The following is a 72089-nucleotide window of genomic DNA, read 5'->3' as shown; positions in this document are numbered from 1 at the left end:
CAATTGTTGGTGTACAATGAATAAAGATGGTGACAAAGAGAATAACGGCGCAAAAGAGATGAGAGAATAAATGTTGTATATTCTACTTTAATGATAGCTATTACAAGGCTATTTATAAGAAAAGAAAATCTTGCCACATAAGCCCTAAAACAGTAAACTTAGTGAACAAGTCTAAAGTACAAACAGTACTACAAAATACTAAAGTACCCTTACTACTAAACAGCTAAGCTAATGGGACCCAGACAGCATCTTCTGGTCAATACTATCTTCTGAGTAACCATCAGAAGATCAGTCCATCTTCTGAATATTGAATTACTCTTCAATACTATTAACATAAGTTTAAAAATTCAATTCAACAAAAACGAGAATATAGATCATTCCAACTATGATATGATGGAAGGGTATCATAGGATTTACATTATTAGTATCGTTATTGATAAGGGGGTAATAATAGAATTTATATTATTAATATTATTATTGGGCTTTTGTGTATTTAGGCTTCTAATTGAACATTTATTATGGGAACTATATATCTAATGTTTTTTACATAATTAAGGGTATCAAAGAAATCAAAGTTATTTTTTTATCTCTATTATCTTATTTTTCTTTTAATGTCTTTCTAGATTTATAGTTGTTTTCCATAGTTTGTTAGGGTTTTAATTTAGCATCCTAACAAACTAATTTTATTTTTTTCCGCAACCATACATTCCACGATTTCATCATATGTAATGGGATGAAAATCAAACTTAAACATATACCACAAACAGGTCTCAAAGCGGTAACGTCTAACTCGATTGGTCTATTGGTATGATATTGACCAAATATCGAGAACATAAATTTTATATCATCTTTATTTTGAAATTGTATGTTGATAATTTATAGTAGTGTGAAAAGATATTTAATTTTCATATCCACATAGAATTACATGTATTCTTATTGTTTAATATTTTTTTATAATTATAAATAGGGTTCGTAAAAAATTGAAAATACAATAAAATTACAATTAAGAAAACATGTTGAGATTTGATTAAGCAACAATTTAGTACTTGTGAAAATACAATCAAAACAGAAAACCTTAAAGACCACAAAAAATCATGCTTCACTAATGCTGACATAAATTAGATAAACAATAATATTAATTAATTGATAATGCTTCGTACAAAAATTAGGTTACTTGCTTGGGTCCATGAATCAACAACACTAACGGATACAATGTTTAACATGTGAATCATGACATAATAGCCTCATTATTTAATTTTCATATCCACATAGAATTACATATATTCTTATTGTTTAATATTTTTTTATAATTATAAATAGGGTTCGTAAAAAATTGAAAATACAATAAAATTACAATTAAGAAAACATGTTGAGATTAGATTAAGCAACAATTTAGTACTAGGAATAAGCATAAACAAATGACATGCACCCAATATCCTAGGAATAAGATTGTTCAAAGTTTTGAAATTTGGATAGAATTTGGAGAATAGTTGAATAGGAATGTTGTTCTGAAGAATTTGATAGGGTAAGCGATTAATCAAGTAGGCTGCAGTAAGGGTAGCATCCCCTAATATTGTTTTGGAACATTTGTATAAAATGAAGATGCTCGAGTAACAATGAGAATATGCCTAATTTTTCTTTCAGCCTCCCTATTTTGTTTGGGGGTGTGGACACATAATGATTCATCAATAATACCATGTTCATTGGAAAAGGAGGACAATGTTTGACTAAAACAATTTTTGGCATTATTAGAACGAAACCATCTAATGATAATCTCAAATCGGGTTCTTATCATATTAAAAAACAAAGTAAAATTTTGATTGACTTTACTTTTTTTGTTTCAAGAGAGACACCATGACACTCAAGTACAATCATCGATAAAAATGAAAAACCGATGGACCCCAAATATATTTGGAATATTGGATGGGCCCCAAACATCACTATGGACTAAGGAAAAAGGAGTAGACATCCTTTTATTATTATTATTATTATTATTATTATTATTTGATCTTACCGAGCGGATCAGATGGCCAGCAACAACGAAGGCTTGAAGTTCAGGATAGTTGATGGAAAAAAGGGTTGTACCTGCAAGGCACTCCGATGCCAAAGTAAGTAGGTATTCCACAAGGTACGACAAAGTGAGAAAAGTTGGGGGTGGAAAATATTACCTTGCCCTCTGTGTGGAGAGGGCTATTTATAGGATGTTCTTGTGCGGATTAGACTCCTCCTTATGGGGCGGATATTTAGGTGGCACGAGACATGGTTGTTCACTGGGCACGAGGGTCTCTCGTGGCCGGTTACCTTGTGAGTTTGCCCGGAGCGACCGGGAGGAACTTATCATGCGTGGTCTACAGTGTATTGGGCCGAAGGCTGGATTGGCCCAATTTAGATAAATTGAGTCGGTCCAGAACATTATTGTTATTATTATTATGAAAGCTAACATGTTTGTGTTTAGCAAGTTCACAATCATCACAGTGAAAAATTCTAAGTTTATACATCGAAACAAGGTGGGAAACATATTTTAGAGAGTACTGAATGAGGGATGGCCCAACTATAAGTGACACAACATAATTTCTTTATAGAGGGAAGGAACAAATTCTGACAACAAAGACGGTGGAAGTTGACTCTTAATGCTACTTGTCCCACAAGCTTCCATAAGAAGGTAGAGCCCATTGTCCTCTCTAACAAGTCCAACTATCTTCCTCGTTCCCTGATCCTGAATTTTGCACAATGTAGGATTGAATGTCACTAAGAATTGTAAATTTGTTGTAAGTTTATGAATATACAACAATTTTGCATATAATTTGGGCACATGCAAGTGATCTCTCAAAATTAAGTTATGACTTAGGATAATATCTCCTTTTCCAACTACAGTAATGAAAGTGCCATCTGCACTGACAATCTTTTTATTATTGGGACAAGGTTTGTAAGAGATAAATTCAGTAGAAGAATATGTCATGTGATTTATAGCTCCTGAATCAACAACCCATGTCCATTTTGATATATATTGTATAACTCTAAGAGCGTAGTCATGAGAAATACCTCATAATGCCACAGAAGAACTACACATATTTATGGGTTTAACTAAAGAGTCTACTAATTCTCTTAGTTTTGTAATTTTTTCTGAATTAAAATCTGTAGTGGGTTTGGAATTACTTCCCTTTACAACACTTGAATTGACCAAGTGGGCATGAGCTGGTCATCCTCGTTGAGTGCCTTTGATGTTTCAATTTTGGTTCCAATTTTGCGGTTTTTCGATGGAGTTTCTAGCATCTATCTTCGGTGTGCCTTGGTTTCTTATAAAAGGTACACCATAGAGAATCCTTGTTATCCCTTATTTCAATTTCCATATTAAGGTCTACTCTGGGTTGACCATTCTTCCACAAGTCAATGTTCTTCTCTCGGATTTGTACTACTAAGGCAGAACTTTCAATTGATTGAGGCTTTATCATCACTCCTCTTCGCGCCTCTTCTGCTCGAAAGGCAGCCATGGTTTCATTGAGTGAGTATAACTATTTTTTGAGTACTTGGATCCTTATAGGATCAAACTCGTTGTTCATATCAAGAACTTATAGATTATGTTCTTCTCCTTATAATTTTTTAGTAAAGTAGCATCTATTGTGCATTTTGCTTCAAAATGTTCATCGTGACCCAACTCCAGCCATAAATTTTGTAGAGTTTGGGCATACTCACTAATGGATCGTTTTCCTTGTTTGGTAATCGCAATCTTCATCTTAATTTCATAAACTTGTACAACATTATCAACCTTGGAATAGTTTTCTTTACAGTTGTCCCACACCTCTTTGACAGTCTTTTTGAATATGCACGCGTCACTGATCTCTGGTACCATAAAATTTCATAGCCATGATATTACAACATCATTTTCTTCATCTCATGCAGTAAATTTACTGTTTGTAGCTTTTGGGGTATCCTTTTTAGTAAGATGATTCAGTTTGCCCTTCCCTTTTAAAAAGCTTTGGACAAAATGAGACCATTTGAGATAGTTTTTGCAATTGGGACGAAGGCTAGGTTGAACATTCTGCAGCTCAACAGAACCAGTATTTGGGCAGGGGTATTAATTGGTTTAGATATTCTAAATTTTGATGGGTGCAAAACTTTTTTAAGGGAGAAAACGGAAAAATAGACCATACAAAAATCGACAATACATGTCGCATAACGAAAAAAATAGCAATGTTGCGTTGATTAGTAACTTAATCTATAATTGAATAACTTAGATAGAGTAAATATGAGTATTAAATAGTCTTGTCTATTCATGTTCCATATCCATGTTTCTTTATCGGACGGGACCAGACCTATTGTTTCAGAGCGGAACCATTCTTGTCCAAAGTCCAAACCAATAATATAAAGGGGAAATTTTATATATAATTTTTTAGGTTTGGTTTTTACTATTTTCCAATTAAAATATGACAATTGTACTTAAATATCGTTTAAGAAGTGAAAATAAGAAGAAAAAAATTATATATATATATATATATATATATATATATATATATATATATATATATATATATAAAATTATACACTTATCATATTTTTATTAAAAAATAATAAAAATCACACTGAAAAAATTATATGTAAGTTTTCTCCTAATATAATCTAATAGTATAATTTGTACTTATTTCATTCATATTTAATTTCCTATTAATACAAGTGTCGAATCCTATATGCAGTTAGATTTCATTGGTAGATATACTAATTAATTTGTTTAATACTGTGCACTAATTATGTGATCCATTTTTAAATATTTAGTACCCACCAAAACATTATTGAAATCTCACCTGCAGCCAAACAAGTTGTTCCACTGTCATAATAAAACAGTTAAGAAAAAGCAACAATGATAATAATAAAAAGAAAAACACTCAACAATGATGAAGAAAGTGCCTTCTATAGATACATCACTTCACTTCACCCCACCTATCCAAATTCTATTTTTCTATAATTCTATTTTTTAATAACTCTAACTTTTTTTACTATATAAATAACGTTCCCTCCATTCCCCCACTTCTCAAATCAGTTACATTATTCATTTTCACTTTCTCCACCAAAATGGCTCTCACATTCTCACTCTCACCTTTCATCACTCTCTTCTTCCTCCTCCTCCTCCACCACACATGCCACTCACGTGACTCCTTCGCGTGCGATCCAAAATCCACTTCAACAAACAACCTCCCATTCTGCAATGTCAAACTCACCATTCAACAGAGAGTGAACGATCTCATTGGAAGATTAACGCTTCCAGAGAAAGTTAACCTGTTAGTCAACAATGCCGCCGCGGTTCCGAGAATCGGAATCAAAGGCTATGAGTGGTGGTCGGAGGCACTTCACGGTGTTTCAAACGTCGGTCCCGGAACCAGATTCGGTGGTGTGTTTCCCGGTGCGACTAGCTTTCCGCAAGTCATCACAACCGCTGCTTCTTTTAATGCTTCTCTTTGGGAAGCAATCGGACGGGTGAGATTTAATTTTGTGTTTGTAACTAACTTTTACTAGTTACTTGCATAAAGTACAGTTCTTATTAATTAGAGTTAGATGAATTGGAAATAATTAACATTTTTGGTACAATTTTTCTTTAAATCAGTGCTTAAATCAGTTATCATTTAAAGAAAAAAGTTGTACTAGAATACTATTTTTGTAAAAATATTAATATGGTACTTGAATATAGTGAAAATGACAAGAGAAAATATATAAGAAAAAGTGTGATTATGTTAAGTAATCATAATTAAGGATAAATAGTATATAGTATAAGATTAACGATATAAAATGTGTAATATGTCATACTCTTTTTCTTTCTGTTATATGTATGTATATCCATATTGATAAAGTATTACATGACTTTTGCTTTAGTTTTTTTTTTTTGTCAAGATCTGTTTTTTCTTTTTGTTTTACTGATATTCTATTCAGCTGATAAGGTAGTATCATAGTATAGTGCTTTTATTTTGTTTTGCAATATGGGCAAAGTTGTTGATATTGATCCACCATACACAATGAAAAAGTGCTTGGAAATTAAATTTTCATAAAGAGTCTCATTTAAAATCTAATGAGTCTTATGCTTGCTATCAAGTTATTTATCATTTATTTTTCACACTCTAAATTCATTTAGATAATATATAGTTTGAATATATGTTTATAAACAAGATCAATTTCTACCTATAAATCGGGTTTTTAATGGCGAGTTAAGCCTAAATTATATTTTTTTAACATATGCTCTACTAGCACAAAGTGAGGTGAGGTTGATAGGATATCTCCACACAAATCTTTAGCATGAATTCCTATGTTATAAATTTAACATTCTATCTATTCATAAAACAATCTTGATATCAACGTTTTACGGCCAAAAGAGATAGATATCTTTATCCAAAATTTTAAAGCATTTGATATATAAGTCATACTTCTTAAATATTCAATATTTTATTTATTTATAATTAATATTGAGTTTAACCTCTCACACTTGATTCTAATAAATTCATCTCAAAATTTACATATTCATATTGTTTTAAAATAACTCATTCATCTCAATTTTTATTATAATATTGTTTTTTTTAGTAATATTATTTAGCGAGTGAGCTATTAAATGGGTCGACTGTATAAATTAAATTTTGCTATATTATTTTTTATGTGGATTTCAAAATTGTTTTCAATAGTTTTTGTTCTTGTTAAAGATTTAGTTATTTTAGATTCAATGGAGTATTTGACAGAGAAGTGTATTGAAGTCTTAAACTTGAAGGCGTGGGCACACTTGTGCTTGCACTTATAGTGATCGTACATTTTACACGAGCAAGATGACTATTCATTTAATTATGTTAGTGGCTCAACTATCTGATCATGTAACTTGGCTGTGAAGAATCTTTCAAATTAATGGCTCCCTAGTCCCTATATATAATGATTTTTTAACGGTGAAAAAAAATCTAAAATACTCCCAAATTGAAACTAACAAATAAACTTATTTTATTTTTTAGATTTATTTATTGAATAATCACTTTATTTAGATTAAACAAATATTGAAGAAAGTGTGGGTGCAAAACATGTTATGGCTAGGAACCCATAACCAATCATGATGGATTGGTATCTTTTTTCCTTTCTTTTGATTGGTTCAATTCACAACTTGCCTATGATTCCATGTGGGTCCCTTCCACCTCCCCACTTTCCCAAGCAACTTGCACATCATCCCAGTCACAATTTTCCAAATATGAAAAAAAAAAAAAATTTACATAATCCACAAAACATTTGGATTTTTCATCAAAAGGCACCAAAATTCAACGTGGGTTGGTAAATTCGCAGGTTGTCTCGGACGAAGCAAGAGCAATGTACAATGGAGGAGCAGCAGGGTTAACATATTGGAGTCCAAATGTGAATATTTTCAGAGACCCTAGGTGGGGTCGTGGACAGGAAACTCCCGGTGAAGATCCTGTGTTAGCCGGTATTTATGCTGCTAGATATGTGAAAGGGTTACAGGGAACAGACGGTAACAAGTTGAAAGTTGCTGCTTGTTGTAAACACTTCACTGCTTATGATATTGATAATTGGAATGGTGTGGATCGCTTTCACTTTAATGCACAGGTGCGTACTGTTTTATTTTATTTAAATAAAAATAGATTAAAAATATATTTTATTATTTTGATGTTATTTTAATTAATTTATTTATACTACCTTATGCTAATGCTAATGCACGTGACTTTGTTTAAATGGGAATCTTCTCTGAATTGTGACATTATTCATTTTCAAGTTGAAAAATCTTTAGTTTAGTATGTTGAAGTACTGGTAGTTTTTTTTTGTGTTGGGTTTAGTTTTAGTATAGGCCAAGTTGGTTTTGTAGGATTTGTGGGTCCTATTTGCGTTCTTTATCTTATCTGTTTGTTTTTGGATAAATGAATAACTATGACTCAGCTGAGTGGGACTGTTATGAGCTAATCTTGTTTTTTCTTGCCTACTTTTGCTTTTGCTTAGAACTTAATCAAGTTATCATCCCTACAAAAAACAAAACAAAAAACATAATTTGTAATTTTAACTATGGAAATTAAATTACTTTTTACATATATTTAAATTATATTTTGGTAGAAAATTGCTGATGAATTACTCTATAGCGGTGAGCATATAATTTTTTTAAAAACAAAATGATACTTTAGTTGTATAAATTTATTCTTATAAAAACATATAGATTAGTGAACTTATAAATGAAACTTAACATTTGCATTGTAATGAATTCATGAGACTAAATTATTGCACTTCCACACCAAGTTGGGTATAGTTTGGTATGCAAAATTATGTAGGTTACTCAAACGTGTCCTACACATGTGGGAGTTTAAACATCAGTCCGCACCTTTTATATACAACCATGATTTTTCATTTTGAAAAGGCAAAAAGTGAACATACAAACATGATTAATGGGAGAAAGTGGAGAACACGATATTGAATCAAAATGCCTTTCCTAACATGAGTTGTTTTGTTGCAAAACATTGATGGAGATTTATCATATTGCTAGGCCATATATGGAATATGGACACATTTCATTGACAATTTTTCATTACCCTTTTGAACAAATTTTCACCTAATGTTGTAGTGTAGTGTCTATGATGAGCATGTGCAAAAGTAAAAGCTCACTTAAAACTTAATGCGTAGGTGAGTAAGCAAGACATAGAAGACACATTTGATGTGCCATTTAGGATGTGTGTGAAGGAAGGGAATGTAGCTAGTGTGATGTGTTCTTACAACCAAGTCAATGGTGTCCCTACATGTGCTGACCCCAATCTCCTAAAGAAGACAGTTCGTGGCCAATGGGGTCTTGATGGGTAGGCTCAAAGTTATAGTACAAATTTCAAATCCAGTTATCTCATTTTTAAACCAAAATAATCTAACCTTTTGTTTTGTTGTGATTAATGAATTTAGGTACATTGTATCTGATTGTGACTCTGTCGGAGTTTTCTTCAATAGCCAACATTATACATCAACGCCAGAAGAAGCTGCTGCTGATGCCATCAAAGCAGGTTAGTGCATATTCAGACACAGATACGTAACACGACATTGAAACTGACACCGATACGTGGACACTGCTAATGTAAAAAACATAAGACATGACACTTGTTATTAAAATTCTAAAATGATGTTTACAGGTTTGGATTTAGATTGTGGGCCTTTCCTAGGAATACACACACAGGATGCGGTTAAAAAAGGTTTGTTAACCGAAGCACATGTTAATGGTGCTTTGGTGAATACACTGACAGTGCAAATGAGATTAGGGATGTTTGATGGAGAGCCATCAGCTCATGCTTATGGCAACTTAGGCCCGAAAGATGTATGTAAACCAGCTCACCAAGAGCTTGCACTTGAAGCTGCTAGACAAGGAATTGTGCTTCTCAAAAACACTGGTCCATCTTTGCCTCTTTCCTCACAAAAACACAAAACTGTGGCTGTCATTGGGCCCAATTCTAATGTCACAGTTACCATGATTGGAAACTATGCCGGTAAGCCCGTGTTCTTCAAGGCCCAATCATAAGCCCAAGTTCAAACCAATTACTATATATTTATCTATTCTCTATAATAATAACAAAAACATGTTTAATAGGTATTGCATGTGGATATACCAGTCCCTTACAAGGAATAGGAAGATATGCTAAAACTATTCATCAGCAGGGTTGTGCAAATGTTGCATGTAGAGATGATAAAAGTTTTGGGCCTGCCTTAGATGCAGCCCGTAAAGCGGATGCAACTGTTCTAGTTATAGGCTTGGATCAATCTATTGAAGCCGAAACAGTTGATAGAGTTGGCTTGCTTTTGCCTGGACATCAACAAGATCTTGTTTCAAAGGTGGCAGCAGCATCAAAGGGACCAACAATTTTGGTTTTAATGTCTGGTGGGCCTGTTGACATTACTTTCGCAAAGAATGATCCTCGAATCGCTGCCATCTTGTGGGCCGGTTATCCGGGCCAAGCCGGTGGTGCTGCCATTGCTGATATTCTATTTGGAACTGCCGACCCAGGTTTGTCATAAAATATATTTTTATTCAATATATATATATATATATGTAAGTATCAGATACGTCAATTATTCAATGAATTTAAAAAGTGACGTTGTTTGTTAACAGGAGGCAAGCTACCTGTGACATGGTACCCACAAGAGTACCTAAAAAACTTGGCCATGACAAATATGGCAATGAGACCAAGCACAGTAGGCTATCCAGGAAGAACATACAGATTCTACAAAGGACCAGTTGTATATCCATTTGGACATGGATTAACATACACACATTTTGTTCACACATTAGCTAGTGCACCCACAATTGTGTCAGTTCCGATTCACGGCCACCGACATGGCAACAACACGAACATTTCAAACAAAGCAATTAGAGTGACACATGCAAGATGTGGCAAACTCTCTATAACCCTTCATGTCGACGTTAAAAACGTTGGATCTAGAGATGGAACACATACATTGTTAGTGTTCTCTGCTCCACCCAATGGTGGTGCCCATTGGGTGCCACAGAAACAGCTTGTGACTTTTGAGAAAGTTCATGTTCCTGCAAAGAGTAAGCAAAGAGTTAGAGTGAATATTCATGTCTGCAAGCTGCTTAGTGTGGTTGATAGATCAGGGATTAGGAGAATCCCAATGGGGGTACATAGTCTTCATATTGGTGATGTTAAACATTCTGTTTCACTTCAAGCAGAAGCACTTGGGATTATCAAGTCTTGAGATTTTAGGCCTAGCTATATTGAAAGAGAAATTTGTTGATATATATTGGTTGAAGTCTTGAAGAGTTAGGTTGATTCATCAATTGTTGTCAAATAAGTTGATATGATTGTTTGTAATTCTTGGAGAGAGGAGATTAAGGAAGTGTATTGCTCTGTCTTCTCCCATTTATTTTCTGTTTGTTTAGATTTTTTCCATGCTACTTCTTTTTTTATATCAATATTGAATACTATGATAGTTTATGCCATTGTAATTGTAAGTTGTACACTCCTTTCTATCATTTTTATAAGATGGGTAATGAGATTGGATTATTCATATTTGATTGCAAGTTTTAGTTTTTATTTTTCTTTTGATAAGACTAGAACAAATTAATCCATAAGTGATAAGTGTGTCGTAGTTTTGAAAAAGACATTCATATAGTATTAAAAATGTCATGTTAGTAAATAGTGTTGCTTTTGTCTTATATGTACCTCCTTGGTTATAAAAGGTGGGCTCTTGTAACATATTTTCATGAAATAATCACAAATAAACTCTCTTGTGTGCCTAAGAACGAACATGTTCTAAAAATCTTTTTCTTCTCCGTCAAAGTTTTAGTTATTGTATCCATATCATAATTCTCTCATAGATGTTCTATAGCTGCCTCTAAAAGAGGATTTTGTATATCAGAAAACATCTCTGACAATTGATCCATAGTACGGTCCTTGCTATTATGACATTTCAGTTTTAATTATTAGTTTGTGTTATGCTTATGATTGACTATTTTATGAAGATACAGTTAATGCTGAGATTCTAAAGTTGTCATTGCTAGTTATTTCACTCCACTTAACTTGTTAATAGATTTAAGATGCCGCCTCAAAAATTATATCTAACACCCCCTTAATGATAAGTGCTATTACTTTATCCCCTTAAAATAATTGTTTATCGGAAATTTCAAAATAATACCGGATTTTTTCAAAATTTTCAAAAAAAAATTACTGGATTTTTCTAATCCAATAGTTCATTTTTGACAAAAAAAAAATCACACTACCAGAATTTTCAAAATTTCCGATAAATTATAGCACTTTTCAAAATTTATTGGAAATTTTCAGTAGTATAAAATTTTTTTTTCATAAAAAATTTATACCTAAAATTTAATACATTACTGGAGATTTTCGTTCTTGTTACCCCAAATTTATTCATGGGTAATTTAGAAATTAAAAATACCAAATATAATTTACGGGTGGCAATTGAAATCCTACCACTATTCACTATTAGTAAGCTCACCCCACCTTCTCCGCTGAATAAATGGGCTGTCCCGACTAACTTGATAATTAAATTGAATATTGATGGGGGCGATATGGTTAACCTGTTGAGTAAAATAAAAAGTTTACACTTATTTTTGCATATATTTTCACAATTTTCTAAAAAATTCTTCAAAAAGAAAAGAAAATAGTCATTCAATATTATCACTTTAATTTCATGAGTTTAGTCTTTTGTTTATCATAATTTGTTAAATTTGTCAATTCATTAACTTTTTATTTTAGTAAAATAATCTAGTAACAAACTCATGCGTTCGCACGAGTTCTGTTACGGGATGCATATTTGTTTCAGATGTATATTTTTCAATAGAAAAATGTCTGGTACTCGTGAAAAAATAATAATTGAATGTATAGAAAAATATCTGGTACCCATGAAAAAATAATAATTGAATGTATAGAAAAATGTCTGGTACCCTATAAATAATAGTTTTTAAAATTATTCAAATCACTATTTACAAATATAATTAAGATTCTCGTATTTGGATCACTATTCTTTTTTCACATATTGACAGATATTTATTCAATTATTATTATTATAGTTGTATATATAAAATTCAATGATTAGCCTATATATTTTTGTATTTGGCTAGACTAAACCTCGTTAAAGTTTTAAATTTAATATTTTAATTATTTTATATTATATATAGAAAAATATATATTGATCATTGATGAGGTTATTCCGGTTAAAATTTTAAATTTTATAAATGACAAATAAATTGTACGATTTACAAAAAAATATCATACAATTTGGATACTATTTATTTATACATTACTTATGTTTTATTTTATTTGTATTTATATTGAAGTTCATTTGATTTATTTAGATTTTATGCTTATTTTGTACCCAAAAAAATTGTATGATTATTAATTTAATTATATAAATTGATTATCTTCTGCCTATATACTTTTTAAAAATTTGACGCCAATAAAATGTGCGATTTTATTATCAACTCATAAGTTCAAGGGAGACGCGGTCTTTTAGAGACCACGTGGACTCCGTAATATTTGGGGGGTTGGATGTGAAGGAACCCTACAAGGAGGTAAGTCCTCGTCAGGAGAAGGTGGTCGCGGGGAGCACACTTGACATGCTTGGGTCTAGGTGAGGAGGTAAGTCCTCGCGGGGAGTACTTATGTCGGGCATAGAATAGACGAGCATTGTTTGCTCTTTACGGGTTCAGGGATGATTTTGGGCCTCAAAGGTTAAGTGGACCGGAAGTAGATTGGGCCGAATCTTGGCCCAGTTCAGAACAGTAATTTTGTTTGATGTATACGAACTTACCTGGTCTTGACCTTTTCTCCTAAGCCCTGATGAATGTGCATGACCAAATGCAATGGTCATGATATGTTGACGCAAATGAAAAACTTGAAATCCTAGGGTAAAATAATATACAGTGTCTAAAATCATTAGATGTCAAACAATAAAATTAGATAGAGTAGTGAAAGCTATTGTTAATACTCACACACTACTTGGATTCAACTGAAGTATTCATCGATATATAAAAAAAGTATTAGCAACTAACTTTATTGATTAATACCATATAACAATTGCATGAATAAGTATGAAACAAATTACATAGATCAAGAATTTTAAAATAAATTCATCTAAAAGACCTAATTAAGAAAAATGCAATTACTCACAATGTGCTTAATTAAAAGATTCAGGAAACAATACATGAGTTACAAGATGTAAATTGGACTCCAATGGTGAAAGGGTGTTAATATCAGTCGTGAAGAACTCTATAGCTGCCTCTCTTTAATCAAAACTCAAAATCCTTTCAATTGACATATATTTTCCTTTAATTAACAAGTTTTTTACTCGCGTAATCATGTCATAATTTGTCTTGATGGGGTCGTAATTTGTTACTAATCCAATGTGTCATTGTTTGAGTGGATGATAAATCACGATTTAAGCATAAAATTATCTTAGTCTTGTGCAACTTGGTATCACACCACAATCATTTTTTATGAAAATTTCTTTAGCCACCTCCCTATGGGGGTCACCCCCAGCGAAAAACTCAAATTACCCCTGCTTCGGAAATGAACTTCCGAAGCAATTTTTTTTAAAAAAAAAAATTCCACAATTCGGAAGTGCATCTCCGAAAACACCTCATGGGGGGTGTTTTCGGAGATGAACCTCCGAAAACACCTTTGTTCAGATTTTGGGGGGTTTCGAAAATGAACTTCCGAATTATGCAGAAACTGTGTTTTTTTTATGTTTTTCTTAACAGTCTCGTATTTTTAATTAAAGGAAACCGGGAAATAAAATAAGCGACATATAAACAGAAAAAAACTAATATGATAAAAAAGTAATATATACAAGCCGATCCAAATCCAAATAAAAATAGTGTGCTAAAGATACAATTCGAAAACAAAAAATAAATAAACCCGACCACTACTGGGTGTGCCTAACCCTCTCTCCCTAGGACCTCCTCTGCCGCCTGTATGTCGCCGCACGGCCCGCATCAGTGACGATCATCTCCATCACGGCGACTGCCTCTGGACCGCCCTGATGAACGACACCTCGATCCAACGCGTCCCGCCCAAGCATCTCTATCCGCTGGCAGATCGGTATGAGATCAATGGCGTGGTCATCCTCGGCCTGCTGGTTCTCCAGGATCTCCTCGTGTGCTGGCCTAGGAGCGCCGGGAACGTCGGCTCTCAGCAGAGGATGTGACACCCGGTAGAACCATATGACGTATCCCTCCACACTCTGCCAGTCCTGTGTGACCCGAGTGCGACGGTACTCCTGCGGTACCACATGATGCTGTCAGTCCTCCCATATGGCAGTGAGCTGCACTCGGGTCACTGTGTCGGGAGCAGCCTCAAAGGGTGACCTGGGTATCTGCTGCACGAATTCGAACTGACGCATGCACCGCTCAGGGAGATACCGGACCATGATGCCGGTCCCGCATGGCAACCAGCCTGAATATAAAGCAATGTCGTCAAAGGGGACAACATGAGCGTAATCGCTGAACGGCCTCCAGGTGACGTCGTCGTGCATCGTGCGGTCCAGGTATCCACGGTATGGTCCCACCACATTGTTCCCCCTCTAGAGAACGTATCTGGAGGCCCTGGGCATGGCGTCCACGTACACAGGATCGATGTGAAAGCCGTGGATGTGGGAGAAGTAGGAGATGATCCAGCTCTGAAACAGAAACACGATAATGTATTAAAAATAAATACGAAACATAAATAAATACGAAACAATTAAAATTAAACGTACCATAAGTAGTGTGCAGGATCCGACCAACTGCCTCGTCCTCTAGTTAGAGGCCTCATTCAGCTTCTGTATGTCAGAGTAGCTGCCCCCCAGTTCCACTGGTGAACGGTAGTCAGGTCCATGAAGTAGCGTAGGTAGGTCACGTCGACGTACCTTGCACTCTTGTCCACAAAGCATGCACCGCCTACCACATGCATGTACCAGCACCGGAGAGCGCAGCCGCGGTGATACTGTGTGAATAGATCGTCACCCGCCTCCTCGGCATCGGCCGCCGCATCCAGGTGGTGCTCAAAATAGCGGCTCAGTGTGGTGAACCGAATATGAGGCCCATTTGTCGTGATGCACTCGAAGTCAGCAACTTCGGGCTCCATGCCCAAATAGAGCACCATCCACTGACTGGCCTCGACCCTCTGGATCCAAGAGTGGGTCAACAGCGGCCCCCTGATGGGCAGGTGGAGAAGACACTGCACATCATGCAAGGTGATCGTCATCTCCCCAACCGGCAAGTGGAAAGAAGACGTCTCCTTGTGCCAACGCTCCACAAATGCCCCCTGCATGCCGTGGCTGATGGTGGTGTACCCCGTCATGCAGAGCCCGCTAAGCCCTGAACCTCGCATCGCGTCGTTAAACCACTCAGCTGCTGGTTTAAACAGACTGAAAATCTTTCGGGCGTGGTTCACCATTTTCAAAGGATCTCTGTCCTGTTACAAAAAAAACAAATAAAAGCATATGTTAAATAGACCGTTAAGAAAATATCGAATAAACGTCTAAATTATAAACGGTTAAATTATAAAAAATACCTCTCCCTCCCAGATACGCTGAGCGACGTGATCGTGGTAGCTAATCAGCACGGAAGTGACAAAGGGCCCTCCCGGATAGCTGTCCTCTTGCTCATCCTCCTCCCCGGGTGGAGGGTCAACATCCGGTACCCCCTCCGCCTCGTGGTATGGCACTACCACCTCCTCCTCCTCCTCCTCTCGCTGGCGGGAAGAAGATATCGGAGCCAGCCGACTCCTAGATCCAGATGAAGAGGTACCCAGTCCCACGTCCACAGGAACTCGCACACGTCGTCCCCGGCCCTGCCCCCGTCGCTGTGTTGACGCCAGCTGCGCTGCCGCCCGCTCGCGTCTAGCCGACGCAGTCTGGGTCTCTCTACCCTGTCTGATGTGTGCTGGTTGGTTGTCTGACATGTTCCTGTAAACAATTGAAATCGATTAATATGCGAGACAAAAGAAAAAGCTAAAAAAATTGCACTTTGATACAATTCGGAAGTTCATTTCCGAAACTGGGATGGAGGTGTTTTCGGAAATGAACTTCCGAAACACCCCTGCGCAGAACTTCTCTGCAACCTCCAATGGCAGACCCCAAAATCAAACTTCAAACCTATGTCTACACATTCTAAACATCCTAAATATCAGTACCAACCTAACCTAATACATTTTTTGCTATATGTAAACACCCTAATATGAATTTTAATCATAGATCTAAAACTCAAAATGCTTACCGATTGAAGAGATTGGAGTGCTTTTTAATGTAGTATAGGAAGCTTATTGGAGCCTTTGATGTAGCCTTGGAAGTGTTTGCACAAAATTTCTCCTTTGGTTGTGTTTGATGTTGAATTAGGGTAAATGAATGGGGGAGGGGGAGTGTTTTGCTAAATCTGCAAAACGCGCAGTATTTCGGAAATGAACTTCCGAAATGCTGTTTTCCGAAATGAACTTCCGAAATGCTGTTTTCGAAAATGAACTTCCGAAATAAGACAATTTTTTTATAAAAAAAAAAAAGCGCTTTCGGAGATGCATCTCCGAAAACACCTTTTTCTTGCATTTCGGAAATGCATTTCCGAAGTCAGGGGTAGTTTGGATTTTTCACCAGAGGTGAACTAGAAGATTGGGAGGTTGTGAATACAAGAGTACACTCAAAGATGTTTTTGATTTATGGCAAACTCAAATGAGCATTCAAACAACAAGGAGGAATTTGATCACTCATGAAAGCACAAGGTGATTCACTATGCATATAAGTCGACTCAACACAAGCTGGACATGAAAAATGCAGAAAATCAGCAGTTAGGTCGACCTACTGTCAACCTAGGTCGACCTAAAATGAAGGAAAATCCTTATACCTCTGCTAGGTCGACTCACAGACTATTTAGGTCGACTCAAAATGAAGAAATATTCACATCAGTCTGCTAGGTCGACCTACATGGCAACTAGGTCGACCTAATCTGTGAAAATGTCCCCAGAACGCATCAGAAGAGGATTCTGGTCGACCTACTCCTTCAACAGGTCGACCTAACTGGGAGAATAATTCAGCAAGCTCTGTTAGGTCGACCTAAGCACTACAAGTGGTCGACCTAACTGATCAAGAAAGTTCAAAAATCAGTTTTTCTTGATTCTAACTGTTATGCAATTATATATATTGTGCAAGGGTTAATTATTGAGGAACACCAACGACTGAAAGATACACAAACACTTCTCATCTTCGTCCTTCATCATCTCCAACACAATTACACATAATCATTCTTGCGTTGCGGGTTAGTGATGAGTTCGATAACGTCCATGGAACGGAATTGAAGATTCCTAGTGGGTGAAGGTTTGTGGGGTTTGTTGGTGAATAAAATCTGCGGGTTTTGTCCTCCACGACGGGTGGTTCTTGGGGGTTTTTATCAAGAGGCGTTCATTGAGGATTCGGCTGAGTGTAACGATTGAGGAACGGGGAGTTCAAGGAATCAAGACACTGCAGAAGGGAATCAAAGTGAAGCTCTTGGATAACCTTGATCTGGCTCAAGATTAAGGGGGAAGAAGATTCAAAGGATCGACATAATTGGTTTATCGTTTATCGCTTTGTTATCTTCTTTGTATATACTACTTTCAACATTAATGAAAGATTACCCAATTTCAATTTGGAATTGGGGGCAGACGTAGTCGTAGCGAGGACGATCGACGAACTGCCTAAACAAATATCGTGTTCTTGTCGCTTTTACTTTCTCTTTTACTTTCTGTTCATAATTGGTTATAAGTGCAAAATTGATCAACGATTCAAGTGTTAAAATTGTGAATTAAAGTTCTGCACAAACATCACAATTCACCACAACTTGAATCACTATCAATTTGAACCTATCACCAAGTGTTTGTGTTTTTGCTTTATCCAATCTTACTGCATTGCAAATCAAAGTTGTCAATCTAGAAGTTAATTGGATGTCAGTTGTTAAACGTATTGGTTAGCTATCATATTACTTCACCAGTAATTCCACTTACTCTTTGGTTTTGAAACACATACGACCTTTGCAATAGCGGTCCAGAATAGACGCAAGTCGATTCAGAACCGCTTTCGCTCGAGTCTGTAGAAAAATCTGTAAAAACTTAGTGAGATCTATTCACCCCCCCCCCCTCTAGATCTATAGGCCAGCGTCTAACAAGTGGCATCAAGAGCTCTGGTTTATTCCGTGCTACGTGAAACACTTATTGGAAAGATGGCTTCTGGACCTAAAGGGGCTCATAATAGAGCTCCAGTTTTCAACGGAGAAAACTACGGCTATTGGAAGGATTGTATGTGTGTCCATATCAATGCAATTGATAGGAACATCTGGACAGCTATTGTCAATGGTCCATTTCAGATCACTATGACAAATGCAGCTGGTGCAGTTGTTCCAAAACCAGAAGATACTTGGAATGCTGAAGATGAAAAGAAATATGCATACGATTGGAAAGCGAGAAACATTCTAATCTCAGCTCTAGGAGTTGATGAATACTATCGCGTTTCCCATTGTAGATCAGCTAAAGCTATGTGGGACACATTGCAAGTTGCCCACGAGGGAACATATGATGTCAAACTAGCTAGGATCAATACGTTAACTCAAGAGTTCGAACTTTTCCACATGGAAGATGGTGAAACCATCGAAAGCATGCAGAAAAGATTCGTTCACCTGAAAAATCGATTAAATTCGCTTGATAGACCTGTTTCCAATGCAGTTGCTACTAACAAAATCTTAAGGTGTTTGAACAGGGAATGGCAGCCCAAAGTTACAGCAATTAAGGAAGCAAATGATCTCAACACTTTAGACATTACCACTCTTTTTGGTAAACTAGAGGAACATGAACAGCATCTTAAATGCCTTGACATGCATGAGAAGAGGACAAAGAAAGAAAAGAACATGGAGAAAGAGGTAGAGAAGAAGTCAATAGCTCTAAAAGCTTCGAGCTCCAAGACCTCAAAACGAGAGCCAAAGGATAGTGACACAAGTGATGACGAAGACTCCGATGATGAGGAAATGGGACTGTTTGTGCGAAGATACAACAAATATCTAAAGAAAAATGGAGCAAAACATTCCGACAAAGGATTGATCAACTATAGAAAGCAATCAAACATGTTCAAACAAGATGACGACAACAAAGGAAAGATCAAAGGTCTTTGCTTCAATTGTGGGAAAGCCGGTCACTACAAACCGGATTGTCCATACCTTAAGAAAGAAAAGGAGAAGAACCAAAGCAAAGGTCATAACAAATCTAAAAGAGCTTACATAGCATGGGAAAGTGATTCATCTAGTGAAAGCTCGTCAAGCGATGAAGAAGAATCAGCAAACCTATGTTTCATGGCTCATCAAAACAAGAAAAAGAAAGCTGTAAGTCATCTTAAACCTGAACTCGTAGATAAGGTATCTCATTCTCAACTAAAACTTGCTTTTGAAGAATTACATAGAGATGCAATTAAAGCTTTCAAACTTTTGGCCTCAAATAAGAAAATATTTTCATATCTTGAATCAAAAGTTGAGAAAACCGAAAGGGATATGGAAGCTTTAAAACAATCTATGCTAGACATTCAAAAGGACAAAGTTGAATTAGATCCTACATCATGGTTTGGTTGTGAGACATGTCACATTTGGCAAAAAGAAGTGAGAGATCTAAAAGCCAAGTTAGACAAGGCTCTACAACCAAAAGTGACTTTTGCAGTTGATCCAAACAAGTTCAAAAGATCGTATACTCCTTTATATAGTAAATACACTTTTGTACCAAAAGTATCAACTAGCAAAACTCCATATTCTCATCATATTACCTGTCATTATTGTTGCAAAAAGGGACATACCATTGAAAAATGCAAATTTAGGAGAACTTTAGTTCCTAAAGGAGTATTTCAATGGTTGCCTAAGTGCAACAAATTGTGTACTCACCATCCAGGACCCAATGAAGATTGGGGACCTTCCACTCTAATTTAATCTCGCAGGAAAAGTGTCTTGACATCGCCGAACGGTGGTAGTTCCTTGATAGATGGTGCTCAAGACACATATAGGAAGACATACAAATTTTGGTATGTCATCTATGAAGACAGTTTGAAGAATCATACTTGGCAAAGGAAATGTAGGTGTCCTAGCCATAGCAAATGTATGAGATACATTACAAATACAGATATTTCGAGAAACACATAGGACGCAGTACTTGATGTGGAAATTGGCAAGTTGCATTGCAAAGAGATTTTAAACCTATTCTTAGCAGAATATTGTTTGGGACTATGTCCCGCATCCGGGAGAACATCGAGTAATTGATACTAGATAAGTTTTTCGCAAGAATCAATCTGTGAAACATTCCATCAAAACAATTCATTATCAAATCTAGGAGTATGGCACACTGACAAGAAGACTCCACACAATGATGACAAAACACCTACATATTGAGAAAGCGGTAACATGTTTATTGTTCACTTCCAAAAATTTTATTGATGCTATAATATGCTATCAATTAACATGCTTATAGTGACTTCATGTGCTCTTATCTACTCTTCTCAAATACTTATGTATATGTGTTCATCATTTCATTCATAACATACAATGGTTGTGCATTCAAGCAAATGACAAAACAAAGATACATCATATAGAAACATTTCTAAGGCATTTTCATCATTGAAAGCAACTTAGGTCGACCTACCCTGTATTTGAGTCGACCTACATAAGAAGCTTCTTTAGAAAAACCAAAAAGGTCCAGTTGCGTCGACCTACTCACAAATTAGGTCGACCTAATTTGGTCATTTGTATTGTTACTTCTGTTAGGTCGACCCAGCTTCACTTTAGGTCGACCTACTGCGTAAATTTTTCCATATTTGGGCCTGTTAGGTCGACCCGACCCAATATCATGCATTCAAAACATTCCATTCTTGCATTCCCTCTCATTCTCATCTCTTTTGGTACGACTAACCCTAATTCCTCAAACTCTAAACTATCAAAAATCATCCCTCTCTCACTCAAAGCATCTCCAACAATGCCTCCAAAATCAAGAAAAGGAAAGGAAATTGCTTCCAGTTCATCATCTCAACCGGTAAGTGCTCTTGTTCATCCTGATTGTAGAGAAAACTTTGAGAAGTGGCAGATGAAAAGGAAAATTGTTAAGCAATATACTTATGATCCAAATCTTGTCGAAAACATGCATATCCCTGATGTCGCTGCGTTAATTGAACACCAAAATATTCATCCTTTATTGCAATGTGATACCCCGTACTGTGAGAATACGGTTAGGGCTTTCTATGCAGGATTTACAAAAGGAGACGGTTGTAACTTCCGTTTCAAAATGGGATCTAGATCGCATGTTGTTGACAAACGGGTCCGGATTAGTATCTTTGGTCTGACAATCGTTGGTGATGAACTCCGTATGGTAGACGGGGATGTACCGGGAATCTATGATCATGAGGCCTACATGAAGTCAATCCTCAAAGATCCTTCCGTATTTGATAGACCAAATGAAACAATAACAGCTGGTCATTTGAAGCGAGATCCTAGACTCTTGAACTGGGTAATCTCAAGAATCATTCGACCAAGGGCTGGAGGATATTCAAGAATTGAAAGAAATGAAGTGGTGCTCATGTATTTGCTGCAAAACAGAACGCGTTTACACTGGCCTCACTTCCTTGCTGCTAAGTTTCATGAAGTCAAACAGAAAACTACAGCCCTATGTTATGGTTCAATCATTCAAACAATTGTCAATCACTTTGGTATGCGACTTGATCACTTACACTATACTCGCGTACATCAATCCCAGGAATTCTCACAAACCACCTTGACTCTTATGGGATATCATTGGAATCCTGTGAGGAAAACATATTATCTCATTCAAAAAGGAACAGGGAAGGTTATATACAACTATGATGATCCTACGGAGTTTGGAAACAATGTAGGAAATGAGGAAGAGGGAAACGATCAAGAAATAGCAAATGAGGAGGATCAAACCATGGAAGACATACCTCATGACACAGATCCAAATTGGCAATATGTTCCGTCTCAACAGGAAAAAGTTCCTTGGGGATACACTGCTCCACCTCCTCCTGATCAATCTAACATAATATCTATGCTTGAAGCTATGCAACTTCAACAACAGCAGAACTTTGAAACTCAACAGCTTCAATTTCAAACAATGCAGCAGCTTCAACAAGATAGATATGAGGAACAACAACGGCAATACCAATCTCTGTACGGCTTGGTTCAGGAACAAAGGAACGATTTTGAGACGTTTGCATCCAACTCCATATTGAGGCAGAATCAGTTTGAGGAAACGGCATTGCATCGTCATGCTAACATCAGCCAAAGCTTCAACACTCTTAACATGTCGGTGCTGGATTTGTTGGAACAGGTTGAAGAAGATCGACCTCACACATTTCAAAGAGGAAGAGGAAGAAGGCGCAGGCGTTAGGACATATCGCTTATCATATCATCATTTCATTGCATTTCATGCCATTAAGTTTCTTTTGTTTTGTTTTGTTGTTAAAAACATTATATGATGTAGCACTCTATGTTCTCTTTTATAATTCTCTTGAACTACTATGTATGTTGTTAGCTTGCATTAAAACATGATTAGCTCCTATGATTTTACCATTTACATGTTATCTATCTCTATGACTACCGGTATTCTTTATTTTTCTTGTTTCTCTTCTACTCTGCTCTCTTTGTTTCTCTTTTTGATGTTGTCAAAGGGGGAGATAGATACAATAGATGCTGAGTGTACGGGGGAGCCCTGTTGAGAGATAGATGCCGGATGTACGGGGGAGCCTTTTGAGTCCTTGTCACTTACTACCAAAGCTTTTGAGTATTGGTTTGCCATCATCAAAAAGGGGGAGTTTGTGAATACAAGAGTACACTCAAAGATGTTTTTGATTTATGGCAAACTCAAATGAGCATTCAAACAACAAGGAGGAATTTGATCACTCATGAAAGCACAAGGTGATTCACTATGCATATAAGTCGACTCAACACAAGCTGGACATGAAAAATGCAGAAAATCAGCAGTTAGGTCGACCTACTGTCAACCTAGGTCGACCTAAAATGAAGGAAAATCCTTATACCTCTGCTAGGTCGACTCACAGACTATTTAGGTCGACTCAAAATGAAGAAATATTCACATCAGTCTGCTAGGTCGACCTACATGGCAACTAGGTCGACCTAATCTGTGAAAATGTCCCCAGAACGCATCAGAAGAGGATTCTGGTCGACCTACTCCTTCAACAGGTCGACCTAACTGGGAGAATAATTCAGCAAGCTCTGTTAGGTCGACCTAAGCACTACAAGTGGTCGACCTAACTGATCAAGAAAGTTCAAAAATCAGTTTTTCTTGATTCTAACTGTTATGCAATTATATATATTGTGCAAGGGTTAATTATTGAGGAACACCAACGACTGAAAGATACACAAACGCTTCTCATCTTCGTCCTTCATCATCTCCAACACAATTACACATAATCATTCTTGCGTTGCGGGTTAGTGATGAGTTCGATAACGTCCATGGAACGGAATTGAAGATTCCTAGTGGGTGAAGGTTTGTGGGGTTTGTTGGTGAATAAAATCTGCGGGTTTTGTCCTCCACGACGGGTGGTTCTTGGGGGTTTTTATCAAGAGGCGTTCATTGAGGATTCGGCTGAGTGTAACGATTGAGGAACGGTGAGTTCAAGGAATCAAGACACTGCAGAAGGGAATCAAAGTGAAGCTCTTGGATAACCTTGATCTGGCTCAAGATTAAGGGGGAAGAAGATTCAAAGGATCGACATAATTGGTTTATCGTTTATCGCTTTGTTATCTTCTTTGTATATACTACTTTCAACATTAATGAAAGATTACCCAATTTCAATTTGGAATTGGGGGCAGACGTAGTCGTAGCGAGGACGATCGACGAACTGCCTAAACAAATATCGTGTTCTTGTCGCTTTTACTTTCTCTTTTACTTTCTGTTCATAATTGGTTATAAGTGCAAAATTGATCAACGATTCAAGTGTTAAAATTGTGAATTAAAGTTCTGCACAAACATCACAATTCACCACAACTTGAATCACTATCAATTTGAACCTATCACCAAGTGTTTGTGTTTTTGCTTTATCCAATCTTACTGCATTGCAAATCAAAGTTGTCAATCTAGAAGTTAATTGGATGTCAGTTGTTAAACGTATTGGTTAGCTATCATATTACTTCACCAGTAATTCCACTTACTCTTTGGTTTTGAAACACATACGACCTTTGCAATAGCGGTCCAGAATAGACGCAAGTCGATTCAGAACCGCTTTCGCTCGAGTCTGTAGAAAAATCTGTAAAAACTTAGTGAGATCTATTCACCCCCCCCCCCCTCTAGATCTATAGGCCAGCGTCTAACAGAGGTGGCCAAAGAAATTTCCTTTTTTATAGTGCGAGGCAACTTTAAAATGTAATTTTTCTCTTTTCTTGGTGCTCTCACCTGTTATCTTCACTTCATTTCTTGTCATTGGAATATTTCAGTATAAAATCATTATAAATTTGTCTTGTTAAAGCAATTTGAGATGAAATGAGACTTTTCAAATAATTTTAAGTTATGTTATAACTTATTTCAATTTATGCAATGTTTAATCACATATCTAATTAAAAGACTAAAAATACTTTAAAATAGTAGTATGACTATAACTGATTTTGATGTGATGATAGTGCATTTTGTTACTACATTAACATTTGCTAATGCTAGGTATCGTAATTAAATAAGTTCATTTAACCAAATAAAATAAGTTGAAAGGAAAATCTTAAATAATAGTATAATGCATATGCCATATTCCAAACCAAATGGTGTGAAACCAAATTGAAATCAAAGGCACCAATGGGCAAACATTAACATTGTCTCTGCAGAATTGAAATTTGAATTTGGTGAGTGAGATGCATTATTGTCAAACTTTTCAACAATGTACACCCTTTTTAAGCTGGCCTTGTTGCCCATTCATTCAACGCCTGCATTTGGTGTGACTTTGTAAACCCAAAACTGCACATGCTCACCATATGTCCTTCTCCACAAGTCACGTGCTTCCCACATTATTTCTTTGACTATTGCAAATTTGCAATTGCATTCACAACACTCTATTTTTGTTTTTCATTGGCCGTCCAATTTAATTTGTAGGTCAATAAAATTCAACAAAAGGCTATTCTAGTCAAAGATTCTGGAGCTTAAAGTTTTGTTTTCTCAAATTTTTTGTATGAATTTTTCGATTTTAATCTGAATAATCATATACAGAAAACGACTAATGTTGAGTTCATTTTTTAAAATTGTCTTAGGAATATTGAAGTTTTAATATTATCTTTTCAATGGCTAAATGTCTAAGAATTAATATGTAAGTTTTAATATTATCTTTTCAATGGCTAAATGTCTAAGAATTAATATGTTTGAATGTTACTGTTAAGAGTCTCACATCGGACAATATATGGCTTGAACATGTCCTTATAAATGGGGGAAATCCTCATCCTACAAGCCGGTTTTGTAGGGTTGAGTTAGGCCCAACCACACTTCTTCACATGGTATCGGGGCCTCGTTTAAGATCCGGTGGGCCACCTTCTATGGTTTCCGCTATCGGGCTTCCCGCCATTTATCTCCACGCTCCAGTTGTCTAGTCCTGGACGTGAGGGGGTGTGTTAAGAGAACATGTCCTTATAAGTGGGGGAAATCCTCACCCTACAAGCCAGTTTTGTAGGGTTGAGTTAGGCCCACCACACTTCTTAACAGTTACAATAAATAAGTGTTCTCTCTAAATTTTTTTTAGATATTTTACTCAAGGTCGGCATTATATATGTGTAAGGAGACCCACAACACAAAATTTTAATTAATTAAGAGCCCTAATTTTGTGTTGTATTTTATAAAAATATAATGAAATAGATAATTTATAATTGATTCACAGAAAGTAATATTTATCACGTAGCTTAGTGGTTACTATAAGTTTTAGTGTTTAGATTTATAATTCTTTGAGATATTGCTAGTTTCTATCAATACCTTGGCATAGCTTTAGTGTTTAGTATTTATAATTCTTTGAGATATTGCTAGTTTCTATCATAAAATAACACTCATAAATGCTTATGTAGATGTGAACTCTGCAATATAGAAAAAGAAAACCTTATCTAGAAACGGTATTTTGATTTGAGAATCTTCAGGCTTCACGTCACACTATGTCTCCTCGTGACCAAACATGTCTTACAGAATTGAACTGTTTTCCATCAACCTAAATTTCAATCCCAAATTAATTCTTTAATCAATATATATATATATAAGTGGTTCTCAACTACTATGCCAAGGTTGCAATTCCTTTATATACGTAAAGTATCTTATTGTATATGAGAATTATTTTCATGTCCACCCTGTCAAAGTTATGCCTTTAATGAGAATCCTAAGTTTCTCTCGTGATATAGCGTCTAATATTTTTGATAATTATTAGTATAAGTTGGTTTCAGTTATTATTTGGCCATTTTTTTGGTTCAGTTAAGCAATAATTAAGTTTGTTCGGTTATTTAGCTAATCGTTAAGTGGAATGTTGGACGATGGAGTATTATATTTGATCGTACCTGATCAGAAGAGTCGTCAAGGCCTGCTCGGATGCTGGTTTTCGTGGAGTGAAAAAGGGGGGGGTACCTGCAAGGTACTCCGATGCCAAAGTGAGTAGAGGAACAAAGGAGAGCAAGTACAAGCTAAGGTTAGAAGTGAATTGAATACCTGACCCTCTAGTGAAAGAGGATATTTATAGCCCCCAGCGCTGGGTCATGATCTCGCTACTGGGTTGGATTTCCAAGCCCAATTAGGAGACTGCCAGGTTTCCTGAGCGGAAATATCGGAGGTGCGTCAATGCCCTCTGTCCTGGTTAACCGCTCCGAAGTTTAGGGGAGACGCGGTCTTTTAAGGGCCACGTTGGCTCCGTAATATTCGGAGGGTCGGATGTGAAGGAGCCTTACGAGGAGCAAGGTCCTCGGCGGGGAGGGTGCTCGTAGGAAACCCTTATGCCGAGCATCAATCAACTCGTGGAGAGCGTGAGGCCGAGCATGAAGGGGACGAGCATGAAGCGTCGTTGATCAGCAGCTTAGGGTGGATTGGGCCTCCAAGGCTGAATGGGCCGAAAGTGGACTGGGCCAAGTCTTGGCTCAGTCCAGAACAATATTGTTAAACCTAAATTGAAGCTATCTACCTTTTTTTCTTCTCAATTTGAAAATGTGAGTTGCACCATTATTATATAAGGAAATGCTAACTTCTATATGTTCTTGTATCAACATATGAGAGGAATAGTTTGTGTGAACATTTTATTATAGGAGAATAAGACATATATTTATAGTATGTTGCCACTTTTACTAAAGTGATCTCGACTGTTGTGACATATTTTAAGTTAAGTAATTTAAATTTAAACTCAAATTATAATTAGGATTTGTTATATATATATATATATATATATATATATATATATATATATATATATATATATATATATATATATATATATATATATATATATATATATATATATATGGCTACCCCACCACCACGACAAAACTCTGAGGGCATGGGGAACTGACTCTTTGACAGTAGGATCGAAGAGTACATGGACAACGAGCGCATGAAGGGGCTATTCCAAGGTCCACCTACCAAAACACAACAAGAACCTCAAACGGGTGGGGGTAGACAACTACCCCAATGAAATCGGGTAGCGCCTAGGTGCGGAACTGGCGGTCGTTACAATTAAAAAAAATTGTAATGCATCTTGTTATCATTAATATATATTTCCGTATTTTTAATTATTTATTAAATGTTTAATTTTATATAAAAAAACATTAAAAAGAATCTTGGGCATTAGCGCCACCGCGGTAGCCTATTTTGGGCTTGCACATATGCGCCATGGGGGTAGCGCATTGGTTAAAAAATTAAGACAATGGCACCATGAGGGGTGGCTCCTATTTGTAGGTTCCCCTTACCCATGTAATTCTTTTTAAAAGTTGATTTTTTTGGTATTTTTTTTTTAAATTTGGTTATTTCAATTTTTTTTCAATTTAGTCCTGAAAATATTTTGAAAAAAAAAATTAATTATTAAAACTATAAATTTTTATTTGATAATACAAGAAATAAAGAGAATAAAATAATAAAATAATAATTTGAAAATTTAGTCAGTAAGTATGAAAAATATAACATAAAAATATGTATGTATTCATAACATGATTGAAACTTCCTTAAACAATAATTAAAATTAATATTTCATTACAAACAATAAAATTAAATTTTCTATTATAAATAAAGACTAATTATATTTATCTCAATTTTCGCTCTTAAGTACTACTACTACCTTAAATCTGTAACACCCTTTATTTTTCCTATACGTATAAAATAAAAGTTTCATTCTCACTTATACTCCATTATAATGAAAGTATAACACACTCGGACGGACTCTATCAGTTATTTTTTCCTGAACAACTTCTTAATAATAATGGCTAATTTTCATTCAGTTTCGCTGCTATAACTTGATGTTTAAGACAAGTTTCTCTCGCGCATAAGAGCTTCTATTTTTCCAACATCTTCAGGAGTGTCAACACCATGGGCCTCATGGTCAACTCTTATTACCTACAACAAACAATAAAAATTAACTCTAGTAACCTTTAAAAGTCAAAATAAAAACAAGTACACAACATTGATATGAATGGTTCTTAGCTATGCTATGTGCCTATCTATGTACAAGTATAATGTAATAAATGTCAATAAAAGACTAGTTTATGAAAATGAATTTAATGGGAACCGGGGGATTTCCCCGCCACATTATCATGCATATTTCTATCACTCAGAAAATATGGAATTCCATTACTATTGGCTAGAACACATCCAACAACACCTCAAAACAATGTTTTAGGAAGCAATAATTGGTCAGGTATTTTTAATTCTATCCTAACTCCAATACTATTTCATCATAGTAACTCACAATCACAAGTTTCATAAATTTATCTAAGTGTGAGAAATATGACTGAATTTTAAATTAGTTAGCCTTCAGTTAGTTTTTAGAGAAACCACGTCTAATGGTAAGTTGGTAACCAAGACTTTTTACTAAGATTTGAAGGGTATTAGATTATGAAAGGACTTTATATAAGGTCAATTTGAAAATAATCAAGTAAAAACTTGAACGTTTTAAGAGGAATGAAAACCAATTAATACCTTCATCTTATAGCCATTCTCAAGAACTTTAAGCTGCTCCAAGTCCTCCTCAAGTTGCAATGGAGTAGGTGCAAGATCTGAGTATATCTTTAAAAACTTTGTATCATAACTCTGGAAGATAAGTACACAGAAATATTAACTCACAAGGAACTTGAAGAAACAGACTAATTTTGAGCAACGGTTGTCATCCCGGCAATTAAAGGAATTGAACATTAGTACCTGAATCCCAAGATGAAGGAAATAAGGGAACTCATGATTGACTTTCCCTGACCTGTAGCAAATATGCAGATATTTATCCAGCTTTACAAAATGTATAGAATACAAAAAATATTTCACAAGATGTCTTGTGAATGACAGAAGAATTAAGACTCAAATTCAGAAATTTCAATGAGTTCTAGCTTACTTATTGAATGGGATTAACCCTCGAGAAAAATAGATGGCATAACCACGATGACTAACCACACATTTCACTCTGTTTGGATCAAGTGCATCTTCAGTCTTTAAATCGGTAACTGCAGTGCTGAACACAGCATCCGGCGCTGCCTGTAAGGAGCAAGATAGATTACAATACTAGTGGAAGAATACAATGTTTTCTTTTGGTCATAAAGTTATGATTCTTGGATGTAATGATCCTCAATATAAGCTGATGCAACATTGACTGAGCAATTTAGAAAAGTGGATTCACCATTTATTTGAAGAGTTAAAGTGCACATGTTGATTAAAGCTTAAAGTAAATAATAATTAATTCATAGAACTTTCATTTTCGTGGCATGATAAGAATAATTCTTTTTTGATCAAATTGTACCTGCAACGCTTTGACAACACCGTCTATTATTTCAGGTTCAATAAGTGGCTCATCACCTTGAATATTTACAACAATATCATATTTTTTCCCAAGCTTCTGCAGGGCTTCACTGCAGCGTTCAGTACCTAATGAGCAAAACAAAGTATGAAACAATGCGGGTAAAAGAAATCAATAGTTGAAATATGCTACTAATATGCTTACCATTTCGGCAAGACTCTGATGTCATTATGACATCTGCACCGAAATTCCGACAGCAGTCAGCAATCTTATCATCATCAGTTGCCACAACTAGAACCAGAGAAAACTACCAATTAGACCTCATAGAAGTAAGCCTGATAGATATTCACATGTTCTCTAAGCAAATACAATGCATGAACAAACATTTTAACTGTATAAGCTGAAATGAAATACAAACAGTTTACTCATGGGAGTGTGTATACTTTTAATTGCTCTGTTCAAATAAGCCCCTCGGAAGCATCAGATGTTGGACATGCATTTGAAAACAGAAATTAAAAAGTGATTTACTCTTGAAGCAAAACTCTCCATATTAAAATTCTGTGGCCAAGTGCAACAAATAGTATATGGATCCTAGATTCTCATAGAGGCATGTATCCACGTGTCATGTTCAGAGAATATTACAAGTCAAAGTTAGAGATTGGAGGAAGATCATGAAGATAGATAGACCTACCAACATGATCCAACGAAGCTGCCAGCTTTGCCCTTTCCCATGTTCTCTGTAAAATTCAGCTTATTGTTGTAAGTAAACCATGTCATTGTTTGATCATTAGAGACAACAACTTTTGACAAGAAAAAATGCTGAGAATAATATGTCAACAAGTCATACTGAATGTTTCAATTTCTAATTTCTAATAAACTAAGAAATGTATAAGCCAAGTAAGTATTTAGTGTACGCTTGTTTGAGATTTCCAAAGCCCCCAACCATCATTTCATTTTAGTTCATTGGATTTGACGAAAATCCACTGCTACATTAATATATTGCTTGATTTCAAAATTGATTTTGAAGCAATACTTTCTAGCATCTCCAAACAAAGACCAACGACCATGCCTTTTTCCCACTAAGTGGCAATTTATAGCATTTCCTTAGAGAAAAATTGATTACTGATAGGATCTATAAAATCCTTTGTACTAGTACTTTATCATTCAAACTCACTTAACATATAATTATCAAACATCAACTTTTTAAACCCCATTCTTTTTAAAACAAGTCGTAAACATCAAGGAATATAGGTTGGCACACCAAACAACAATTGAGTGATGCTATGTGAGTCAAGTGGTCGGGTGACTTTGGAAAATATCTTGAGGAACTTAGTCTACATCAAAAGGTATACAAGCAAGCAAACGTTTAAGTAATTTATTGATAATGTAAATCAAAGGCTTAGCAACTAGAAGGCTATGATCTTATCAATCTTGGGGAGAGTTCTCTAGCTAAGTAAGTTATACAAGCTCTCCCTTTATATGTCATTCAATCGGCTTGGTTTCCTAAATCGACCTATCGTGATGAAATGGTGGACCAAGAAAGGATGCCAAAGATTCGTTATTTTAAGTCGTCCACTATTTCCGCCATAAAACACCATGGGACCGAAATCCTTCATAAATCACAAGAAGAAAACAGAATTTTGTAGAGAGAGGAAGGTACCTGGATCATAGGCTTGCCAAGAATTTGAACGAGAGGCTTTCCAGAGAACCGGGAGGAAGCAAATCGAGCGGGTATGATACCTACGACCCGGCTACGGAATTTGTAGAATCGACTTAGGTAAGCGTGAGCACCGGCAGCAGCTACAATTGAAACTCCAACCATAATGCCAGGGATGATCCATGACTTCGAGTTATTGGAAGACGCAAGCGAGGAACAAGATGAAGGTGAGGAACAAATTGCCATGGCACGGGAGAGAAAATGACAGTGGCAAAGTAGATAACAGCTTCAGATCTGTCTAGGTTAGATCCATTCTACGGAAGCGCTTCAGATCTACTACGCCGGGCCGGAAAGAGTCTCTAGGCTTCAGATTAGCCGGGATTTCCAACAAACGGAGGGTGGGCGGTGGCCACCTTCAGCATCTATTTTGTTTTTCCAATTTTTTCTCCTTGTGGATTAGGGTGTAGATTGAAATGGGCTTTGGGCCATTAATTTGTTTCTAACACAAAAAGCACACATATAATTTTCATTTTTTTTTATATAAACTCTAGTTAATACTAACTTTATTTCAATTGATTTTTTTTTATCATTATTGAATTTGCTTTTTTTTTAGTTCCTAACATAAGATAATCAAATACCAAAAAATACATAATGTTAAAAAATATAAAAAATATTTGTTTAAGTTTCTCTTTATTTTTATTTTAGAATTTCATATTTCTTTTATTATTTTGATCCATATTTGGTTATATATTTTGCCATTTTTTATGTTTTCATCAATAACATTTTGTTTTGATTGCGAGGTACCACTTGATATTGTGACTCTCGAATTTCATGGACATTTATCATTTACAATTTTAATTAATTTCATACATATTATTTCTTTATTTTCATTTGGGTTTGTAATAGTTAATTAGGACTTTTACTTTCCGCACTTTACTTTTTGCACTCCCCCGATTTTTTGGTTATGTATTCCCTAATCCCTGAAGCCATGTAATAACTTAGGTTTAATTTTCTGCACTTTATTTTTCTGTTATATAACTGTTAGAAATTAATAGGATTGTATGGCAAGACTAAAAACAACCTAGAATAACCCTAATATTCAGGATTAAATTAATCAATCACTTTTTGTTCACACACTCACCTTTAAGGTAATCTCTCTTATGTTGTCTTTCGATTAAATAGTAAAGTCCCTCGGATGTAGGGATACCTTAGCCTGCTGCCTACGAACAAAAAATCATCAAAAAGATCATAGTCCCTTCGATGTTGCCTACGATATAATTGGTCTTGATGATAGTCCCTTTCGATTGCCAAGGTATCCTTACTTGTTTCCTTTATGACTATTCTCATCAATTCATGGGACTTCCTACCCTCCTTATGGTATGGGTAGCCCTATGGCAATACGATGACCCTCGATGTCCCTTTACATCCAACGAAAGGACTTCCCACTAACTAATGGTGTGGATAGTCTCTTTCCCTTAAACGAAAGACTTCAAGAACAAGAAAGACCTTACGAACTTAGGGTAGGTAACTCTTAATTGCTTGCTCAAAACATTCAAATTACTTCATACACCTCCTTTTCAAAGACTACACTTTGTATACATCCGTACGAAGATCATTACAAAGTTAAAGCTCTTTTCAAAATGTTTTTCTAAACACACATGACACTTTTCAAAAAAATCAAACAGAAAACAAAGTGAGCTAAGCAATTAAGAGCCCGTGGATAACCATGGTTACAAAGGGTGCTTACACCTTCCCTTTGTATAACCCACCCCCCGAACTCAAGTCTTTTACAAAGGGTGCTTACACCTTTCCTTCTTGGAATAAATAAAGTTCGGTGGCGACTCTGTTGTACTTCGAGCGCGCGATTACGCTCGAGTCACATTTTTACCGCTACAGCGTATATGGGAGGGAGAGGTATTTTTTTTAATTCATCTGACTATATTATTTAACCGTTTTTAATTTACCCTTTTATTCAATATTTTCTTAACGGTCTGTTTAACATACTTTTTATCGGGTTCCACATTGATCCTGAGTACGTTGACGCCATGCCCAGGGCCGCCAGATACGTTCTCCAGAGGGGGAACAATGCGGTGGGACCATACCGTGGGTACCTCGACCGCACGATGCACGATGACGTCACTTGGAGGTCATTCAGTGACTACACTCAGACTGTCCCCTTTGACAGCATTGCTTTATATTCTGGCTGGTTGGCATGCGGGACCGACATCATGGTCCGGTATCTCCCTAAGCGGTGCATGCGTCAGTTCGAATTCGTGCAGATGATACCCAGGTCACCCTTTGAGGCTGCTCCCGACACAGTGACCCGAGTGCAGGTCACTGCCATATTTGAGGATTGGGAGCATCATGTGGTACCGGAGGAGTACCGTGCATTCGGGTCACCCAGGACTGGCACAGTGTGGAGGGATACGTCACATGGTTCTATCGGGTGTCACATCCTCTGCTGACACCCGACGCTCCCGGCGCTCCTGGACCAGCACACGAGGAGATCCTGGAGAACCAGCAGGCCGAGGATGACCACGCCATTGATCTCATGCCGATCTGCCAGCGGATAGAGATGCTTAGGCGGGACGCGTTGGATCGAGGTGTCATTCATCAGGGCGGTCCAGAGGCATTCGCCGTGATGGAGATGATCGTCACTGATGCGGGCCGTGCGGCGACATACAGGCGACAGAGGAGGTCCCAGGGAGAGAGGGTTAGGCACACCCAGTAGTGGTCGGGTTTATTTATTTTTTGTTTTCGGATTGTATCTTTCGCACACTATTACTTTCGAATTTGGATCGGCTTGTATTTGTTACTATTTTTATCGTATTAGTATTTTCTGTTTATATGTCGCTTATTTTATTTGCCGTCTTCCTTTAAATAAAAATACGAGACTGTTTCCAAAAACATAAAAAAAAACACAGTTTCTGCATAATTCGGAAGTTCATTTCCGAAACCCCCCAAAATCTGAAAAAAGGTGTTTTCGGAAGTTCATCTCCGAAAACACCCCCCATGAGGTGTTTTCGGAGATGCACTTCCGAAGTCTGAATTTTTTTTTTAAAAAAAATACTTCGGAAATGAACTTCCGAAGCAGGGGTAATCTGGGGATTTCGCCGGGGGTGACCCCCATAGGGAGATGGGTAAAGAAAAAACCTTAATTTTCTTATATTATAGATTGATAGGATTTTTTTGGAAGAAAGAAGTGAGAAAGTGATGAAAGAGAAAAAAATAGAGAATAAAGAGAGATTTGATAAGTTTAATAAAATATAAGAGTTGTATTATTTTAATAATAAAATTAAGAACTTTATGGTACAAAGACCAAAAAACCACAATTTTAATGTGGTGGCAAAAAATCAAATAAGAGTATTTTGGACTTTTCCATAGCCATTAATTTTCTTATATTATAGATGAGCTTAGTCACACACACCCCACTATTACTTCTTTTTCAATTAATTAGGCCTAATAGCTATTATGTCATTATTCTACCAATAATTCTAATAATTTAATTAGTATAATAATACATAATTAAATACTTGTCACACTTAATAATAATTAAATAATTAAATAATCATACTAATAATAAAATAACTATTTAAATAAATAAAATAGAAAAATCAGGGATGTTGTACTTTCTAAATTATCATATGAACTTATTAGTTATAAGTAGGCTTAATTGCAACTTTAGTCCCCCTATTTTGTCTTTTTCTTGATTTTGATCATATAAGAATTTGTAAGATTAATGTGTAAGGTAATTATTGACAATAATTTATTTAAGTGTCATAGTATTTAGAGTTACCTTATACTCTTTTAATAATTAGAGGGTTAAGAAAAAAAGCCATATAATATAGAGTTATCATACTACTTTACTTGTACTTAATTTATATTTCTCCGACTTTTATTATAAAAATATGTAATATTTTAAATTTATTTAAATATTATTGTATTTGATATATATTAAAATCAGATATACTATATATTAAATGAATTTTAAAAGTCAAAGAGTTATTATATATACTTCCTTTGATTTTTATTATAAAAAAATATTTTTCTTTTTAAATTAAATTAATTAATAATTTATTTGATCTATATAAATATGTTAAATATTAAATAAATCTAAAAAATTCATGTGTGATATGTTGAACCCAGTAAGTTCATATATAATGCTGAAGCTAATTTGGGAAAATCTAGTGGTTAAATAAATTTTAAGGAAGAATTATCTTTTATAATAAAAATCAGAAAAAATATACAAATAAGTAACAAATAATGGTGATTTTTTTACTCCAAAATCATATGCATTTACAATACTTACTTGTAACCATATATTGGTTTGATTATTAAAAGGTAATGTGTGTGAACACAAATAAAGAATTTCTCGAACATAAAAGGAAAAAATCAAGGTGCATACAATTATTTGAAGCGAATTTTACATATTATTTTCTCAAAATAATAAAAATAATATATTCTATCAGCTCCTACATAAGAGAAAGTTGACTCCAATTTTAAATAATTAAAAAGTTTCCTATTCAATTTTAAAACTATATATATTTATCAGTTTTAATTAATTCAGACTTTTTCTTATATCTAAAGTTCTATAAATTATATATACCAACAAAAAAAAGTTCTATAAATTATTATTTCATCAAATTACTTTTAGAAAAATAAAATTAGTTTTTTGATTTATTAAGTAACTTATGTATTTAATTTATATAGATTATATATATATAAATTATTTAATAAATAAAAAATAATTAAAAAATAATTAAAAAATAACAAATAATTATATTGATGCATAAGAAGAAAAATGTAATAGAAAAAACAAGAGAGCCTCCAAAATCTTTGACATATATGAGGAAAAAGATTAAAATCCTTGAGGTGTGGGCCAAAATTTAAGAAAAGACACGTGGAAACAGGCTGGCTTCATTGTGATGCTGACATGGCAAGTTGTGGGGGACTAGGTCACTAAGGAGAAATGGGAAAAATCAATTTGGCAATGCACAAAGTTATTTTAACATGAAAAATACAGTATAAAAATTAAATAATATTATAATAATATGTGATATCAAAATTTTAATTTTAAAAAATATTTAATATTTTTGTTATAATGAGCTTAGGGGTGATCAAAACCAAACCAACCCAATAGAAAACCGCAAACCAAACCAAACCAAATCGAAACCGCAAAAAACCGCATTTGGTTCGGATTAGTTTGGGTCTTTTTTTACAAAACCGCACGGTTCGGTTCGGTTTGCGGTTTGTATTTTGTAAACCGAACCAAACCGAATCAAACCGCATTATCTTACAACCTAAATTTTACTTAACTCACATCCAACCCAAACTTAAACTTATTATACATTAGCATTATGATTACAAACCATTTTCTCATCCTTACACATATAATTTCAGTCCCGATCTTCTAAAATCTCTAATAACATTATCGCACATTCTTTGCCACATACATCTTCCCTCTTCTTCTATAATCTCTACTCTCTTATATTATTTCTTTTTCACTTTTCTCATTTTTATGTAAATGTTCCGTATTTCAGTTTCGTTTTTATCGCATATCTTCTTCTCTAATCTCTCAACACTTTTTTTCTTTTTCACTTTCACTAATCTTTCGTCTCTTCTATTTGTTTGTTTTGTTATAATAATTTTTATATTGTTTTATGCTATTATTTTATGTTTAATATTCCACTTTTGTCTAATTTAATGTTGTCAAAATATGACGAGTTTTGTTGTTATTTGATAGTGTATGAATGTATAAATACAAAATTATGTTATAATCTATATGTGTATGTATGGCTCAATAAAATATTTGTAAAAAACCGAACCAACCGAACCAAACCAAACCGCATTAGTTTGGTTTGGTTTGGTTCGGATTTTTTTTAAAAGCCAACCGAACCAAACCAAACCGCACTATTTTTTCTCTTGCGGTTCGGATGATTTTTTTCGTCAAAACCGCCCAAACCGCACCGCGAACACCCCTAAATGAGCTAGTGGGGCAAAGGAAAGGGAAGTTAGAGAGCCTTTAAGACAAACCCATCTGGCTATCTAATCCAATTTCATGTGCATTCATTTAAAAGAAAACCATCCTAAAAGAAAAAGCACAATTCTTGTGGCTTACGAGAGAAGGGTCACTTTCTCTCTCCCCATAAATATGCTCCTTCTATTATTACCAATTTACCCTCTCTTGTTCTTCTAGTGACCAAAACAAAACAAAACCCATACAATAGTAACTTGGCATAATAAGGGTGCTCCTTTTTATCATCCAACTCTATTAAGAATGTATCTTTCTTCAATAATCAAACAAAAAAAAAATGCAATTTTTTTGAAAAGAATATTTTTTTTTTGGTAGTGATGAGTTGGAAGAATAATGATTTAAAATGGAAAAATTATATGATAATGGTTATATAAATAGCTCATGATATTTATCAAATTATAGCAAGCTTGGCCAAATTATGTGAATGGGCCTGTCTCATTCGTTGTTATTATTACAATTTGAAAAGTTACAAAATGAGAATAATCATTCAATACAAGAAAAAAAATATTCCTTTAATATAAATGTCAATGTGAATTGTTGATTGTTGATTGGTCATAATTTTGTACTTATAGCCACCTATGATCACGGTGGATAAACACAAAGTTAAAAATTTGCATGATTTATTTCATCAATTAACTTAAAATTAATCTCACATGTGGTGTAGTGTGGAGCCATTATTTCTTGTCCTCTTAATTCACAATTTTTTAAAAGTCAATGATTATTTTGTTACGCTAAGATTGGGTCAACGTATGAAGGGTAAAATTGTAATCTGAGCATGGTTTGAATTAACTTTGCTTGTATTTGTGGATTTAGCTTGAGTTATGTTTTACCGGTGGTTGAAACTTGAAGCATGAAATTGAAGACCCGTGATTGGTAACCGGCTATAACAAGTTAGAATGTTACACTCACCGGCTATATCAGGTAACGAATCATAAATATCATTAGGACCATAAGCTACCACCTAAGGCCACGTATAGGTGTGAGTGTGAGTGAGAGAAGAATCTAAAATTTTTTTTGCCAGCTAAGAATTTGAAGGATGAAAGCTTTTTCTCAGGGTCAAAGCTGTCAAATTTTCTTTCTCTATTATTTTTATCACTCATTTTAATTTAAATTAAAAATAAAAAATTCAATTTGCTTTGAACTTATTTACACATGAAATCACATACGGATATAAAATCCTCCACTAGTTCTTTCTTCCTATCTATTCCCCTGACGGAAAATTCTCTCTCTCAAGAACAAGCTCTGTTCTTGTTCTCTCTTTCTCTGGTTCAGATCAATTAAATTATGTTCTTGTTTTGATTAGTAAAAGAGAGTGAGAATTTCTAACTGTCCAATATTTCAATCTGAAAAATGGCTGTCACTACTCACTCTCTTACCTCTACAGAAAAGAAACATTGGTGGCTCACAAACCGAAAGGTATTATTGACTTCTCTTTTAATTTTTTGATTCTAGTATTTGATTCCAGTTTAAGATGTTTGTAATGATATAGTTTTATTTTTGGTTTTAGATTGTTGAGAAATATTTGAAAGATGCTCGGAGCTTAATAGCGACGCAAGAACAGAGCGAGATTGTTTCGGCGTTGAATCTTTTAGATGCGGCTTTGGCTATATCTCCGCGGTTAGATCAGGCGCTTGAGTTGAAAGCGAGGTCGTTGCTTTATCTACGGAGGTTCAAGGATGTTGCTGATATGCTTCAAGAATATATTCCGAGTTTGAGAATGGCGAATGAAGATCCTTCTTCGGGTTCTTCTGAGTCTTCTTCTAGGGAAGGTGTGAAGCTTCTTTCCTCTGATTCGCCGGTGAGAGATCAGAGTTTTAAGTGTTTCTCTGTTTCTGATCTTAAGAAAAAGGTTATGGCGGGTTTATGGAAAAGCTGTGATAAAGAAGGGCAATGGAGGTAAATTTTCTCAACTTTGGTTATTATTAGGAAATTTATTATTCTGTTTCATTTTATTGTTTTGCATTGTGAATTTGAATTATCTGGGTTTTATTTTGAAGGTTTGGAAAAATATGGGTATTTAATTAAGGGCTTTTGGTTGTATTTTTGTTGATATTAATGAGTTTAATTTGTGAGATCAGATTGAAATAATGGTGGACAATGTTTGAGAACATTAACATTAAATAGTTTTGAATAGGTTGCTATTGTGGTTCTTTTTATTGGTGAATGTGTTTTTATGTTGTTGTTGAATGGAATCGAATTTGATGTTTATTGTTTCTAATGAATAATTTTGATTGTGTTTGCAGATACTTGGTTTTGGGTGAAGCATGTTGCCATTTAGGATTAATGGAGGATGCAATGGTTCTTCTTCAAACTGGAAAACGGATTGCCAGTGATGCATTCCGGCGAGAGAGTGTTTGCTGGTCCGACGATAGTTTTCCTCTGTTAACCATCCCGATTGCCGGAGACAATGCGAACCAACCAACCAATTCACCACCACGGGTTCCTATAAATGTGACAGAAAGAGTAACACACTTACTCAGCCACATCAAGTTCCTCCTTCGCCGTCGTGCAGCTGCACTTGCTGCACTTGACGCTGGTCTTTACTCAGAAGCCATACGTCATTTCTCAAAAATTGTAGACGGGCGGCGTGCTGCGCCACAAGGCTTCCTTGCGGAATGCTACATGCACAGAGCTTCCGCAAACCGCTCTGCCGGTCGAATTGCTGAGTCTATAGCTGATTGTAACCGTACACTTTCTCTAGACCCAACTTGCATTCAGGCCCTTGAAACCAGAGCTTCACTTTTCGAAACAATTCGTTGCCTACCTGATTCTCTACACGATTTAGAACATTTGAAACTTCTCTACAACTCCATCTTACGTGACCGGAAACTTCCCGGTCCAGCATTGAAGCGTCAAAACGTGAGATACAGAGAGATTCCAGGGAAACTATGTGCTTTAGCCACCAAGATTCAAGAACTGAAACAAAGGTTAGCTTCTGGTGAAACCACTAGTGTTGATTACTATGCATTGATTGGGATTCGACGAGGCTGTTCACGTTCTGAACTAGAAAGAGCTCATTTATTGCTTTGTCTTCGCCATAAGCCAGATAAAGCTACCAATTTCATCGAAAGATGCGAGTTTGCGGATGAACGCGATATTGATACAGTTAAGGAGAAAGCAAAGATGTGTTCATTGTTATTGTACAGATTGATTCAAAAGGGTTACACGAGCGTGATGAGTAATGTATTAGACGAAGAAGCTGCCGAAAAACAAAGAAAGAAAAATGCTGTTGCTGCTGCAGCACAAGCACAGGCCCAAGCACAGGCACAGGTAGCAGCAATTCAAGTAGTTAAGAAAACAAATGAAGCTGAGTTGAAAAACAACAAGCCAGAAGTTAAGGTTGCTAATGTTTTACATGAAAATGATCAGTCTCAGTCTCTGATATCTTCCTGTACTGTAAACCCGGCGGTGTTTCAAGGCGTGTTTTGCCGCGATCTTGCGGTGGTTGGAAGCTTGTTGACGCAGGTTGGATTTAACCGTCCAATTCCGGTGAAGTATGAAGCATTGAGCTGCTAAGAAAGTTTTGATGATAAAAAATTGGTGGGAGGGGCTGTTGGAGATGTTACCGGCAGAGGGAATCTCTGGTTCATATTCACTTTATGATTGTACAAACAAAATGCAAAGGGTAAAAAAATTTAGACTGCCGGAAAATTTTGTCATCTATTCCTTTTTTTTTATAATCTTTTATTAGTAATTTTCTTTTCTATCTATCATATGTACAGATCAATTATCAGTCTTGAGACTCTACTTTTGGATTATTGGCCTTAAATCATCTTTAAATTTCATATTAATTAAAATCAAATTACTACGAAGTTTAAGATTGTTACAAGCTTTGTCTATAATTGGATTATACACAATTTAATTTATCATGACAACAACGTACGATTCTCTATATTGTCAGTGCCATATCTGTGAAAGATGTTTCTTGGAACATAACTTTTGAGGTTCTTTGAAAGTGGTCATGTTATAGTGGAGTTGAGGACCCAATTTTGAAGTGATGAACAAGGAAAAAGGTGTCAGTTTTTGTTTTACTTCACTTGAGAGATAGAAAAGGAAGCAAGGAGATTAAATTTAAAAGTGATTATTGCACGTTATTAGTACTATTAATATTAAGTTTTGTTTCATTTGCACGTTAGTGTTTGTGTCACTTTTTTAGTTGAAATAGAGTTGTTATCTTTTTAATAACACAAAAATGTTGTTAATGCTGAAAGGTAGAGTTTATTATCAGCAAAACTATGGGGGGTGGATGGAAAAGTGGTGTTGTACTGTTGTAGTATTTATTGGTACACTCTGTCATGCAAAAGACTTTTGGTGAAATTACACTTTTGAATCTCTATCATTTATATCTTTTTTTTATTGGCTGAAATGTATTTTGGTATCACGTTTTGATTTTATTTATCTTTTATTTTGGTTTCTTTGGTTATCAATTTGCAAATTTATCTATGTGGCAATTGAATTGATGATATAAGTATAAGTTATTAAATGAAAATTCATTTTGATAATACTATTTCAACTTCCATAGGACTATACGGTTTAAAGTTAAGAATAAATTATTATTTTCTTCATTATCAAATATAAGCAACAAATTTTTTTCCATGATCTTAAAAATAATAAAAAAAAGTATATAAGTAAAAAAATTTACAATTTTTTACATTTTAATGTTACAACAATGTCCAATATAAAAAATAGGGGTAAAATTGAAAATACTGTAAGAATTAAATGCATTGAAACATTCTTCTTAAATGGTGAGTTTTTTTTTTTTTTTTTTAAATTTACTTATATGAGATCGGTTTTAAATAAATTTAATGGTTATTCACTGACATTGTAAAATAATTTTATATGGCCATCCAATAAAAATTCACCATTCTATCATGTCATGCCATTAATTTAAAATTTATCGCCGGATGTTGCAGAATATTAGCTGAAGATTGATTTACAATATAAAATTATTTTACACTTTTATTGCATATCTAATTTTCTCTTGTTTTATTAGTCTAACAGGATATTTTATATGAAATTTTTATATTTGAATTGAAATCATCATTTTTTAGCTTGTAGCCAACATTATGAAGGAGAAATGTGTTGACCAGAGTTCAAACTTTGTTCAGTCATATAAATTGTCTTCACATATAAACTATGATCAGAGTTTGAATTTTGTTCAGCATATAAGTTGTCTTCACATATAAACCATTAGACTGTAATATTGATGGCTTGAATGAATATATGTTGTCTATTGAATCAATAAAATAAAATAAAAATTTAAATATATTTCACTTACATTTCATTCAAGAGTAAATGTTTTACATAAATTTTGTTTTGAGTATAAGTGAATATATTTTAACAAAATTAAAATTCATTGTCAATAAGAGCACTTATTATGGAGAGAGAGTGTTTTATTTGGAGTGGTAAAACGGGTCCGGCCTATCGGATTAGGATATGTCTGTTTTGTCCGTACTTTTTCGTGAGATAAAATAAGGTTTTAGGTCCGCTTTCTTTAATGTGTTTGTCCTGCCTCGCCCTGTTTTTTTGTGAGCTTTTGCGGTCATGAATTTTTTTATACAATTTTACTATTTTTAGACTTAAAAGGTTTAATGTCCGCGGACCTTCCCCTCATTTCTTTTGCAGGGCTAGGCAAGGTTTTAGATCTCACCTTCAAATATGTTTGTCCCGTCCCGTCTCATTTTTACACAGGCCTTTGTAAGCTGGGTCTAAACGGGGCAGACATACCCGTTTGCCGGCCCTGACTTTACCTATTGAATCAACAAAGTGATGAATACATTTTTTTCTCTAAAATTTCATTATTTTTTATTTATGAAGGGGTAGGTTGAAATGAATGAGGGTTTGAACATTTAAAGCACAATAGTAATAATGGTGTATGATTTGAGGCGTGGTTTGTGACACAATAAAACAGTCTGTATTTTGTGTTTTCATGTAAAAGATGAATTATTGCATTCATTGTCCCTTTTGGATCATACAACTGTTTTTCCATAAAGTTTTTCATACACTAATTTGAATCCATAATGTCAATGTAAGTTAAACGTGAGAGATATTTAAGACACTCTTCAACCAGCAAATAATAATAATGACTTGACATTAACAGGTCAAAATCCTTCCTTCTGTCAAAGAACAAAAAAACAAACTACATGCATTGACAGTGGAGAGAGAGAGAGAGGGAATTCTATGGTTTCAAATTTTTCAGCTACTGTTAGATTAGCTAAGGATGAACTGTGTTGAATGCAAATGTATATTGATATTCAATATTTTATGGAATAAACTTTTGTCATTTATTTTCGACAAATTAGGGGTGGCTAACGGGCATATCCGTCCCGCAAAAGTCCGTAAAAAATAAGGTGGGACGGGACAACATATTTGAAAGTGTGGGTCTAAAATCTTGCTTCGCTCCGTAAAAAAGTGAGGGCGGGGCGGAGAAAGCCCGCGGACATTGAACATTTTAGGCTTAAAAATAGTAAAATTGTATGAAAAAACTCCTGTAAAAAAAGAGACAGAGCGAGACAAACACATTAAAGAGAGCGGACATAAAACCTGGTCCCGTCGCGCAAAATAATGCAGGCAAAACAAGATTTTCCAACGCGCCAGACCCGTTTTATCACCCCTCATTTTCATTCATTAAAAAAATAAAAAATAAAAATAAAAATAATTTTAGAAAATGGAAGAATAAAATTGATGATCATTTTAACCTTTAAAATATTTATAAAAAATTCATGCCATTTTAAAAAAGAAAGCAACTCTTGATCATTTTTAGCATTGCTCAAATGAACATTAAAATGTTGGCACCCATAATCAAACCTTAAACATAGTATAATCCCAACTAACTCAACCACTAGACCATTTGCTTTATACTATCAAAAATATAAATAGAAAATATTTTACCCATTTATAAAGTATAATTTTCTAAATATATATTTTGGAAATTCTTTCATGAGTATTTTAATATTCAAGCAATATATGAAATTAAAAACATGCTAAAAGCAACGAGTATTCAATGCTCTTGTGATCCTTACTTACCCAATAGGCTAATAGATAAGAAATTATCTTCCTTTCCTTGCTTGCAAGTGATTCGATACCTTTTATTCTTTGCCAAGAATAAGCAAAATAAAAAAAGATATAACATCCCTTTTCCTTCAAGAGCACCACTTTATTTTTCCACCTTACTCCATCATTATGTTGGCATATTTTTCACCTTCCATAGACTCTTAGAATATTAATGTAGAGAATATAGAAAGAAAAGAAAGTGAAAAATGGAATATTTTTGAGACAAGAAAGAAGAAGAGATAAAAAGGAAAAGAATATAAAAAGTAGTGTAAATATAATTAAATGTGAAAAATAACGACTAAAAATTGTGCTATTAATATTTCAATATAATAGCACAAGAAAGTACACAATTTTTTTTTATCAAATAGTAGCTTAGAAGATAGAAATTTCACACTTTAATGATGAATAAGTTAAAATGTCATGAATTTGAACTCATCTCTTTTTAGAAAAATATGAAATATCAATAACTATTAAAAATGTACACATAATATCAAACTCTAGATTCTAACTCAAAATATGGGTAAAAAAAATTGGATTAACGAATCCGGATAAATTTGTTAAGCATTTTTTTTTTTTTTGGAATAGACTAGAATTTTAGACTTACATTCTCTAATTTAATCGTTCAAATTTTTTTGTTGATGCGGACATTAATAATTTTTTTTAAGAAGCAAAATCTGCATGTTCGTTTCGCCCTCCTCGTTTATATGTGAGACAGGTCAAAATTGTAAACTCAAACATTCAATTTCGTCCTATTCATTACGGATCGAACATTCACATTCAATTCTATCTTATACATTATAGACCGGACCTTCTCATTCAATTCCATCCTATCTATTAAGGATTGGACCTTCTCGTTTGCCACCGTTTAAATAGGCATAGATAATCATCCAAATTTTATATAAATCTATTAATTCACCAAATAATTGGTTAACATTATAGCATATGTTGTGAATATTCTCATATCCTCTCCTCCCTTGATTTCAAGTAGCACTATGAAGGACAAATAAATGATAGTAATAAAGTTGTTATGCACTTCTTTGCCACTAGCATTTGATCAATATTGCAAACTAAAACAGAACACATGTTACAATAACTATCCAACTTCTTTGTTAGCTACTTGCACTTAAGTGCTTCCCTACCAACTTCAATTCTACATGTTTGGTTTAAATTTATTTTTAATGCTAGCTGGATATATTGTATGCTTCACAAGCCTACTACTAGTACTACAGCTAGTTCTGATCAAACTGATTTCAAGTTTTGAATGCTCTGAACAAATTTCCATATATTATAGTAAAATTCAAAGAAAAAGTTAATTATTGCTACTAGCAATGAATGAAAAGAGAAAAACATGCCTCACACAACTTTAATATTATTTATTATTTATATTGTAAAGTACATCTATCTGATCTAACAAAATGGAAAAGATTAAATAGAGACATTATTTTTTCAGCCAAAAAAAATAAATAGGGGGATTGAAAAAATTAGTGTTGTTGAACTACTTCTCTGACAGAATATTATTTTATTCTTTACATTAAGCTTTTATATTCGTATTGACAGCATAAATTAATGCCTTGGTGCGAAAGTTAAGGTGCATCTCACGAGGGACTTATTGCTTTAATGAATATAAGTACTTTTTTTTTATAGAATAAATTTAAGTACTTTACTCTGTAGTCAGATATATTTTCATGGCATTTGTGCAACAAATTTTCTCTGTTTTTTTTCTTCATGTGTATGTGTGTTAGTTTTTACACTTGCTAAATCTATTGGCTAGGTGGTATATTAGCTCAAGGTTCATGTATTCTAATAGGTTAATTTTAATATTCACATTGTTTCATGCCATAGTAATTTTCGTGAGGGTTAGGTTTTACATTAAAGAAAATTGATTTTGAAATAATTATAAAATAGATTATGATTAAAATTGAGTAGAAGGTAAAATAATTTATGTTGAATTTTTTTTTATAATGTGAGTTGAATAATAAATTTTAACATATAAATGATGTTTAGATTTAAAAACTATAAATTTTGGAATTAAATAAAATAAATTATAGAAAATATAATTAATTTTATTTGAGAATAATTAAACACATCAAAATCAATTATACATATTTAAAATTAAAATTAATTATGAGTACTCTAAACTTAAAATTAAACATGCATATTTCATATGCGGGATCTAAGATCAAACCAAACAAGTTTAAAATTCATTCTTAAAGTACATTTGTATGTTTGTTTTATAATTGGAACAATTATAATTGATCTTGAATGTGGAGAATTTATTATAAATATAATTAATTTTGTTTTTAAGAATTAACTGTACTTAAATTTATGATTTTTTTTAATTTAAACATAATTTTCATACTGAAATTTACTGTTTAAATAACTTTTGCAAGAATTTACTCAAATATAAATAAATTTTTTAATACATTTTTAATCCGAATTAATTTTACATAATTAATTTATTTAAAATTAATTTTTTCTTCGTGGAACCAAATACAAAGTTTAAGCAAAAACAAAATATTTTATAAGAATTAAAATACAAATATAATATATACATAAATTAAAAGTATGTATCTAAGTATGAATTAAGAAAATAAAAAAGTGTTAAATACTATGAATTGATGTTAGAATGTAGGGAACATGTTGTGGCTAATTATAAAATAAGGGCTACCATGTGCTTCTATCATGTGCCTTTAACCATTAAAACAATGATGGATTTCTTGAGCCTGCCCTTATTTTTTAAGACTATAGTTCTTGTTAAAATTTGGTGGCACAATGTGCTGGATCAATCATGAGACAAATTTTCATACATTATGTATATTTTTTTATAAATGATTTCTTTTACAAAGGAATATTGCATATAGTAACAAAGGAAAAGATACAAAAAGAATGTGTTTGGGATATGGGGAGTTGAATTTCATTATGAGCTGGAAAAGATGTAAGGTTTTATTGAGATCTGAGTTTGCAGTGACCAATTTTCCTTTACAACTCATCTATAATTTTTTATGTAAATTTTATTGTCACTATATTTATGCTAATGCTAGTCTAAAATGTCCTATAATCTAGAAAGAATGAACTTTTGAAAATACTTGATTATTTCTCATTCAAGGACTTAACTTTTGAATAGGAATTAGTAGGATCATTATCATATAGTTATGTGAATAAGACACATTATTCAATGCTTAATTCATAGTTAATAGTGCTTAGGCATTGTAATAGGTTTCATAGTCTAAGGAAAGGAGTATGGGCACATAACATTATAAAATTACATTGTGGTGAAATTGGAAGGGAAAGTAAGTAAATGAGTTAATGTTTTTCTTAAATTTTGTATCTGCTCTTTAAAAAATGTATGCAGTAAGTTTGAGTACATCTTTGTTGTACTTTGTTTGATTGGTTTGGTTTGGTTTGTTTGTTTGCATATTCAATAATAAAGAGTTGAAGCTTACCAAACCCAATGTAAGAAGTCACATGAAAGTGAAAGAGCAATTTCATTTGTGCAATTGTTTTTATATTTAATTTCATCTTTGACATTCGACCATTTATATACAATTTTTTAAACAAATTACTGAAATTAGATTTGAATAAAGAATGGGAGGTCTCTATTAGTCTTAATCCTAGAAGTTTCAATGGTTGTGCTAATTATCTTGTATCCGGGGTATTAATTAGTTCGAAAATGTATTATAAAAGAAATTTGATATTTAGACATCTAAAAATTTAACATTGTATACACATTGTATTTGAATACTCCATCGATAAGTTTTATCCATTTAAAAAATGATTATTTAAAAGAAAAATAACTTATTCAAATACGGTGTGGAACATTTCATGTCAAAATAACTTTTTTCGTTGTGGAATATTTGTAATCTCTAAAACATATGTATTCATTTTTAAACAGAGGAAAGGTAGTGAACTTTAATAAAATAATGAGTAATGTTAACTTATGCCCCAGGGCACAAGTTAAGAAACTCATTTATGGAAACTTTGTTTTGAAAAAAGCAATAATAAAATTAATTGTATACTTTCATTAAAATCACTACACAATTTCTAAAATATTTTCAAGTGGTTTTTAACTTGTGCCCTAAGGCACAAGTTAGTATTACCCTAAAATAATATTAGTAGTTTGAAGATAATTCTTAGTTTATGACTTTGAAGTTTGAATTATATATTACATATAATGTATTTTAGAATGAATTATTGGGAGAGAATATGGAGTACATAAACGGTTTAGAAAGGTTGAAGGGGTGAATAGACTCTTAATAAAAAATTCAATTGATTTTCTAAAAAAATAGAATATCTGAGATTTTTAAAAAATTTTAAAAAATGCTCGGATCTTAAAGAAGAAATAGAGATCTTATGCTTGTATTGGAAGTTAACCATATTTATAAATACACAACTCACAAGTCTCATCAATTGTAAAAAAAAATGATTAATAGAGTAATTGTAGATTTTACACGAGATGTGTCATGTACAATGATTCATTTAATATGGAATTCTAACAACACTAGCTTTCCAGATTTCAATAAGCACTAAAGCTCAATTTGGTATCAATTCCAACGAAATCTAACCTAACGTAATAAACAGCTGCCAATTAAAAAAACGATAAACTACGCTAAGAATTGATAACCTAAACATGCAATATCCAATGAAAATCAAAATGCAAGAGCGGGTGAGAGAGAGTACACCGAAATATATAGTGATTCAACTCTATCGTCCTCGCAGGAGGCGACTCTACTCTTCAATGATTTTCCATTGGAAGTTGCTTTATTCCTCTATATTTTGACAAATATTACAAGAGTTTCTACTATCACCAATCCACAACACTGCTGAGAAACATTAAATCTCCTATTTGGATGTTGACTTGTATACAACTTAATGTCAAACTCTTCTACGAAATCTTTACTCGATTTTCGCTTCTTGAATCTTCCAGCTTCACCAATATGCTTATAGTCTTTGTGTGTGGCAACCACCCATTGACCCCACCGATTTCTTGAGCGATAAACAGTCTAAAGATTAAGAAGATCTCCACCTTGTTTGTAGTCTTCCACACAATCATTATCAAGATCAACCAGAGAGAAAAACCTAATTATTTTCACTAGAATTTGTCACTACCAATGAAAACAATCTCAATCTTCTAAGTGTTGGAGGAGAGATGTGGTGTCTCCCTCTCTTGTGGTTCTGAAACATTAGCCTCGTTGGTGCTCCCGATTCTCCAGAACTCCCCAACAATGGTATCAGAGCCTGATTCGGCTTGGTGGAGGAGCAAGAGCTGGATCCGGTATTGGATCTTGTTATAGGATGTGGGGGACTCACACTTGTGGGAGAGAATGTTGGGTGCAAGTGTGAGTGGTTAAAGTGGGGTTGTCTGTGAATGGATGAAATGTTGGATTTATAAGAGAGATGACCCATTTACCTAACACCTTAAGATTTTGGGTTGAGATGTGGTGTTTTCCTCTTTTGTGGTCCTGAAGCAATGGTTTCATTAGTACTCCTGACTCTTCCGGACCCCCCAACACTAAGCCTCCTGAAAATCTTTACCAAACCTTCAAGAATTGTTAGTTTTAAGGCACGTATCTCTCAACAATTACAAATCTCTATGATCAATATTTGAAATCAAACTAGAGGTTGAAGTTGAAAGAAATTCTATTTGCAAGAATTTTTTAGTTTTAAAAAATGAGAGGGTATTCACAAAATCACATGATTAAAAAATTGATGAATTTATATGTGGTTGAGATTAAATATAAAAATGGATGAATTTTTATTATTGGATACACATTAAAAAATGGTGTTTTTCTTTTCTTTTAGAATCTCATAAAATCTTAGAAAAGTGTGTATATCCTTTTCAATGTCTCTCCGTTTGCTCGATTTTAATTGACAAACACTAGACTGCATAGACGCACGATATCTGAGTTTTTATGGCATATTTTGACTAAACGAAAATTGTCCTATCTTGGGTCACAAGTCATAACATGTAAATCAACATATGCATATCAAGGGAATTGGACAAACAAGCTAAATTGTGTTTGTTAATATTTGAGCAATAGTTTCTATACAATCACTAACCGTGAAAAACACACGTTATTTTCAATTTTGAAAGCAGTGAGTAAAGAATCATCTAACTGTATTCCTACCATTACCAACCATGTGCAATTTTACCCTCTACAACTGTCATCAACTTTTTAACTTAAGCTAGTCAAGTTACATGTTTCCAAGAGTAACAACCGTGCCGGAAACAAGAACATTACAAATAGTTGCATATGTTGAGATGCAACAAGCCTACTAAACCTTTTCAAGGACTCTCTACGTTTCTGGAAAATACTAGAAAAAGGAGGCTGGTCTTGAATTATGCGGACCCTTGCGATAGACCGCCCACCAACAATGTCTGCATCGCTTACACGTCGAGTCACGAGAGGCCAGCGCACCTTTCGTCTTAGTTCTCTCCTTGTTGCCGTGCGGATTTGGCTAAGTTCTTGACGAATCACGTTTCTAATTGATTTTAAGTATGAACTCATGTCATGATCCCTTTGTATGGTTCCTCCAGAACCATAGGCGGATCGGTCACTTAATATCTCGAGTGGATGCGGGGAGTTCAAGAAGAATAATTGAGCTGCTCTGATCTGGTTTTCCGTGTCATTGGATTCTGAGAGAGGGCCACTCAAAAGATATAGACCACTACCTGACGGCAGGAGATCATGGCTCGGTGAAACATTATCGTCTGGCTGTAGAATCACTAGTTCACCAATTGGTGCATATAGTAGCTTCTGCAGTAAGAGATTCACAAAGAATTGAATCAAAGGCTGAAAACATTAAAAAAAAAAACACTTAAGACCGAAGGGATTATGTCAAATAATGTCGCACTCACTTGGTTATTAAGACAAGGATGACAACGGAAGCTCGCATTAACGGCCTTTAGTAGCTCTGTGACATGGTTAGGGTACTTGCAAGAAAACGCCCGCGGTACAATGTCTCTGTTCATAGCAATTGCTTGAACATGACTCCGCGGAAATCCTAGCTTTTCGAGCAGACGATCACCTCCACACATGATGAATGGAGAACCAAACGTCACCACGGGGAGCAAAGAAGAAATCGGAACTTCCTTCCTTATCAACAGCATAAGATTTACAAGTAATGCCAAGCTTCCCCCAAGAGAATGGCCAGTGAAACGGAATGTTGCGCGAGAGCCTTGAGAGTTTAGGTGCGCATGAACCTCAGGTAACATCTGCTGATATGTCACTTTTGCAGCCTCATATATACCTCTATGGACAAGGACATCAAACCCCTAAGGGAAAAAACAGTATCTCTTTGTATCAATTTCACAAGGATAAACCTTTAATCAGAGGAATCACAAATTGAACTGCAATATTAAGTAACAAACAAACGATTACCTCGAATTGAACTGGTTCAAATAGTAGGTTTGCCTGCCATGACTCAAATGATTCTGAACCCTGCTTATCAAAACATTAATTGGTTGGATAGCATATAAAAAATAAATCCAAATTTGCTATAATTTTTAATGCTAACTTATTAACATTTTATATGAATTACCATGCAGCTTCAAGAAATAAATATAGGTAATATTGCAATGCAGCTTCAGGAAATAAATATATGTCATATTGCATGATAAAAACATATCTCTGAACTAATTTTCTCCACCTGAATGACAAAATATCTTGTAGAACTCTGGTCATCGTCACATATGTACCATTCACATGGTGTAGAACTTGTTGAATTCACATCATCGGCAAAAGCTTGTTTTACATCCTCATCTGCAACAATAACTGCTGTCATTGAATCAGTGGTTGCCATCAAACCAGCATCTGTGTTTATCACGTCCACAGTACCAACGCTCCCGCTGCTGGCTTCAGGTAAACCTTCAACCACTGAAATCTCACAAACAGCAGATGCATTTATCATCGACTCATCATTATTTTCCTCATTTTTTTCTCCGGCGTCTTTTTCACTAGTCTGTTTCTGAATTGCAGCAAATGCCAGATTTTTTTCAGCTGCTGCAGCCATTTCCCTTTTTTCTATTGACGAAGTTACAAAACGCAGACCACATCTTTTCAAGAGGTTCCCTGACTAAATTAACAAAGCCAAAATACAAATTAGCAGCACAAACAAACACAATTTAAGTTAAACAATATTTCAATCCACTCAGGCCACAAACTAGACACTATCAAACACAAAATCTCCAAGTAATGCGATGCAAACAAAACCTCAGGTTATCTACAAAACCCTGACACAGACACATACATCAGAAACGACCTGACCTGACTACCATTGAAACTAACACGAAGACAACAGTAATAATTTGATAAATTGAATATTATTGTAAGCCTGTGTTTATGTGTGGTTTTGGTAGTACTATTAAACAAGGTCTCGTATCAAACACACGAGGCACGCGCCTTCAATATGGTAGATTAGTGTCTCATCAATGCTAAACTATGTTCAATCCAATCATCAACCAAATCACAAATCAATCACTATATGAAACAAAAAATCTTAGAGCAATGCATTTCCAACAAAGCCTAAATATTAGCTAAGATACACGACATAGATACTAGATACGATTTTTAAATTGACACGTAAATGCAGATAATAATTTGATAAACTAGATACAATTAAATATAATCTCATGTGCCAATATAGAAAATTACGATACGTAAAAGAAAATGATGAAAAGAAACCTTGATATTGGGAATAGAGTATGCGAAATTCCCCAAGTGACACAAGTGCGCATACATTCTCGCTTCAACTAGGGTTACCCTACGAAGCATTCTCGAAAACGACTCTCTATCAAACCAAACCTCTTCTTCATCTTCATCTTCACCAACACTACAAACATCACACTCTTCATCATCATCATCATCATCATCATCATCATCATCGCCACTCTCTCGTCCCCCTCTCCAAACAGAATTGAGATCAAAAACCTTGAAAATCCAGTTCGCATTCTTCCCCTCACCTTCCGTCTCTGCAACAACCATATTCTTCGCCATAACCGCATCACCGATGACTCGAGAGTTCGGAGATTTTCGAAATCCAAAGGAGAATCTGGATAGCACGTGAGATTGAGACGCGTGATTGTTGGCACGTGAAGTAAATGCAGTGATAAAAGGAACTATCCGAAGAAATCCAGCTTGTAAATACGTATCCATTGTTATAAGATTATTATGAGTTATGAATATGATAAAGATATCTATTATGTGATAATCTTGGTGGTGGTAGCGTAGGAAGTTTGAATTTTCGAATTGTGAAGGAAAAGAAAGAGAGTTTTAAAGAAAGAGAATTACACGTGGGTGTTGTTGAAATTTTCCCATTTCGTTTTCAAGGTTTCGTAGGGAAGAACATGATTTGAAGGAAATGCCACGTAATGAGAGTGTGCATGGGTTCATTGAATCAGTGACGTGTCCGTAAAGGCGTAAAGTATAAAGGAGGTGTGTCATTCCTATCATTTTGGGAAATTGTCACATTTAGGTGATTGAAGAAAATAGAGGAGTACTAGGGAATGGACTGGAGTGTTCAAGGGTCAATAGAAAATCATTAAAATCAGCAAACAAGTTTTAAATAATGACAATGGATGTAGATGGAATATGGTCCTCATGGAAACTCGCCAATTGACCAATGGTGCATGCAATATAGCTTATATAGGCGGCTTAAATGGCCTCTACAATGTCTTTTTTTTATTACAGTAGTTTTTCTAAAAAAAAATAAAAATTAAAAAATCAATATTTTCATGTTTATTATTGGTTAGTTTGTTTGAATGATAGAGCTATTAACAATAAGTTATAAAGCAACGGGATGATGACTTGTTGCGATCATATTTCAAATATGAATATTGCTTTTTATTATTACTAGTAATTTTTGGGCTGATGACTTGTTGCGATCATATTTCAAATATGATTATTGCTTTTTATTATTACTAGTAATTTTTTTGGACAAAACTGATGTACAATTCTTTAGGTGTGATTTTTAATATTTTTCAATAAAAATATGACAAATGTATAATCTTATTTTACAAGTATGTAAAATTTTTCTATTTTCACTCACTAAATAATATTTAAGTATATTTGTCACATTTTCATTGAAAAATAATAAGAATCACACCTAAAGAATTGTACCTAAGTTCCTGAATTTAAAAAAAAAATCTAACAACACAATTAAGAATAATTACCCCACAAATATTATTATCTAACAAACTAGTGGAATACTCGTGGGTTCTCATGGATAGCGTTGTGTTACGCGTATTTGAATATAAAAATTAATTTAAAATTTGAAAAATTTCGAATGATAGTTAGTATAAAATATATATTATTTAATATGTAATAATAAAATAAATCGAAAAATCAATATTGAATAAAAATAATCAATTAATAAAACAATTATTTTATTTTAATTAAATACAATTAAAAAATAAAAATAAACTTACCTACAGTGAAATAATAATAACATTTGTTGGTTTCAAAAAAATGTATCAATGGTGCACGCATTGGAATAGGGGTGTACATGGGTTGAGTTGGACCGGGTTTGGTCTAACCTGTTATCCAACCCGTTTAAATTTTAATAGGTTGGATTCGTCGTCTAACCCGTAATTTCATTATCAAAACCGACCCAAACCGACCTGTTCATTTATGGGTTGAGTTGGATTTGGTTCGTGGGTTGTGTTTTAAATTAATAATTAATAATTTTTTTCAATTTAAAAATATTGTAACACAATTCAATACATTTGTATTCATTTCTAACACACAGAATGGATGAAGAACATCATATAACACTAGATAATATTATAAAATTTCACAAGACATTATTTTTATAAAATACGTAAGTTGGAAATGATACAAAAGAAAAAAAGAAACAACGTTTAGTCTTAGAGTTTACGTAAACTCATTGATCTAGTAGTATTATCGGTGGAGAATAAAGCATTTTGGAAAAAATTATGATTAGTACCGAGATAATAATTTTATATTTTTATTTAAAATAATAAAAAAAAGGAAATTACTAATGTCACATCAATGGGTTGGGTCAATTGGGTCCGCGGGTTGCAAAACTCCAACCCGATACCTCAACCAAAACTATATGGATTGTTGCGAGTTGGGTTGGGTATACCCGTAAATGAATGGGTTCGGATAATTTATGGATTGGTTCGATTTGGGTTAGTGGGTTCGTGGGTCGACCCGCACCCATGAACACCCCTACATTGGAATAGTTAACGTATTAATGGTGCACAGTGTCCAATTATTGATAAATTTAGTAGGGTTTCATTGTTAACATACATGCTGGAAAAGAATGTAAAAGAAAGAACAATGAGTAAGTCATAACCATATCATCTGATAGTTCAAGGTAGGTACAACGACGTTGATATATTTGTTGAGATATTATTGAGATTTGTTGGGATACTATTGGGATTGAGTTTTTCATATAATATCAAATATAATTTAATCTAATAATATCAAATATATGTCAAGTTGTGTAAGCCTAAGCCCAATCAGTGTTGTATATAAATAGTCATAGTCTGTTTCATTATTTGAACAATTCAATTCAATAATATAATCCTTATTTCCTTCATTCTCTCTTTCTCTCCTCACTGAGAATACCTCACAAAATAAAAAAATTGGTATTTAGAGCTTTCAGTTATTATTCTTGATCGTGTTTTCAAGAACTTCACGTCAATGGTCGTGTTTCTTGAGAACGTAAATCAATCGCTGCAAAGATGAATGGTACTAATGGCATTCCGAATTCGCTTCCAATGCTTGATGGCAAGAATTTGATTCGATAGAGAAAACAAATGCAAACTCTGTTTGGCTTTCATGAAACCCTAGAAGTGGTTACTAATGGAGTTCATGTGCTGGCTCCAAATGCATCCGACGCACAGAAAAATGCCCACGCCGAAGTCAAGAAGAAGGATTGCAAGGTTGCATGTTGCATTCAAACGGCAGTCGATACGAATAACAAGGCATGGGATATTCTTGTCAAGTATTATGAAGGAGGTGAAAAAGTCAAGGTTGTCAAGTTGCAGACCTTGAGTCGAAAATATGAATTATTGTAAATGGGAGAAGACAAAAAGGATGCAGAGTATGTGTTGAAGGTGCAAAAACTCGTCCATCTCATGAAAGGTTGTGGTGAAACCCTAACTAATAAGATGATAGTTGAGAAGGTAATCCATACGTTGACCTCTTACTTTGATCACGTTATCGTAGCTATTCAAGAATTCAATCAACTTGAAACCCTAAAATTGGAAGATTTGGTTAGTTCGTTGGAGGCGTATGAGATTAGGATTGTCGAAAGGAAAGGAGTTTAAGATTTGATACAAGCTTTGCAGGCTCATTCATGGAAAAAGAATGGTGGTTCCAACAAATTCAAAGTCAAAGTCGACAAGACTCGGGGCAAGAAGCCTTGGTCGAACGCTCACAAGCAGCAAGTCAAAGATAGAACTTCTGGATCCTCAAAAAAAGGAGGAGGAAACTATTGAAAGGACAAAGAAGATAAGAAAGGTGTTCAATTCTATAACTGTGAGAAGTGGGATCACTTGTCTAATCATTACTGGTATAGGAATGACAATGGATCGATAAAAGACAAGGAGCGAATGAGCGAACCTTGCACACTAAGATTCAGATGATTTTGAAGATATGGTGGTTATGGCTGCACTGGCAGATAACCACGTTAAATCCAAGATCTAGTTTCTCGACTCAGGTTGCTCGAATCACATGACTGGTCAAAAGGTGTGATTGGCAGATTTTGACAAGTCGAAGAAGAGAAAGGTAAATCTTGCAGATAATAGTTTGTTGCAAGAAAAAGGTACTGGCAACATAATTTTTCAAATGAGTAATGGAGGGAAATCTATGATTAAAGATGTGCTCTATGTACTTGGAATGAAGTGCAACCTAGGAAGTGTTTGACAACTAGTCGAAAAGGGTTTCTCAGTTGTCATGAAAGATGGAATTTAAAAATTGTTCGACACACAGAATAATTTGGTCTTCAAATCTTCTCTGTTGAAGAACAGGACGTTTAAGACCATGATTAGTTCGATAAAATTACAATGTCTAAAAATTATTGTCGACCATAAGGATAGTTGGTTGTGGCATTTAAGGTTTGGACATTTGAATTTTTGATCACTCAATCAACTGATAACTTGAGATATGGTTTCTGGTATTCCTTGCCTTGAGATGCCTGAGAAATTATATGAAGGTTGTTTAGTCAGAAAGAAATCAAGAAATTCTTTCGCCTTGACTTTGCCAATGAGATCTTCCTGCATACTCGAAGTGGTACACTCAGATGTATGTGGTCCATTCGAAGAACATACCATTGGTGGAAACAAATATTTTGTTTCATTTGCTGATGAGTTTAGTCGAAAGTTGTGTATATATGTGATCAAGAGAAAGGACGAATTATTCGAAATCTTTAAGAGATTCAAGATACTTGTCAAAAACAAGAGTGAAAAGAAAATCAAAGTTCTGCGAACAGATGGGTGGCGAATACTCAACCAAGATGTTTGAAGATTTCTGCGCAGAACATGATATTGATCATGAGGTAACTGCTCATTATACTCCTCAACATAATGGAATTTTTGAAATAAGGAACAAAACCATATTGGATATGGCGAGATGCAATATGAAGTAGAAGAATATGCCCAAGTCTTTATGGGGTGGAGCTGTTTCGACTGCAGTTTATATTCTGAATAGATGCCCTACCAAGAAGTTGAAGAATAAGGTTCCTGAATAAGTGTGGAGTGGCAAACGACCATCAGTGAGTCATCTGAAGGTGTTTGGATCTATGTGTTACAAGCATGTTCGTGATGCAAGAAGAAGGAAGCTTGATGACAAGAGTGAACCTATGATTCTGGTAAGATATCATAAGACTAATGCGAAGATAGTGTTAAGTCGAGATATTGTGATTAATGAAAATTCTTCCTGGGATTGGAATTCGAGTAATTTAGTTAACGTGCCATTGGTGAGCTTTGAGTTCAACGAAGAAACTAGTGAAGTTGAAGTCTAAGGAATTGTTGAGAACCCGGATGAAGTCGAAGTTGAAGTAGTTATTAACATTCTCGATACAATTGAAGTCGAAGAGCGTGTGGCTGAAAAAATTCAAAGACCTCAACGAACTAGAGTTCGTCCCATTAGACTTCAAGATTTTGAGGTGGTTGGTGATGATGAAGTCACACCAGATGGAGAATTAGTTCATTTTACTTTACTTGCAGGTGCTAAACCAATCAAGTATAGCGAGGCTTTAAAGATTCAACAATGGAAATTAGCTATGGTCAAAGAGTTACAAGCAATCGAGATAAACAACACATGTGAGTTAGTCAAAATTCCAGCACATAAAAAAGCTATCGACGTAAAGTGGGTGTTCAAATTGAAACACAATGTTGATGGGTCAATAGCAAGATATAAAGCAAGATTAGTAGCTCAAGGATTTCTTCAAAGAGAAGGGCTCGACTACTCTAAATTATTTGCTTCAGTAGCAAGATTGGAGACAGTTCAACTAGTGGTAGCATTGGCATGTAATCAAGGTTGGTCGACATTTCACTTAGATGTGAAGTCACCATTTTTGGATGGTCCTTTAGACTAAGCGGTCTATGTCACACAACCTCCTAGTTTTGTGATTCAAAAGGAAACGAGTAAAGTATATAAGTTGCACAAAGCACTCTATGGTCTCAAGCAGGCACCTCGAGCATGGAACAAGAAAATCGACTCATACTTAGTCGAATTAGGATTTGTCAAATGAAAATCTGAGTATGGTGTCTATGTTCAGGTTGTGGCACAAAATATAACAATTATTTGCTTATATGTCGATGACTTTTTGGTAACTAGAAATAGCTTGGAGAACATGTTGAATTTCAAAGAGTTGATGATGAAGGAATTTGAAATGTAGGATCTGGGAAAATTGTCTTGTTTCCTAGGCATGGAATTTCAAATGTCGAAACAAGGTATGGTGTTGCATCAAAGGAATCATGTCAAAGAGATACTCAAGAGATTCAGAATGGATGATTCGAATCCTGCATCCCCACCTGTTGAAACAAACTTGAAGTTGGAGAAGCATGGGGAGGAAGACAAAGTCGATGTAACTTTGTTCAAACAAATTATTGGATCTCTAAGATATTTGTGCAACAGTTGACTTGATATAGATTTCGCAGTCGGATTAGTAAGCAAATACATGAGTGAACCAAGAGTGTCACACATGAAGGCTGCAGGAATGAATTCTAAGATGCCTAAAAGGATCGATAGACTATGTAATTCTATTTCGATGAGACTCTGAAGGCGAAGAAGAAACAATTACTTTCTTTTAGATGTTGATTGGTATGGAGATAAGGAAGATCGAAGAAGCACAATTGGATATTTCTTTCAAGTATTTGGTGCCCTAATTTTATGATTTTCAAAGAAACAACCTATGGTGGCATTATCATTGTGTGAAACTAAATATATAGCAGGATCTTATGTTGTATGTCAAGAAATTTGGACCAGATCAGTACTTGAAGAAATGGAGTTTGAAGTGAAGAAACTTCTTGTGCTGCAAATAGACAACAAGTCAACCATAAATCTGGCGAAGAATCCAGTTCTGCATGGAAGGAGTAAGCATATCGAAGCTAGATTTCACTTCCTGAGGGAAAAGGTAAATTGAGGTGAACTTAAAGTTAGGCATTGCTCGAGTGAAGCACAGTTGGCCGACATTTTCACCAGAGGATTAAGGATCGACGAATTCCTAAATTTGAGAAAGAAATTAGGAATAATTCAGATTGTAGTATATGTAGTATATGTTTATAATGTGTCTCACTCACTAACAATATTAATGTAGTATATGTTTATAATGTTTTTCAGGTTATTTATAAGTTATGGCTTATAAGGTTTTGTTTAATAGTTTTTAATTGTATTGTGTTGTACTCCAATTTTTGTCCCTGAGATCCCACATCATTTTGTATAGTGTGTGATCATCATCATCATCATCATTATTCATATTTCATTTACTAACAAAAATATACAAAAAAATAGGTTGTGCTTTGCTTGCTGCTTGTTTCTCAAGGTAGGTGGTTGATCAAGAGGCTCAGGCAAGACTAGGGTTTTGAAACCCACAAAGGAGCTCAAACATTTTCATATGCTCAAATGACTATCCTCATCAAAATCAAAGTCCAAGAATGGCTCAACTCAAGATTAACAACTTCCAATTTCTTTTGGTGCACAAATTAGGGTTTTTGACTTAATTCATCTAGGGAGTTGACTTTTAATCAGGACATGACTCCATGGATATAACTATGGTTCAAGGGTCTCCAATACAACACTATAATACACTTATATCATTTATTTGAAGAGGATAGCTTGATTCAATAGAAAATCACAAAAATATAATTCATTTGGAAAAAGTCAACTATGCAAGACTATCTTTGACTTTAAAGGAATTTGGTCAACCATGGACTTTTGAAGATCAAAATCACTAACATATGATTATTGAAGTCATTTGATCAAGAAAAACCAAGAAAATCAATCAAGAATCAAAAAGTCAACAAAAGTTAAAGTTGGAAAGTTCAAAGACTTAGAAAAATTCTAAGTATTTTCAAGTGTTTTAGCTATAACTTCATGGGCAAGTAACTTCAAATTTCAAGTGTGCAACTGAAAAATCTTCCAATATGAAAGTTGTAGATCTTGATCCAATGAACAACTTTGTCACACATAACTTTTTTCCAAAAAAAAAATCATTTGAGAGTTATGGGATCATGAAGTTTCCAACAAAAGACTTGGGAAAATTCTAAGTGTTTTAACCTAGTTTTTTTCTCAATTTTATGGATTCTTTTCACCAAGATCCAAAATGAATTTTATATAAATATAATAGTATAAAAATAACATTAAATGGATACAACATAAAAATCGTTAAAAATACAATTTAATACTCCGTCCATTTTTTTATTATAAGTCGTTTTGAAAAAAAGGATTTTAATATAATTCGCTTTATAATTCCAATGAATAATTAATGATATTTTTCCTATCATATCCTTAAATATTTATTATTCTCTCTCCTTTCAATTATGTAAATTTATCTTCTACGTGTCATTAATGAAGAATGATTTTGTAAAAACCTTCATAATTTCTCATTTTCATACAAGAGTTATTATTTTTTTTAATATGTGTGAAAAATCTAAAACGACTTATAATAAAAAACAGAGATAATATATAACCGTCTTTTTTTTTACAAGATGACTAAAAGGTCAAATTTAATGTTACAAATTACAGCGTACTCGTTATTTGCATTTATTAATATGTCATAAATAAAGTTTTTTTAATTTGATTCTATTTTTTTTCTTATGTTTTTTTTATATATTTGCAGATAAAAAGCATGCCATGGATAAAAGAATTACACATAAGAAAATAATTCTCATTTTTTCAAAAATTTATGATAATATTTGCAGATATAAGCATGTTATGAATGAAAGAGTTACACATGAAAAAATAACTCTTTTGTTTCAATAATTTATGAAAATCAATTATTTTTCTTAATTCCTATTTCTTATTTCTTTCTCTCTTACTTGCACTACCACTAGTAATTCGTTCTTAAAGTATCTTTATTATATTAAGGTGGTTTTTTATCACTATGAATTAATAATAATAATTGATTAAATATTTTCCTATATTATTAATTATTATTTTATTTCACATATAATTCATATTTTTATCATTATTTTTCTTATAAATAATAAAACAAAAGTATCACAAACCCAACATCAAACAAGGATGCCCATGCAAGATTGCAAAAAGGTAACGGTAATTATAATTAATAGTTTAATATTTTAATTCGATTTTATTCTATTAGAATAGAGTTTGGCAATAGAAGACAAATAGGTTTGACATGGGTCATGTATGGAGTGTTACATCTTAATAATAACTACATTATTTATGTCATCTTATATTAAAATTTATTGACGAAAAAACTATTTAAGAAACTTCACTCAATTTAACTTTAACCATATATTTCTATTTAAGAAATCACAATTTCTTGTAACTCAATTGAAGTATATTTTAAACAAATTCTTCCTTATTTACATAAAGATACAATTTCTTAAGAAATCACCATAAAGAATCATATAAATAACAATTTCTACTAAAAAGAAAACTCACAATGGTTGAAATTTCTACTTAAATTTTCTAATTTATATTGAAATATAAATTTAGCTAGCTTAGATACATATTTTAAGTATTACTCAAAAAACACAAATAAAGAAATGAGAACACATGCAAAATTTAAGAGGAAGAAAGTTGTCCATGCAACCAATATTACTATTAAAAAGGAAAAGAGAATTTCAAAATTGAAAAGAAAAAAAAACAACAAAGCTATAATGTACTACTCAATATTGGAACAATTTGCAAAAATTACAAAGGTAAATTATAAATTATGTAAAGAGGGAGAACAAATATGTTTTGCTTTTTTTTTTTGTCATTAAGGACATTTTGGTCTTTATGAATTTTTTTTATTATGTATAAAGAGAAAAAATTGGATTAGCCGTAAAAGTTTGTTTATAAAAAAAAGTTTCATGATAGTATTTTATCTTCACAAATTTTTTTAATTCACTTTTTAAATACATTTTTTTAAACAAATTTCTAAAACAAATTTTAAGAACTAAATACTAAAAAGATAGATAAAAAACAATTAATATTGAAATATATAATGAATATATAGGGCCGACCCTGATTTTTTAGAGGTCCATGACAAAAAAAAAGGCTCCTAACAAAAAATTGACTTTTTACTCACCTTCAAAATAAAAAAGAATCTCAAAGACAAGATCAAAAATATGAAGTCGGGTTGTTTTTAACAACAAAAAAATTTCAATACGGATAACAAGGTCTTCTGCAAATCATTATAGAATTCAAAGTCGCAATATGATTAACTTAATTAAGAATGAAAATCTTTTAATGGCCTTAATTTGTCCAATTTCTAGGCAACAAACACCGTCTCAAAGAAATGAAAGTGGTGTGAGTAAGTCTAAACTATGTCTTGGCCCTAATACGCAAGTTTACCTACCGGTAAGAAATTTATTTCTATGATCAGAAAAATAATAAATCAAAGCACAAATGATAATGAGTTTGATTTCACCATAAAAATTTAATAATAAATAAGTTAATTGTGTCATAAACTTGTAGATATTTAATTATAACATATAAATAATCTTTAAAATTTAAACTAAAAAGAAATTAAAATAAAATTATAAAGGTTATAATAAATAACTATTAAAACTAAAATTTGATTCAAAATTTTAATTTTAAATAGTAAAAGAAATGATAATTATTTACGGAAATGAAAGAACAACCATGTAAATGAAAGAATGAATTGTTTATGTAAGAAAATGATAATTAAAATTTTGCAAGGAGTGGAGTTTCGAACCGGAGACATTGAATTTTTTAATGCAAGGTTTTAACCGTTGGGCTACATAAAATGATTAGTTTATAAATTTCGGTAATAAATATATATTTTATTATAATAGTATTATAATTTCTTCATTATACCTCCTAAATTGAGGCCCCCGTTTTCTTGAGGCCCTGGGTTGTGGGCCTGCTTGTCCTGACCCAGGGCCGGCATTGTGAATATAGAATTATACTTGATATTCAAACATATTTACGTAATGTCTTTCTACCTGTAGTTGCATTTTTAAGCAAAGCATTTCCAATGGTAATTAACTTTACTTTAGATAAAAATTTAGGAATTTGTTTGGTCTAATTATTATAGGAAATATCAAGAAATCAGAATTGAGGTAAAGATGCGAGACTCTCTAGTATTAAACACCTCAAATTATCTCTACTATGAGATAAGTTAACTAAACTTGTTAAATTGAAAAAAGTCGGAGAGATAGTTGAATAGTCGGAAAGGGCCTGGGACATTTTTTTGCTAAATCCAGATTTGTAAAATTAATACTCACAATCTTTCCACTTCAATACTTAATCTCTTCCCAACCTTTACAAGCATTGTTTAGGACTCCTCCTTTATGAGTTTGATAAAAATAAGGAGTCGCCAAAGCTTTACTACTATAAATTAAAATCGAAATTTGTGCACCACAAGGTCCAATATCACATTGACAAAAATAATTCTTTTTCCAAATTGCTCTAACACTCTTGCGAAACAAGGGTATTGATCCTTGAAAACAATTGTCGTCCAAAGAGATGTGCTTTATACTAGGGAGAATGAACAATGAAGGTGGAACCAACCCAATGAAAATATTACTCTTGAGTTGGAGATCAGACAAAGAAGTGAATTTAAACATGGTAGAAATTTGACCCGTGAACAAATTATTTTGAAGTCATGCCTGAGATAAAAATCTCATAAATGATATCACTTCAATTGTACTCGTAAAGAAACATCACTCCCCTTGGTCATTGAGTCGTAAATAGAGTGTTAATATTTTTAGGGAGTGTACCTGAGATTGTGCTTGAGGGGAGTTTAATCAAAACAAATTGATTGGCAAAGTATTCCTTTCCATTTGCAAAGATGAATGTTATTTTACCATCATTTAGGAGTTGGAGTTAATGATGTCATACGATTGAACATGTAATCGGCCTCGTTTTTTTTTTTTTGCATTGGAAATAACATAAAGGAAAGTGAGGAATAAGAGAAGAGAAAACAATTTGTGAGTTAACATTTTATGACCATGAAATCACAAATGACTCTTTGCGAAAGAACGATCATATTTATACTATAAGAAATCATGTATCACCATAAAACATAATATAAATAGCAATTTCTAGCAAAAAAAGAAAACTCACAAGGGTTGGAATATCTACTTAAAATATTTATACTATAAGAAATCTTAACCACTTACAACTCAATTAAAGTACATTTTAAACATATTCTTCCTTGTTTACATAAAGATACAATTTCTTAAGAAATCATGTATCACTATAAAGCATAATAATAGCAATTTCTACCAAAAAAAAGAAAATTCACAAGGGTTGGAATATATACTTAAAATATTTGTACTATAAGAAATCTTAACCACTTACATTTTAAACATATTCTTCCTTGTTTACATAAAGATACAATTTCTTAAGAAATCATGTATCACCATAAAGCATAATAATAGCAATTTCTACCAAAAAATAAAACTCACAAGGGTTGGAATATCTACTTAAACTATTTATACTATAAGAAATCTTAACCACTTGTAACTTAATTGAAGTACATTTTAACAGATTCTTCCTTGTTTACATAAAGATATAATTTCTTAAGAAATCATGTATCACCATAAAGCATAATATAAATAGCAATTTCTACCAAAAAGAAAACTCACAAGGGTTGGAATGTCTACTTAAAATTTTTAATTTATACTTACATATGAATCTAGCTAACTTAGATTTGGAAGAAATTGAATGGCGGAAATGAGAAGCTATATACATATTTTAAATATTATTCAAAAAAACACAAATGAACAAATGAGGACATGTGAAAAATTTAAGAGGAAGAAAGTTGACCGTGCAACCAATAGTTACTATCGAAAAGGAACGAAGAAGTTGAAAATTGAAAAAAAATACAAAGGGGAAGCTATCATGTACTACTCAATATGTTGTTTTTTTTTTGTCCAACATGGAGAAGCTATCATGTACTACTTAATATTGGTATTTTTTGTCCAACATGGAGAAGCTACCATGTACTACTCAATATTGGTATTTTTTTGTCCAACATGGAAAAACTATCATGTACTACTCATTATCGATAACATTTAGCATGGAACGATAACTTTTTGTCCACCAATGAAGAAGTTAGCGACTTATCGTGTACTCCTCAATATTGATGACATTTAGTTTGAACTAATGATTATAATTCTTTTTACAACAATATTAGATTTTGTTTAGTTGTAAAGAATAAGCTTATTTTCTGTATAAATTTTAAAATATAAAACAGCTCGTTTAAATTTTATATCATTAACTTTAAAAAAATATATTTAATAAAATACAAAAATATTTTTAAATTTATTGTAATATATATGATATAATATTTAAAAATATTAAAAGTAAATATTTATTTATTATCCATCCAACTCATGTTGAATTCTAGTCAAATCTTTGAAACCTAAACCCTAGATATCCCGATTAATATTTATTCCAATTTTAATTACTTTTCTCTTTATACTAAACAATATTTTAAAAATTCGCTCAAAAAATGCAACAACATTGGCATGTTGAGCAAGTTTCAAATGTTACACACATGTCGAAACACCACGCCCCACATGTGTCTCTTCTGCACCAGAACAACTTAAATACTCCATGTTGTTTTGCACAATGCAAACAATCCAAAAGAAACAACAATAAAAAATAGTATATTGTTATCAGTCTAGCATTGTCACATGCATGCACTGTCTTATAACTACACAATATAGTATTTCAAATTTATTTGAGAATGGAATTTTATGTATAATATTCTTTAGACATAAGATAAAGTTGTAAGACGCAATTCATAATTATGTATCAAATGTTAAATTTATTTTGACTATTATAAACTTATTTTATGGTAAACACAAAATTATGTTATCCCCTGAATGTGTATGTATGGCTCAATTTTTTTTTGGTAAGAATCCAAAGATACCAAACCAATCTAAGTCGTATTGTTTTAGTTTGATTTGGTTCGGTTTTACTCCTAAAAATCAATCGAACCAAATTGAACGACAAACTTTTTCTCTTGCCATTCAGATGAATTTTAACGTCAAAATCTTCCAAACCGCACTACAAACACCCCTAGTCTAGCATTCGAAATAAACCCAACAAAAATAGAGAAATTAATTTGATTTCACATCATTTATAAAGTATATTTACACAAAAATTTAACATACATATCACACGGGAAAACTAAATAAATAAGGTGCGCTTATTCTTTTAATAAATAATTATTAGATTATCATACTAATAATAATTAAAGGACAACGCTACAATTTTCTTTAAGTTCAATGTCCATACATTAAACAATTTAATTAGTAAACTGATTAAAAAACAATTATAATTCATTTAAATTTTGGGATGTTTCGAAAAAATAGTGTCCCCGAAAAACAGACTTCAATTCATTCATTTTATATGCACTAGCGTTCAGATGGACACTCCCATGCCCAACTGTCCGTTTTTTTATTGTGCGAACGTGTATTTATCTTTTATGGTGTTTTTGACATATGTCCCTTTAAAAATATAATTATTTAGTCACAATTATTAAAAAAAGAAGAATTATGATTTGCATTTAACCTTTTAATATGTTTTAGTAAATTACTACTAAAGACTAAGTAATCCAAACTAAAAGAGGAATCCTCATGATCAATTTGACAATGCAAATGGCTCTCTCTCTCTCTCTCTCTATATATATATATATATATATATATATATATATATATATATATATATATATATATATATATATATATATATATATATATATATATATATATATATATATATAGAGAGAGAGAGAAGAAGGAAGGAAAGGGAGAGGGAAAGAAAGAGGATAGGTGCGCTTATTCTTTTAATAAATAATTATTAGATTATCATACTAATAATAATTAAAGGACAACGCTACAATTTTCTTTAAGTTCAATGTCCATACATTAAACAATTTAATTAGTAAACTGATTAAAAAACAATTATAATTCATTTAAATTTTGGGATGTTTCGAAAAAATAGTGTCCCCGAAAAACAGACTTCAATTCATTCATTTTATATGCACTAGCGTTCAGATGGACACTCCCATGCCCAACTGTCCGTTTTTTTATTGTGCGAACGTGTATTTATCTTTTATGGTGTTTTTGACATATGTCCCTTTAAAAATATAATTATTTAGTCACAATTATTAAAAAAAGAAGAATTATGATTTGCATTTAACCTTTTAATATGTTTTAGTAAATTACTACTAAAGACTAAGTAATCCAAACTAAAAGAGGAATCCTCATGATCAATTTAACAATGCAAATGGCTCTCTCTCTCTCTCTCTCTCTCTCTCTCTCTCTCTCTCTCTCTCTCTCTCTCTCTCTCTCTCTCTCTCTCTCTCTCTCTCTCTCTCTCTCTATATATATATATATATATATATATCCTCTTTCTTTCCCTCTCCCTTTCCTTCCTTCTTCTCTCTCTCTCTCTCTCTCTCTCTCTCTCTCTCTCTCTCTCTCTCTCTCTCTCTATATATATATATATATATATATATATATATATATATATATATATATATATATATATTTAATATATATCAATTTAACAATGCAAAGGGTTTTCTCACTCTCTCTTTTTCTCTCTCCCTCTCCCAATCCCTCTCTCTCTCTCCATATATATATATATATATATATATATATATCCCTCTATCTATCTCTCTCACGACCAATTTCACAATGCAAATGGCTATCTCACTCTCATTCTCTTCTCTCTCTCTCTCTCTCTCTCTCTCTCTCTCTCTCTCTCTCTCTCTCTCTCTCTCTCTCTCTCTCTCTCTCTCTCTCTCTCCTCTCTCTCTCTCTCTCTCTCTCTCTCTCTCTCCATCATGATAAGTTTAACAATAAAAACGTCTCTCTCTCTCTCTCATTCACAAACTCTCTCACACACATTCTCTCTCCCTCACGATCAATTTTACAATTCAAATGGCTCTCTCGCTAAAATAGGATACAAAAACATTTGAACAAAAGAGAAAACAACAAAAGTGTCCAATACTTTTTTTTAATGTTGATTTTAATTTAAATTATTTGTGTGATAAATTTTAATACTCTCTCAGTGTGGTGCATTTGTTAGTAACGGAAATTCCAAAAAAAGACATAAATGAAAAAAATAATATTTAAAATCAACTATATTCATAAATATTGAAAATTGACTTTCAAAAATTCACGCAATAAATAGCATTGTTTATATATTTTGTTACATTAGCACGAATGTCCTTAAATTTTAGAAAAAAAATTTAAATAACCATGTTTTTAAAAATAAATACAAAAAAAACCAAATTTTCATATTATTTACCAAAATGTCTAGGTTTGGGACACCGTAAAGGTGTATGCGCCAAATGAAATGGCGCATTAGTTTACAATATGCCAAACCATTTGGCGCAAACCCTAAAAATTTAGGGCAAAATGTTGCTAGCCAAATCATTTGGCGCATTAGGGCATGAATCAACACATAGGCGCCATTTCATTTGCCTCCTATGTGTTGGTGTATTTTTTAATAAAAAAATATTCGTTTTGTGTTTTTTCGCGCACAGTTTATGATTTCGGTCTTTTAATTTCATAAAAACGTCCGATAAACCGATTTCGTATGGTTCTTATTAATCCTAAATAATGTTTGCGTTGTCGATTTTGGTTTTTTAATAAAGCACACTTTATTGATGAAAGACTAAAGAAATGTTACAAAAGGTGGTAAACGAAATTGATACATTGTCGTAAAAATAAATTACAAAGTAGATTAAACTTGCAACGAGGTCGAACCACGACTAGGACATTTATTTTTATTGTGCCCTACTTGACGGCAAATGGTGCATTTTCTTTCCATTTTGTCGAGGACGTCCAGTTCGGTTCTAATCCGCGTACTATTGGGGCGAAATTTTTTCTTTCGGTGTTACTTTTCGGAAGTCATATCCCAACCTACTCCCCCACCCCCATTTAGCATTTTTGAGGGCTTGGGTAACCGACTTTACGACAGTCGGTTTCCGGAAAATTATGGTGGCGTTGACGAATTCATTGACAGCGACCATCAGAACAACACACTTGCAGGCCCAACTACACAATCACAACAAGAACCACGAAGGGGTAAGGGTGGTCCTAGGGTTCACGGCGACGTCAACGACCGTCCTCGACATGTGATAACAAGACCTCAGTGCGGAACAGATGGTTATCTTGGCGATGGAAGACATTAGGCATTTTTTTAGGTTTTCGATAATCAGTTGTTTTCGTTGTATCCAAACCCTAAAAGTAATAAAATTTGTTATTTCCTGTTTTTTTATATAGACCCGTTGTTTCGATTTCTATTACCGGATGTCAAAATAGGTGTTTCTAAATGTTAATTATAAAAATTAAAAAAAAATAAAAAATACCTATGGCCTAATGCGCCATTTGGTATGGCTTAAACAAAAAAAAAAAGCCTATTGTGCCATTTCATTTGGCGCAAACACTCATCCAATTAGGGCAAGCCAAATGAAATGGCGCATACACCTATTATTTCTTCTATTACGTCATTTCATTTGGCGCATTCACCTTTACGGTGTCTCAAACCTAGACACTTTGGTAAATAAACTGAAAACTTTGTGTTTTTTTTTTGTTTTTTTTTAAACATGGTTATTTAAATTTTTTTTCTAAATTTTAGGGATATGATTAAGTATTGTCGTATATATATACAATTATTATTAATAATGTGTTTGTTTGTCCGCTTTTTATAATAATACACGTCAAAATATAAACAGTATTTTTTATTTAATTTTAATAGATTATATAACTACATTCAAAGTAAAAATAATTTGAAATCCACAAATGCTTCACTGTATCACTTCATTCTAATACCAAACTTTGAATTTGATGGTTTCCAAAAGTAGTGCATGTGCAATTATTGAATGAAAGCCTTGTAATGAACACTCATTTGCTCTAACACTCAATTCTACAATCCTTCAAATGCGAATTTCACAAGAAATTAATAATTAAAAAGAAAATTGCCACCTAAGTTTTTAATGTAAATTCTTATGAAATTAATGGCAAAATTAGTTAAAGTTAGAACAAATAACCAATAAATATAATACTACATCATAATACCATCACTAATGTGTCTTAAGAAAGTCCACCTAATAATTTTTCCTCACGTATTATGAGCAAAATAGAACAATCTTTTATATAGAATCATGTTAATTTATAAAATTGAAATGAATATATATGATTGAAACAGAAATTTGATTACCAACAATACATGCATCTTCAAAATAGAACATATAGGATAAAAAGAAAACATA

At 33.5% G+C, this 72089-nt stretch overlaps 4 protein-coding genes across 4 annotated transcripts; 2 read left to right on the top strand and 2 right to left on the bottom strand.

Annotated features, from left to right (window-relative positions):
- The first annotated feature begins 5000 nt into the window (after nucleotides 1-5000).
- Nucleotides 5001-11009, top strand: LOC131610421 (probable beta-D-xylosidase 2). The gene is made up of 7 exons (XM_058882367.1): nucleotides 5001-5469; nucleotides 7297-7575; nucleotides 8635-8804; nucleotides 8902-8999; nucleotides 9126-9476; nucleotides 9578-9991; nucleotides 10097-11009. Exons 1-7 carry the CDS (start codon nucleotides 5068-5070, stop codon nucleotides 10699-10701), a joined length of 2319 nt encoding a protein of 772 aa, XP_058738350.1. The 5' UTR covers nucleotides 5001-5067; the 3' UTR covers nucleotides 10702-11009.
- Nucleotides 11010-28665: 17656 nt separating this feature from the next.
- On the bottom strand, nucleotides 28666-32572 carry LOC131610420 (3-deoxy-manno-octulosonate cytidylyltransferase, mitochondrial-like). Its single transcript, XM_058882366.1, has 8 exons — nucleotides 32102-32572; nucleotides 31133-31178; nucleotides 30646-30732; nucleotides 30445-30569; nucleotides 30043-30182; nucleotides 29859-29910; nucleotides 29640-29750; nucleotides 28666-29057 (listed from the first exon to the last, which is right to left on the bottom strand). The coding sequence occupies exons 1-8, from the start codon at nucleotides 32342-32344 to the stop codon at nucleotides 28965-28967; spliced, it is 897 nt and encodes a 298-aa protein (XP_058738349.1). The 5' UTR covers nucleotides 32345-32572; the 3' UTR covers nucleotides 28666-28964.
- A 6731-nt stretch (nucleotides 32573-39303) lies between these two features.
- Nucleotides 39304-41904, top strand: LOC131610419 (uncharacterized). Its single transcript, XM_058882365.1, has 3 exons — nucleotides 39304-39548; nucleotides 39640-40028; nucleotides 40376-41904. The coding sequence occupies exons 1-3, from the start codon at nucleotides 39483-39485 to the stop codon at nucleotides 41646-41648; spliced, it is 1728 nt and encodes a 575-aa protein (XP_058738348.1). The 5' UTR covers nucleotides 39304-39482; the 3' UTR covers nucleotides 41649-41904.
- A 9274-nt stretch (nucleotides 41905-51178) lies between these two features.
- LOC131610418 (phospholipase A1 PLIP2, chloroplastic-like) lies at nucleotides 51179-54448 on the bottom strand. The gene is made up of 5 exons (XM_058882364.1): nucleotides 53867-54448; nucleotides 52833-53258; nucleotides 52565-52624; nucleotides 52042-52458; nucleotides 51179-51940 (listed from the first exon to the last, which is right to left on the bottom strand). The coding sequence occupies exons 1-5, from the start codon at nucleotides 54335-54337 to the stop codon at nucleotides 51359-51361; spliced, it is 1956 nt and encodes a 651-aa protein (XP_058738347.1). The 5' UTR covers nucleotides 54338-54448; the 3' UTR covers nucleotides 51179-51358.
- Between the last annotated feature and the right edge of the window lie 17641 nt (nucleotides 54449-72089).

This window comes from Vicia villosa, linkage group LG6 (genome assembly GCF_029867415.1).
Source record: "Vicia villosa cultivar HV-30 ecotype Madison, WI linkage group LG6, Vvil1.0, whole genome shotgun sequence".
Lineage (NCBI taxonomy): Eukaryota > Viridiplantae > Streptophyta > Magnoliopsida > Fabales > Fabaceae > Vicia > Vicia villosa.
The sequence above is the reverse complement of the archived record's forward strand: the minus strand, read 5'-3'. Positions and strand labels throughout refer to the sequence as shown.

Coding starts and splice junctions, on each gene's coding strand:
- LOC131610420 (XM_058882366.1), bottom strand. CDS start 32,344: ATGGCAATTTGTTCCTCACCTTCATCTTGTTCCTCGCTTGCGTCTTCC. Junction 31,179..32,101: donor TTGGCAAGCCTATGATCCAG/GTACCTTCCTCT, acceptor TGAATTTTACAG/AGAACATGGGAAAGGGCAAA. Junction 29,058..29,639: donor AGAATGGCTATAAGATGAAG/GTATTAATTGGT, acceptor TGTTTGTTGTAG/GTAATAAGAGTTGACCATGA.
- LOC131610419 (XM_058882365.1), top strand. CDS start 39,483: ATGGCTGTCACTACTCACTCTCTTACCTCTACAGAAAAGAAACATTGG. Junction 39,549..39,639: donor GGTGGCTCACAAACCGAAAG/GTATTATTGACT, acceptor TTTTGGTTTTAG/ATTGTTGAGAAATATTTGAA. Junction 40,029..40,375: donor GATAAAGAAGGGCAATGGAG/GTAAATTTTCTC, acceptor TTGTGTTTGCAG/ATACTTGGTTTTGGGTGAAG.
- LOC131610421 (XM_058882367.1), top strand. CDS start 5,068: ATGGCTCTCACATTCTCACTCTCACCTTTCATCACTCTCTTCTTCCTC. Junction 5,470..7,296: donor TTTGGGAAGCAATCGGACGG/GTGAGATTTAAT, acceptor GTAAATTCGCAG/GTTGTCTCGGACGAAGCAAG. Junction 7,576..8,634: donor GCTTTCACTTTAATGCACAG/GTGCGTACTGTT, acceptor CTTAATGCGTAG/GTGAGTAAGCAAGACATAGA.
- LOC131610418 (XM_058882364.1), bottom strand. CDS start 54,337: ATGGATACGTATTTACAAGCTGGATTTCTTCGGATAGTTCCTTTTATC. Junction 53,259..53,866: donor ACTCTATTCCCAATATCAAG/GTTTCTTTTCAT, acceptor TTGTTAATTTAG/TCAGGGAACCTCTTGAAAAG. Junction 52,625..52,832: donor CAAGATATTTTGTCATTCAG/GTGGAGAAAATT, acceptor TTTGATAAGCAG/GGTTCAGAATCATTTGAGTC.